This window comes from Mytilus trossulus, chromosome 9 (assembly GCF_036588685.1).
Source record: "Mytilus trossulus isolate FHL-02 chromosome 9, PNRI_Mtr1.1.1.hap1, whole genome shotgun sequence".
Classification (NCBI taxonomy): domain Eukaryota; kingdom Metazoa; phylum Mollusca; class Bivalvia; order Mytilida; family Mytilidae; genus Mytilus; species Mytilus trossulus.
Window position 1 is genome coordinate 9487466 of NC_086381.1, and position 72089 is coordinate 9559554.

The 72089-nt window shown below is 32.8% G+C and overlaps 1 protein-coding gene across 1 annotated transcript; it reads right to left on the minus strand.

Moving 5' to 3' along the window:
• Positions 1–5781: 5781 nt before the first annotated feature.
• LOC134684294 (transient receptor potential cation channel subfamily M member 8-like) lies at positions 5782–40992 on the minus strand. The gene is made up of 26 exons (XM_063543581.1): positions 40957–40992; positions 40012–40074; positions 38722–38763; positions 35809–35829; positions 34261–34299; positions 32780–32974; positions 31709–31892; positions 29731–29852; positions 28478–28616; positions 25959–26103; positions 25184–25295; positions 24651–24741; positions 23536–23687; positions 22823–22936; positions 21130–21189; positions 20699–20813; positions 18847–19026; positions 18027–18126; positions 17476–17764; positions 15941–16009; positions 14240–14374; positions 12918–13172; positions 12434–12629; positions 9958–10126; positions 8857–9038; positions 5782–5887 (listed from the first exon to the last, which is right to left on the minus strand). Exons 1-26 carry the CDS (start codon positions 40990–40992, stop codon positions 5811–5813), a joined length of 3282 nt encoding a protein of 1093 aa, XP_063399651.1. The 3' UTR covers positions 5782–5810.
• Between the last annotated feature and the right edge of the window lie 31097 nt (positions 40993–72089).

Sequence of the window (72089 nt, forward strand, 5' to 3'; positions counted from 1 at the left end):
GATGAAACATGTATAGTATGACCGGTTTATGGTAAAAATGTCGCTTTAAGTCACATCATCTTGTTAGTTGTAATGTGTGCTTGGGTCCTTTTTATATCATTTTATGGCGTTGAAAATTTATAATACATTTTGCAATTGTCTTGTTTTGGGTCAGCATTGCCTGCCAAAACGTTTTATGATTTTATTTCATATAATTACAACTCTCTTGTTTTGGGTCAGCATTACCTGCCAAAACATTTTAGGTTTTTATTTCATATAATTACAACTGTCTTGTTTTGGGTCAACATTGGCTGCCAAAATGTTTTTATCTTTATTTCACATAATTTCAACTGTATCTTGTTTTTGGTCAGTAAAGCCTGCTTAAACGTTTGTGATCTTTATTTCATACGATGTGTGTCTTTATTGCCGCCCTCCTGTCGATTCTGTCTTCACGCCATTGTTCGAATGTCAATGGGATCATTCGATATGCTCGGTTTAACTTCCTGTATGTATACATGAAAAGTTCGTAAATCATGTTATGGTTTTAAATGTTGCCTATCTAATTCATATTAATTATTCAAATTATATATATAAACACACTGAATGGTTTATTCCAATGTTGTCTAAATTTCTATGGTCTTTATAGATTAATCCATCACAAACCAAAGTTTTTATATTTAACTTAACTGGTTAATAACTAAATTGGTTTTTTTGTTGTTGATTAAAAACTGTTATCCTATGGAATTCACCCGCCATATTATGTATGTATGTGCCTTTTCCAAGTTAGGAGCCTGGTTCAGTGGTTGTCGTTTGTTTACGTGTTACATTTATGTTTTTTGTCCATTTATTTTTTCATTTTTTTTATATTAATAAGGCCGTTAATTTTATCGTTTGAATTGTTTTACATGTTCATTTTGGGGCCTTTTATACTGACTATGCAATATAGACTTTGCTCATTGTTAAAGGCCGTCGACCTATAGTCGTTAATTTCCGTGTCATGTTGGTCTCTTGTGGTGAACTGTCTCATTGGCAATTATACCATCTTCTTTTTTTATATTTATACATTTTCGATTGAAAAATGTCAAGTGTAGTTTGGAAATCCTTTACTCATGATCCCTTACAGAAATAGTCAGATATAAAACTTCGTATTTAGGTAGGATACAGGGCTTTGCAAAAATATACTTTAGTTTTGTTTAAATTTTTAGAATTAAAGATACAGTTTCGGTTAATTAATGTACTTATTGTCTGTACGACAATATATATAGGATTATATTCTTTAATGTTTGGATGAAAGAAGAAATATAAATTCTGAAACATACTTAACTACGATTCTATTGTAATTTAATTGCTGTGATCCTGGCCGGAATAAAATTTACACCTTTAATAATTTTTACCAGTCAGAGATAATTTTAAAGTAATATCTTGGTATATGAAAATAGGAACTTTTAATATTTCTGCTAAATGTAGAAACGTTTTACATAATAAAGTGATATATGTTTGGTGTACATGTATGTGAATTTTTTTTTCAAGTCATATATAATTGTATTCACGTCGCCAGAGTCCTCGGGTTGGGGATCCACTCTTTAAGCCTTAGAGTGGATTTCAGATCCACTCTTACAGTCAAAGAGTGGAATTGTGGCAGGTTTTTCTCCCAACCTTTGCTATTCTTTGTCATTTATTCAATTGACATGATATTAGTTAATGTAATTTCGTATTAATTATGTATTATTATTTCATATTAATTATGTATATTATTTCATATTAAATATGAACTTTTATGTCAAATGTGTTATTTGCAAAATGTATTTTTTGCATTTTATGATTTTGAATAAATGACCTTTTTTCGTCAGTTTAGTTTTAATATCATACATAGCAAATGAAGCTCAGACTCTGACTTGTGTATACATAGTATGTTTATAGTATCTAACTGTCTGTCTCAAAACCAATTTTGTTTTGCTTATTGAAAATTAAGCCGAATACAATAATGTAAGACAGCAGAGAAGATAATTCTGTTTTAATTGGTTATTACTAACCGACTTGAATAAAAGAGTGAGCTATTAATACTGTAAATGTATGATATCGCTAGTCTGGCCAAAGGGTCAGAGTGTACTACTTAATTAAACGATAAATTGTTTAAATTAGATAACTTGTTTTCACGTGCAGAGAAATTTCATTCATGACCAATGCATGATTGGATATCATCATTCTTATTGGTCAATGACCTTGCGGATCAGCACGAGTTCACGTGTAAGTGCATTGTGGTCACTTCCTTTTATCATCAGTATTTGATGTGTTAACTTGTGATTCTTATCAAACAATGTGTTCAAAATTCTCACCCACATACCTCCCTTTATGTTATTTTTTTAAGTAGATATGTATATATGTTTATTTGGAATAAAGTTAAACATAAAAACAATTGTAATATCACCACTGAGTCATTGTTTACTTTTTTTTAAAGATATAAACAAAAAGTATGAAGGAGATACTTATGATATTAACAATGATGTTAGTCAAGAATGTTCAAATTCTATGTTAAATGATAGTATTACAGGTGAAGAAATATTAAAAGCTATAAAACATATAAAAAATAACAAATCGTCGGGTGACGATATAATTGTAAATGAATACATTTCCTCGTCTATTGATTGTATGATTGATATTTATGTGTATATATTAAATATTATTTTTGATTCGGGTATTTTACCCGAGGCATGGATTATTGGTAATGTCATACCAGTCTTTAAGAACAAAGTTAGCTCTGCCGAACCACAGAATTACCGTCCTATCACTCTTTTGTCATGTTTTGGTAAGATTTTTACTTCTATTTTAAACACTAGATTGTGTGATTATCTTGATGAGTACTCTATTTTACTAGACAATCAAGCAGGTTTCAGACATGGATACTCAACTACTGTTCATTTATTTTCAGTATATGCACTATTCGAGTTACTTAGATTAAGAAGAAGAAACTTTACTGTGTCTTTGTCGATTTTGAAAAGGCCTTTGATTTTCTACAAAGAATTTTTTTATTATTTAAACTTTTAGAGAATAATATAAATGGCAAATTTTTCCGTATTATACAAAATATGTACAAAAATGTAAAATCACGCATTATATTTAATGGTAAGAAATCAAAGTTATTTACTTGTGAAATGGGTGTAAGACAGGGAGAAAATCTTTCCCCCTGCTCTGTTTGCAATATTTTTAAATGATTTACAACATTTTTTTGAAGGCAAAGATGTACTTGGTGTAAATTCTATTTGTGATGACCTCGAACACGAGTAAACGGTATTTTTAAAAATATTTATGTTATTATATGCGGATGACACTGTGATGTTTTCCGAGAGTAGTGAAGATTTACAAAACATGTTAAACGAATTTGATGATTATTGTGAAAAATGGCAACTCAAAATAAATGTTAACAAGACAAAAGTTCTTATATTCTCCAAAGGGAGACAACCCAAAAATATTAGATTTGTTATACAGAATAGAGAATTAGAAATTGTAACTGAGTATAACTACCTCGGTATATTTTTTGCTAGAAGTGGTTCTTTTTTAAAGGCCCGAAAATATATTTGTGAACAAGCTACAAAAACAATGTATGGTATTTTAAAAAAGTGTAGACAAAACAGTTTGACTATAGAATGTCAGTTAGACGTGTTTGATAAGAAAGTTTTACCTATTCTTCTTTATGTTTCGGAAATTTGGGGATTTGAAAATTTTGATTTGATAGAACGTGTACATTTAAAATTTTGTAAGCTTGTTCTACATTTAAAACAGAGTACACCTAGCTGTATTGTCTATGCGCAATTGGGTAGATATCCTGTAATTGTTAATGCCAAAGTTCGTATGGCTAGTTTCTTATGTAGATTACTATGTGGTAAAGAAAGTAAAATTTCATGTCTTTTATATAAACTATTGTATATTAATTTTCATAACTATGGTCTTAACTGTAAATGGATATCATTTGTATAAACTGTTTTTGATACCTGTGGAATGTCAAATATCTGGTTGAATCAAATGTTAGATAAATGGGTAATCAAAAGTATTGAGTTGAAACTTAAAGACCAGTTTTTGCAGAATTGCCTAAGCGAAATTCACACTACTCCTAAATGATTATGTTATAGAATTTTTAAAACTGATATTATATTAGAAAGTTATTTTTCCAAATTGTCAATATATAATCAGTTTTATTGTGCGAATTTAGATGTGGAAGTCACCGATTACCTATCGAAACGGGAAGGTGGAATAACATATCAAGAAATTATAGGTTGTGCCATCTTTGCGAATCAAGTGACGTAGGTGATGAATATCATTATTTTATGTCATGTAATGCTCTTACTCAAGAAAGAAAGAGGTTGTTACCATACTATTGTACTCTTCGTCCAAATATTTATAAATATCAACAATTCATGAGCTCTTATAATCATATTGTTCTTGAAAAACTTTGTAGATTTATAAAATTTATAAATGTGAGGGTCACTCCTCCTGGTTAGTTTGTAATTTAATGTTTATGTTTGTATTGTTAACATGTGCTTTAATATTTTATGTAATTGTCTATATATTCTCTGTAACTATGTAACTTGTAGTTTATGAGAAATAAAATTCATTCATTCATTCATTATTTATGGGGCAGGTTGTTCTCCCCACCTTTGCTATTCTTTGTCATTTATTCAATTGACATGATATTAGTTGATGTATTTCATATTAAATATGAATTTTTATGTCAAATGTTTTATTTGCAAAATGTATTTTTTGCATTTTATGATTTTGAATAAATGACCTTTTTTCGTCATGTTTATGGTATCTAGCTGTCTGTCTACGATTCTTACACGCTTAAAATAGAAAAGATAAGTTTTAGTTTTTTTATAACTTTTTGATACGATATTGCAGGGCCTTCATTTCCTCATGGTTTCATTGATAGGATGTTGCAGCTCACTTGTAAGATTTTAAAGCCAAGAGTTGCGAGAAGTGAAGTTGAGGATATCATGATAATATCATCCTAAATTTTATGAACGCCATTACGATTTGGTTGACCGTGATGAAATATTTGTTTTCACAGGTCACGACGGATATTTTCCAATACTCCCTTATACCATTTCCCAAAAGTAGCCTACCGAATTAGACCTATCAATAAGCATGTATTTTGATGAGCATAACGAATCGTGTCACAGATTGAGCAGGGTCTTCATATTCATGAGGGGAACCTCCGATTACCCATAGTTTGGATTAATAGTGGTTTATTTTGCTCTTGTTTTAGTTTTAAGTTGGTAATACTCTCGTCTATCTTTTGTCGTGCAAATCTTGTTTCCATTTCAAAATTTCACTTTCAGTCTAGTTTAAAAAAAACATGGGAGAAAATTTTACATAATTTTGCATGGCATAGATTATCTTAGCCGTATTTGGCACAACATTTTGGAATTTTGGACCCTCAATGCTCTTCAACTTTGTACTTATTTTGCTTTATGAATATTGTGATATGAGCGTCACTGATGAGTCTTGTGTAGACGAAACGCGCGTCTGGCGTTCTAAATTATAATCCTGGTACCTTTGATAACTGTTATGATCTAGAATTCGGTGGTGTATTAGTGCGAGATAAAAAGTCTATTAGCAATCCTTTTTGTGTGGTATCCTAACGTCAGTTATGAAGCGTAAAACTTATTTCCCAGAAAGTAAACATGTGGGACAATATCTCATAAGTGGTGCACAAAGTAAACATAAATATAAGCACATTAATAAAGAATTAAGGATAAGTCAATATATGTAAATATTTAGGAATAAATAGCTTTAAGTGTCTATACATAGACCAAACTTTGATATAACAATGAATCCTAGTTTTCGCCATTTTCACTTCTGATTATTTCCTCTGCAAGCTCTCTCTGTTTTTTCAACATTTTTTCCGCATAGCCTGAAACAAAGTTGTTCATTATCATAAGAAAATATATTTGATGATTACTAGAGTAGCATGAAATTATTTCGATACGACAAAAACCGAATAGATAAATATTCATTTGAAATTTGATTGTAAATAAAATAAGATGATTAATAACATGAACTAATAATACATGTACTTTAATTTGAATTCTCTAGTAAAATTGAGGGGCCATAATATATTCAATAACTAATTGTTAGTAACGTTTTGCTTTTTCAAATATAATTCTACTTTTGAAGTTTAATATTATAGTTGGCAATACAGCATATAGAAAGACGAGGCTTTGAAACTGTACATACCAATGTGATATCCTAAAGTTTACTTTTGAAGATTTTTTTCTTCTAAAATTGAGTTTCATATTCAGAAATAAAAAATCGGAAGGTGAAAAATTTCCAATAATCAAATACAACGAATTGTAAAAAAATAATATGTGTGCCATAGTTTGTGAGAGTTTTTAACTAGAGGCTCTAAAGAGCCTGTGTCGCTCACCTTGGTCTATGTGAATATTAAACAAAGAACGCAGATGGATTCATGACAACTTTCTGTTTTGGTGATGGTAATGTGTTTGTACATCTTACTTTACTTAACATTCTTGCTGCTAACAATTATCTCTATCTATAATGAACTTGGCCCAGTAGTTTTAGTGGAAAATGTTATTACAAATTTTCAAAGGAGTAGGTCCGGTTAGACCCCTGTTTGGCCCCAAAATATAGCAGTTTTAAAAAATTGTTAAAATAAATTTGAGAATGGAAATGGGGAATGTGTCAAAGAGACAACAACCCGACCAAATAAAAATCAACAGCAGAAGGTCACAAACAGGTCTTCAATGTACCGAGAAATGCATACTTTTAGATATTTATTGGATAGTAGAATGCTTCTGCTACATACATATGGGCTGTTTTTGACAATACGATGTACAGATATCGAGTACTAGCACCCTTAAGTCATGCTTAATTACTGAAATCTTCACAATTCTAGCATTTTTGGTTAAATGTTAGACGGTTTCCGTGTAAAACGAAAGTGGCCGCATTCGTGTTCTTCCAAAATATTTAAATGTAAACTGTATTTGATGATACTACATAACTGTTGAGGGATGAACACGGATGCGGCCACTTTCATTTTTGACAAAAACTATCTTAAAAGTGAATTTTTTTAGCATATTTGGTAGATTTTTCATACTTGAGCTTGAATCGGAGCGTTTTTAATAACTTAATTAGTTAAAATCTTCACATAAATTAATTGAATCCAATAAAATATACACTTATTTAAGTGTTTAAAAAGTGGTCAACATCATTTGTCAGATGAACCTGAAATTTGAGGCCAAATTGGTCCTTCCCGGACCTTCTCCTTTTATGAAAATTTTTAAATAAAAGTTGACTATAAAGGACAATAACTCATTAGGGGGTCAATTGACTATTTTGGTCATGTTAACTTATTTTAAGGTATCACTTTGCTGTACATTATTGCTGTTAACAGTTTATCTCTATCTATAATAGTATTCAAAATAATAATCAAAAACGGCAAAATTTCCTTAAAATTACCAATTCAGGGGCAGCAACCTAGCAACAGATTGTCCGATCCATCTGAAAATTCCACGGCAGAGAGATCTTCACATGATAAACAATTTTCCTAAGCCAGATTTGCTCTAAATGCTTTGGTTTTTGAGTTATAAGCCAAAAACTGCATTCTACACCTATGTTCTATTTTGAGCCGTGGCGACCATCTTGGTTAGATTGCCGAGTCATCGGACACATTTTTCAATTTAGATACCCCAAAGATGATTGTGGCCAAGTTTGGATTTATTTGGCCTAGTAGTTTCAGAGGAGAAGATTTTTGCAAAAGATAACTAAGATTTACGAAAAATGGTTAAAAATTGACTATAAAGGGCAATAACTCCTAAAGGGTTCACTTGACCATTTTGGTTAGTTTGACTTATTTGTAAATCTTATTTTGCTGAACATAATTGCTGTTTACAGTTTATCTCTCTCTATTATTATATTCAAGATAATAACCAAAAACAGCAAACTTGCATTAAAATTACCGAATCAGGGGCAGCAACCCTACAATAGGTTGTCCGATTCATCTGAAAATTTGAGGGCAGATAGATCTTCACCTGATAAACAATTTTACCCCCTGTCAGATTTGCTCTAAATGCTTTGGTTTTTTAGTTATAAGCCAAAAATTGCATTTAACCCCTATGTTCTATTTTTAGCCATGGTGGCCATCTTGGTTTGTTGACCGGGTCATCGGACACATTTTTTTAAACTAGATGCCCCAATAATTATTGTGGCCAAGTTTGGTTTAATTTGGTCCATTAGTTTTAGAGGAGAAGATTTTTGTAAAAGCTAACGACGGACTACGGACGCCAAGTGATGAGAAAAACTCACTTGGCCCTTTGGGCCAGGTGAGCCTAAAATATGATTGGAAAATAAAAATGTAATTCTAGCATATTGTGTTAAGGTCTACTTTTAGAAAATAGTAATTATTGTCGCTTTGACACATTCCCTATTTCCATTCTCAATTTTATTGACAACTTTTCCATTCACAACTCAACTGTTTTGCACAAGTAAAAAGACTATCTACAGCCAGAAAAATACGACTATCATTATTTGGATGACACAAGAAAAACAAAAAACATTTTCTTATTCTTATAATGAATAATTAAAAATACTTTATGATATATCAAGCATGACTAAAAAGAATAATCGACAAAATGAGATATGTCATAATATTTTTTTTACTTTCAAAGACTAATTACCTGAACAACCCGACTGTTCCGAAAAAAAAACCCTGGTCTCGATGTACATAATATACACGCATGTACAGTGCACATATACTATTGTGTAATTATATTTTTTGTAAAACAAATCTTAACACTTAAGTTCCCCAAAACACTCCAAGTTTAATTTTTTGTATTAAACAGTTATATCAGAACAAACACTTACCTTCTGTTCGATGTTTGAAACAAGTACAACACGGATACTTTTTTACATAACAGAAAAAGCCTAATGACCTCACGACAAGATTTATTGGGGACGGAATTCTATTTTCATAACTAATAACCACTGCATGTCTATGGTACCTCCATTTCTGTTTTGATTTTTCTGTTATTGAGTTGAATCGTGCACTACAAATTAACCAAATATTTAGGTTACATTGAATATTCACCTGTATATGGAATTCTCAGAAACATTTTAGTCATACAGTAATACACCGTAAGTTTGGTTTTAAAGATCAACAACACGTCTTTTTGAATAAGAAGTGCAACTGTTTCATATATAATCTGTCGTATGAACTTGTAGAAGACGTATGCTGGTTATTTTCCCTCATATTTTGATCGGGCAATCTTTATGCAATGATTTGAATAAAATTAAGAAACAGATTTTAGTTACAAGAAACAACGTGTTTTACTGTCGTTTAATTTGTTTTCAAAGTGTTGTCTCCCAAAATATTCGACTATGGCAACTATTTGAGCACTGTTGAAAGAACGGAAATGTATGTCGTACACAATATGGTACATGTTGCATGTTATAACTTTGGTACATTCATTTTGTACAATTCAACTGCCACAGATGATAGTATATTGGATGTTTACCGAAGATAACATGTTATAATATTGAGACGAAAAATGTTATCCTGAAAATAGATTCGAAGGAAACTCATAGTTTTGGTCCATTGTAATCATTATATGATCGCTAGAACGAAGATAGTTTGCATACGTGACTTTTGCATTTTGTAATTGATTGGTTTATTCAAAACCTATATTTTCTTCGACAATCAAGTATCTGGTCAAACTGACAATGCACATATTGTTTTATAAAGTCATACTCAACATATTTATATATAAACACAGCGGTCATTTCTTTAGTAGCTATTGTAAATATGTTACTTTAGAAACTTTGGTTGCGGAGATCCTTCAGAACAGTTGCCAAAGCAAAACATGTCCGGCACATTTGTGAACATAATTTTCTTGCAATTTACACGAAACAATTACTTTTCAAAGTGTTTACAGATGTAAAACATATGATAAAAATATTCATACAAACCTGAACATAGCTATTACTATGTTTAATAACAACCAATTCGACAGCATCATGTAAAATGCTGCGAATACAGGAGTTATCCAGTCCTTGGTAGGACACCTTTCAGCCGTTGGATCATTTCTCCAAACTGTTGTATCATCGGTACAATTACTGTTGTCCGACGTGTCAAATGCTTTCAAATAAAAAAATAAACATACACAAAATTACATTTTTTTCTTCTACAGTTTGTTTACAAACAACACTGAACACTGCACACTCTTTAGACTACAATGCTAGTCCCTCAAATATCTTATGTAAACACGACCTACAAAAGAACCTATTAAAGACTGCCTATCATTTATTTTTTCGCCTAAGCTAATGCATCTGGATTGACACTTAATCGCTCTATGACGTGGTCTTCTGTTCGGTTCGTTAATTCAGTAGCAAGGACGTAAACGATAATTGTTTGGAAAGCGGAAACTTGGAAAGTGGTGAACAATTACAAAATCTATAGTTTGTCAGTCTAGATATCAAAGGAAAGTTTAAAATCAGAAGTCAAAATCAAAAGTCCAAACACATAAAACGCATGGATAACAACTATCATATTCCTGACTTGGTACAGTCATTTTCTAATGTAGAAAATGGTGGATTGAATCTGGTTTTATAGCTAGCTAAACCTCTCACTTGTATGACAGTCGCATCAAATTCCATTACATTGTCAACGATGCGTGAACAAAACAAACATACTCAAACAGTAAACATGTCAAAAATAGGGGTACAGCAGTCAACATTGTGTTATCATCTAAATCACTATAAAAACAACAAATGTAACGAAGGAGCACAGATAGGCATACATCGAATTTAACATCCTCCTTTTGCTTATCTCATACGGTTTTATTTATTTATGTTAAGTCTACCCGTAGAGGATGGAAGGTTTTCAGTACTGGTGTAAAATTGCGCGTTTGAAATTCGCACAAGTAAACATAAAATAATTTTGTCGTTCAAAGTATGACGGCATACATAAATGCAGAGTCACGTTAAGTAGATATAACAAAAAACAGACTTAACAGTAAAAGTAATAATAATAAATCAAATAATTGTGTGGTTCAAAGTATGACAGGATACATATATAAGTACAGAGTTACGTCAAATGTATATAATAATAAACAGACTTAACAGAAAAAGTAGTATTAATGAATAAAATAGTTTTGTCATTCAAAGTATGAAAAGATTCTTAAGTAAAAGTAATATTAATAAATGAAATAATTTTGTCGTTCAAAGTATGATGTTTTACATAAGTACACAGTCACGTCAAATTAATATCTAAAAAAAACTGACTTAACAGTAAAAGTAATTTTAATAAAGACAAATAAAAGAATTATATAACACGTTATTAAGATGATAACCAACGTCAATACGCAAAATCTATACTAGACCATCTTGTATTATTTGTGAAGTTGATACGGACTAGTTCTTGGTACCTTCCGATGAACTTTTTTAGAAAAAGGACGAGACGTTCTTTAACATACCCCTGGTTCATCAACTTTCTGCTCAGACACTGGTGACGTTTCATGAAGTCTGAATAGGAGCTGCAAGCACTTGAATACCGAATAAGTTGGGAAATGTATATTCCATATGCAGGTGAAGTTGGTATATTTCTACTAAGGTGGGGGAAATTGATAATTTCAAAATTAAAATCGTCTCGTTTGTCAACGATTCTGGTACTGAGATGACTGTGTATGTCAAATGCGAGGTATAAGTATAAAAATGAGGCAGAGGAAGCCGTGTCTGTTGTCTCTTAAAATTCTAGTTCTGGTGGGTATATTAATGGAACTCAATCAGAAAAGTTTTGATTGTTAATGGAAAGAACATCATCAATATATCTGACTGTGAAATTAAAGAACCTGGCTTCTTTGATCTTCTTGTTTATGACAAGTGTCTGAAGGAACTCCTGTTCCAAAATGACGACTTATTAGTGCAACTATGTATATAATTCTTACCATGGTTCATGTTGTTGAAAAGCAACATAAAACATTGTGACGTGAAGATATTTGCATTGTAAAGTCAAATATTTTCCAGGTTTAAGTACAAGTCCGATATTCATGCACTTAGCGTGCTTAATCAACGTTTCAAAGGTTAATTTATGATTTCTTGGATCTAAGACCCTACTGAACCAAACAAGTTAGGGAACAAACAATCGTTGTCAACAGCAAAAGAAATCCCCGAGAAACATGTTACGTTTAAATTATAACATTCGTTTTTGATTTGTAAACAAAGCTATGTGCTTATTCCTATACGAAATAAAGTGTACCAGATTTATTTTATTACTATAATTAAAACGTCACATGTATTTCAGATAACATTATATATTACAAATAGAGATATTATGTTGGTGTGTTACTTAAAGAATCAACCTAAAGTATTCTTTGATTAAACATGACTATTCTCGACGTCATAATAGTACATGTTTGTTTGATATTCTACCCTATCTATTTCGTACCTTCCAGTATGTCTAAGAACGGCTCACCGTAAACCTGCCAATACGGTATTTTGAGTATTGTCCAAATTCGCCAGTTCTGAATTCCACTTGGAAATGGTTTGACATCATGATTTGGATAAATATTTGCTTGATAAACTGTACCAGCAGCGAAAATCAAAATCACCAGAATGAGCAAGTAATACAATAAATCCATCAGCTGAAACATAATTATGTACATATTAATCAGAGCAAAACAGACAGTTTGTTTATGGGCAAGTAGTTAACCGTAAGACACGACAATTAAAGAAATGAAAATGGTAGGGTAACAAGAACTCCTCTTTCAATAAATAAAAGATAAGATGACAAAAAATGATTCTATAAACAATCCAGAAATCGTAGGAGAAAATATGCACACTTACAACATAAAATATGAAACACAGATTCAAAAAACAACTTCAGATTAGATATATACAACGTATAGTATAGTATATTAAATTATACTTGCCATTTCTTTTACCATAATAATGATGATGCCAATATTTTGAAACATTAGAAGAATATTGAATAAGCGAAGGAACATCAGAAACAATGCCAAACTATATATTCTTCTAGTATGAACTAGTATTTCCATTGGACCAACTGCATGCATTATGAAAGCAACGATGCACATAACATCACATAAGATGTCCATAAAATTCCATATGTCAAACATATGCAAAAATATACGCTGTGGCGAACATACTCCATCTTCCGGCCTTATCTATAATATAGAATGAAAAGTAATAAAAAGCAACAGACTAAGCTATCAATTTAAGTTTAACCTTATACTGTTTTTTTGTTTTGTTCTTGGAACATATTCCGTATGTAAACCGATTACAAGTATAAATAAAAAAGTTTCTTTTTCTTTCTTGCTTTTAAATTGAAAAAAGGATTTTATTAGGTACATTTTGTTTAATAGAGTCTGCTTATTTAATTAACATCATTAACGGTACCAATATATTTTATCATATGCGCATTCGGACATTTTTGTCTTTTTGTGACTTTTGCAGTAATCATAATTGAACTTGTAAACAGATTTCAAACGTTGAAATCTTATTGAAACAAAAGTGAATAACAGAGCAAAACTAAACCAATCCTCGACAAGGAATCAAAGGGATGCGTTTACTTCTTATGTTCGGGGTAATGATAATTGGATTTTAAATGTAGAACAAAACTCAAGTAGCATTTACTTTGCTTTGAATGTCACGAAAGCGTCAGTCAGATAACATTACAAATCCTGTAAAATGAAACTGATCTGCAAAAATGAAAACAACACTTACTACCCGTCATGCAACCGATGCATTTTCTTAATTTGCCAGGACTGCTCAATGCTAAATATTTGAAAGCCAAGATTATATAAGAAGTGAAACGTTTGATCAGCTTAAACATTGATTGACCCTGTTTTCTTGAAAATGTTAAATGTTGCAACAAAAATAAACGCGACGTCATTACTATCTACAAATTAATCCAGGTGAATCATTTGTTTAATGCAATGATGCTTCTATAGATACCAATTGGTAACTACTTATTGATTTTGGTAATTGCACTTTATACATTCATTGTGAAAATGCAGTTTTGCCGGATTTGAGATTATACTTATATCTTGAAATGAATATTAAGTGATACACATTTAGTTAATACAATGTTTACTTTACCTAGTAGTCAAATTCCACAGTCACGTATTGAATTCTCGAAAAGATAACTACAGTGTGTACTAGACAACCCACATGTTATTTGTTCTCAACAGAAACCATTTTAAATAAATTCAACATAAAAAAGCAAACTTACTAAATTGAATATTTCTTCTATGAAGTCACCGACTATCCAGACGAAAACTATCAATTCTAATACAGATATGGAATTGTAGCTCATGTCAGTCATGAGGAAAATCGAGAACATAATGAGAACTACAATAAAGAAGGCCTACAAAAGAGAACAAATAATAAAATATCAAGCAGCAGATGATTATGCATATACGCCGTCGCACGCTGTTATATAATAAAACAAGAGGCAAACAGATAAATGTAATTACCCTACAGATCTATTTAAAGTCTTAATCAAAATGATAATCAAAGTTTTTAAGAGTACATGTAGTTTTTTATTTCAACTTTCTAATTGTGAACTTTCTACTTTTCTTAGGCAACATTACAGCAGCGCCTGCGTACGAATATAACCCAGTTGATACACTATTCTAGGACTTGGATTGCCTAACATTATTTTCTTGATAAAGGGTTGAGGCTACATGTATTAAAACCAAAAGTTACAAGTGTTGAAGTTGTAATAAAAGTTCATTCGTAAATTTTTCCGACGCCATCACGAGTTGATTGACCGTTATAGAGGATCCGTTTAACAGATGAAAGTGAATATGGTCCATATGACGAAAATCGCGTCCTGTTTATCCCGGAATAAGACATACCGGCATTTACTACCGGCTATGTACTAACACGAGCAACACAACAGGTGCCACATTAAGAGTATGATTTGCTTACTCTTCGAGAGCACCTGCGGTCACCCCGTTTATGGTGGGGTTCTTGTTGCTCAGACATGTTTTTGTTGTGGTGTTTTTTTAAATTATTTATGGTTGTCTTTTTGTTTTAGTATCCCTTAAGTATCTTCTACTTTTCTTTTTGAATACATCGACCTACGTCAACATCAATAGTTGGTAGTTTGGAATTGCAGAATAATCTAAATTGAAGTATTTATGTCGATCTTTTAATTTTTTACAAAGTTTTCAAGTGAGATTCCGTTTCTTATTGGTGCAAATACAAAATTTCAGTCCTGATATCTATGATGAGTTAATTATGAAAATGCAATTATCATTGCAACGTTGATTATGAGAAATTTTCTTTTTCACAAACCAAAGTGATAAATTAAGTTGATTTTGCTGATGAATATCATATATCTAGAAATAAACTGATAAACCTGACAACATTTTTTTTGGTGTACTTGTAGATTATATAATTCTTTGTCATGTTTTATGAATATTTGAAGCCCGATGGGAGGTAGACTTAGTATGTGCAGTTTTTAAGAGTTCACTTTCAATATTTATCAACAGTGAAAAGTCATTAATGAATAGCAGTGTATAGTGTATGGAAAGCCATGTACTATGAAAATAGAAGGGAAATAATTGAAACTCTAGCATTTGAGTATGTTTGAAGGGAAACTAAAACTTAATGTTTTAAGGTCAAAATTGATTTGTTTATTTAAGGAAAAGTGAGTTTCTGGGAAATAGAAACAACGAAAACAATTTCAAAACATAAAGTCCATTATAATGGATAAAGCTAAAATGAATCAAATGAATGGAAAACAACTGTCTGCAAGATTACTGACTTGGTCTTGTTGATACAGACGCGCGACATTGTCTGATATTGAAGTGAATGATTAAACCTTCGTTTATAGCAGATAAACCTCTCACTTGTATGACAGTCGCATATAATTAAACTATATAAGCAACAATGTGTGAGGGAAACTAATTACTATTGAACTTACCACATCCATAATCATTCTACTCACTGGTGCTGTTACACATTTATACCATTGTTTTTCTCGGTGATGGTGCTTGAAAAAAAAGCAAATAATGAGCTAAATCAATGTTTTCAGTGACATTTATGATGTTTGATCCTCTTGTTTTTTTGTTTTTTTTTCGACAGCTTCGAAATCATCTGGTTTTAACAATGAAGTGTCATTAAGTGCCATTAAAATGTCTCTTACGCTAACCCCTACTTTTCTCTTTCATAAATTTTATAACATATAGTTTAAAAGCCATATTTGAAAATCCTATACAAACTTTGTTATTTTTTCATTATGTTTTTGAAAGACAAAGGATGCAAATGTTAAACATGGTAAATGCATTACTTACATCTCTTACAATATTAGTGGAAGCAAGGTTTATTTCATAATCATTTTATCATTTTTACAGTTAGCCATGTATGTTTCCTCATATAAACAATAACATGTAAAGACAGATTGACGTGAGTTACTATTGTGAAGTAAAGCTACATTTGATTTTCCGCCAATCCATACTTTCGATTGGCAGAAGGCAAATCCGCAAATTATCGCCAATAAATGTTACTAGTACAAAAATAAATGACTCACAATGACTTAAGGTGGTATGGGTGTCTTTCGCCATCTTGGATTGTAAAAAACAGAGAATCTAAGGTCCATAGTTTCTATCAAGTTAGCAAAATCTGATGCAGGAATGCGGATATTTAATGTGAGTTTTCATTTAAAAGAACCAATTTATAAGAATATAACTTAGAAATATTAAATTTTTACAAGTGTAGATTATTTTTGGTTGTTTTTTGAATATTTTCAAATTGGCATTTTAAGGGGAGGTAACTCTAAAACAGTGCAAGGACTCTTCATGAAATTTTCCTATTTTGTCTATTAGCCGGAAAAAATGTACGGTGACCCTACCTTTTCTTTTGATATTCTCAAAGTATTGTCTGAAAGCTATCTTTTCCTAATTTATTATACAATTCTATCATTTTGTTTAGTTTCTATTCACAAAATGGTGTTTTTTCCTGTATAATCCATACAAAATTTGTCATTTTGTCACAACTTGTAGCTTCAGAAAATGCGCGGTGACCTATCATTTTTATAATATTTTTGAACATGTATCAATAGATACTACATTTTGACAATGAATGAACACATTCTATCATTTTTATTTTAGACTCCCAAATAATTTAGACCTTAAATAATCTGAAAGCGCAATTTTAGTGACATTCAAATTAAAGAATAGTTATCAAAGGAACCAGGATTATAATTTAGTACGCCAGACGACCGTTTCGTCTATATAAGACTCAGTGACGCTCATATCAAAATAGTTATAAATATTAAGTACAAATTTCAAGAGCATTGATGATCCAAAATTCAAAAAAGAACTTTGGCATCAATTGACAACACGTTAATGCCAAACGAATATTTCATAAACTAAGATTATACAAAGAAATAATCAATGATCTAATATTTATGAAAGAGAAACTGACTAAAATCATCCCATTTTGTTTTGAAAGTTTTACCTTGATAAAGGCGGTAAACTCCGGATGTTGGGCATTGTTTTCATTGTCATTTGTGGTATCATCATTATTATCTGTTCTGTCATTTCTATAGGAATACAGTCGCTTGTTTGCGTCTTTCTGAGTAGATGTATGGGAAATAAATTCTTCCATGCCAAACTGATGTCCAAAATGAAGAGGACTCTCAACGTATTCCCAAACTTCAGAAACATGATCTAGTGCTTGAGTTGCCATCGCTTCGTTATGTTTAAAAAGTTTGTCTAGAAGAATTTCAGCTCTCTTTGAGAAAAGGCTGAAATTAGGATTCATCAACAGAAAATATGTATAGAAAACGTTTAATCAAATATTGAGTAGAGACTAAACATCTATAAAATTTGTACACAAGAAATGAAAGCTCTAAAATTAATTAAAATCTACTGCATATCGACAGGCTTACATTAGATGATCTATCAAATTATTAGGAATACCGAACTGAAACTGATGAAGCAAATAAACTGGATATTTGAAAAAAAACATTATAATATACTTGAGATATACATTTTAAATACTCTTACTTTGAATGATCCTCTAAATTGTGTTGAAGTGAATCCTCAAACCAATTTTCTGCAATCTTAGCCATAGCCTTTAGGTAGCAACTGGCTATCAAAGCTGTTACTGAAAATTTCAAATGAAAGACAATGATACATATATGCATTATGTTTTGATATTTTTCAAAGTCTTATGACCTATATTGAAAAATACACTCCGAAACACTAATAGATAGATGTGAGCGATTGCCGTTTTTTCTATTTGACACACATAGAACACAGGATGTGGCTAATATGTTTCTAAGAATATGATTTCAGTAATTTGGCAGACAACTTTATAGGAGCTCGTTATACTTCAGTCTACAGAGGATCGTAACTTATCAAGACACATCTGCTTCCTACAGTTATATATTAGCTAGAGTATCAGGTAATATAGCAGCCACTACAAAGCACAAAAGTTATATGCTAAAAAACAATATCACTTTATTGATTGCTGAAATGCAGAAAAATAGACGGTGTGTTTCTAAGCTCTTATTATTTTATAGTAACGTGTTTCCCACCATGAATTTCTTCTGAAGAAAAATAAAATGATAGCTTACTGCTTACTAAACGCGATTGAACAAAGATTTTCAAATTATAACGTTGATGTTTTTTCCAAAGTTAAAAAGTTTAAGGATCTGCATGAATGTTGTAAAATCAAGAATGATCACGGGTGTCCAAAAATACAATCAAATTCGTTCGAGTAGAGACTAAACACACTTTAATCTAATGTGTAAGAACGTGATTACCCAAGCCAAGTGAGTGAATACTAAATGAATAGTGTTGTCCTAATATAAATAATACCTACACATTGGATTGTTACATGTTGTCCATAATTCACTAGCAACTATTCTGTTATTCGACAAGACACAAAATCTAAATCCACTGTCACCTTGTCCATGTACAGATTTCTTTATGCTTTCTTTTGACTCAGGTTTTCTTGTTTTTTGACAACAAGTTACCATTCCAACTCTTGAAAAGCAAAGCCCTAGTGATAGTAACGCAATCATCTTAATTAAAGTTTTTTTTAGTGTCTGACATATTATTAGGAAGACTACACATTTATCAGTGTTACGATTTTTCAGTTAGTTCGATAACCACTATAAACATTTTCACACTTAAATGGACTGTATATGTAAACGATGTCGATCCTTTTTTTCAGTGCTGATTTGGCGTAAATGTTTGTAGCATAAATTACAGCTGGCCATGGAAATTGTGATGTACCATGCTACTACAGATTGGTATTTGATATCTTTCGTCTCAATAAACCAAACCAAAAGTACGTATTGGCCGACAATTCAAATCCAAGTATGTGAAATTACTTTTGATTTTTAATGTTATATGTAATTTTTTATGCCGTCAAAGCGTATCTTGCTGTGAAATTTGAAATATCATGTGTTATTTATTCATTTCACGTTAGGTATATATATATATATATATATTTCATTCATACTTTGAATATTTAGTACAATAATTTCCTTGACATAAATGATAACTCTACCCCTACAGTGGTGAAACAGTACAACATAAGAACAGAAAATGCGGAGTCCATGTTACATTCAAAACTCAAGTTGAGACAAAATAACAACGCAATGGCTAAAATATAAAAGACGAAGAGCAACGAGGAGGCATATACAAAACACTTCACAACAATTAACAACTAAGCAACACCAACCACTCCCTCCTCTCACTTTTTTTTTTAAATCTTAGCCTAGGTAAAAGATGAATGGTCACTTATCTTGTGTCCCTATGAAATCTGTCATAGTAAGTACACATTTTGTGATGAGATTCATTCAAGTATGGAAATTGATTCGATATTACGTTATTGTTTTCGTCAATTGAATGGCATCCATAAAACAGTTAAAGGGATAGTTTCAACTTTAAGACTTGGGTTTACAGTCTATTGTTAAACGTTATTATTGTAATTCAGAAGAGTAAAGCACGCCATGGAATATGGTTTCAACTGGATGATGTATACTTCATGAGCATATGCAGTCACTGCGGTTTCCCTTATTCCGAATTAGCTGGGATAACTGTATAGTCATCAAACACTGAAAAGGTAAGTCAAATTACATGACCTTTAAAGCGAAATGTGAAGTTAAAAGAAAAATATTTTAATTTATCTGGGGAGGTTTATTTAGAAAGTGCGTCGTGTTCTATGATTAATCAAGATATTGAATTCTACGTTGAAGAATATTTTTTATGAATCAAAGTAGGTCTAGTTATTTCAATTACAATTTACGTATAAATGTATCATGATATGATCGGACAAACGACAAAAATATCATCAGTATAATGAATTTCGAACGTTCAAACAAGTCGTAATATTTTGTATGTTTAGAATTCTCAGACGAAAACCCACACACTTCAAATCTTTTATTATAGACCCTATTATTTGAAAGTAGTAAAACAATACCAAATTTGAAAGTAAGCCAAAAATAACAACAACCGACCACTTTGGGGAAAAAATATATAAATCAAAGACAAATTATGAACAACCAATATTTAATACATATGTGTGGTACACGAATAACAGTATTTTTCTGTGTTTATTATAGGAATATTTGTTGTAGCAGCTATTTACCCTTCAAAAAATATATATCATCAAGAAAAAAATATGTGTAGCTATCATCACTACTTTAATGCTCAATGTATCTTACATTTTAACAAGCGATTTCCTATTTGGAATTCAGCATCGTTTGCCGATTTCGTTTGCCCCAAATGGTCTTTCAAAGTGTCCTGTTCCAAGTAGTCATATGCCTCTTGACTTGCATTCTAATAATTAGATGAATACAATAAACGTTAACAGAATAATTAAATCTCAATTCAATATTTTCATTGTATATTTGACTGAAACTGACACAGGTAAGGACTTTTCTGTTCATAAATAGATTAAAAAATAAACAATAAAACAATGAAGATTTATGATGTATTTGTTTTTACTGCAAATGGTTATATATATATATGTGACTTAATGTGAACTTCTAAAATTTAATTCATACAATGCTTGTTAAAGCAATGTCCAATAAAGAGCACACATAGCCGATTTACTCGACCATTGGTAAAAAAATTGTAAATTGGGACAGCTTACCTTCCATATATCAACTACAGTATGACCCTCATTCTCCTTTTTCTTGTTCATTTGAATAGTCTGAAAAAGAGACGTATTGGCCATGATACCTTTCTTATAAGTTTGGATACTATTTGATTTTAACCTCGGAGTGAACTGTTAATCTATTTAGTACCAGTCACCTAAGACATATGCAAAGGGTGATATACTGAGGTTTTCAGAATCTATTGAAAACTTACTTGGTGAAAGGTTTTAATGATATAAGTCATTCAGGAAAAAAAATTGGGACATAGATAAATGGTTGCTATGGAAACTGAAATCTAACATTTCCTACAAAATGAGTCTGAAAATCAACAATCCAAGGCTAAAACTGACATATTTTATTCATCAATTTAGTATATATGTAATTATTAGAACTCAGATGGTATTTATATACTAAAACAATAATACAAACTGAATTAAAAAACCCGTTTACATCAATTTTATTTTTTTTCATCACCAAGCTATAACAGGTCTAAAATAAGCCATTTTTCATATTTAGCTATTTTCCATTTTTTCAAGTTTTGACAAATTTTTAAATCTTCATAGCAACAATTACCAGCAAGTTATTCACTATTGACCATATTTTTAAGAAAATATAAGGTTGATATATAACTAAACTTATCTTAAAACACTCGGACTCCAATTTATTTCTGGTTGCTAAGCAACCAAAATTTCATATTTTTTTAGGTAGAAAAGGTGCACTTTATTACATGTATTGTTAAAAATATATATATATTTTGCAGGTATATTCATCAAATTTGAAGCAATCCTTTTGTTAATACATTTTATTGTTAAAAAATATACATAAACTAATTTAAATGGATATCAAATGAAAAAATAAGATGAGTTCACCTATGAATTTCCTTGAATTCGCATCTTTTCCAATTTTGTTTAATCATAGAGTTTCAAAAATGCTTGAAAAAACATACACTTATACACAAAATGTACCATTTATGAATAAAGTTTAAAACAAAAATTTATAACAAAAACAATATGATGCTGAAATTAATCAAAGTTTTACAATTAAAACACGTCTGAAATGGATGAATAAATACACAGGAATGATTGTTCCTTTTAAAGTTGTTACACGTTGGTGACTGTTGTACCCATTTTTGACTATTTTATGTATTCTGTCTGTATAGTTAACGCATCATTGTAAATATAACGGAACTTGATGAGACTGTCATCAAAAATATAGAGGGTAAGCGCTTTAAAACCAGATTTAATCCACCATGTTCTACATTTGAAATTGCCTGTGCAAAGTCAGGAATATGACAGTTCTTGTCCATTCGTATTTGATGCGTTTTAATATTTGATTTTGCCTTGTGATTATGAACTTTCCGAATTGGCTTTCCTCTAAGTTCACTATTTTTGTGATTGTACTTTTTATATGTACAACGTTATTTGAAACTGAAAAAAACATTTTGATTTTTGGTTTGTTAGATTCGTGGTATATGTTGACTCGAAAGTGTTTTATTATTTATAAGTTATAGGTGTTTATATATGTTATGCAATTTTTGATTTGCCATGTTGAACGTTTAATATATCTTTTTAATATGTATACATTGCATTTCATTTCTTTATGTTATATAGGTTTCTCCTTACCTTACATGTTTCTAAAAATGTAGTTAATACTTGTTAGACAACTTTTTTGTATGAATACAAGGTCTACCTTTTTATATAAATCTTTCACAAAACGGTCATCAAAATTGATATTTCTATTCTTCAAATGTCGTATAACATCGGTTGTCTGGTCAAGGATTGCGGAAGACACAATCTCATTCAACTGAAAAATAAAAATGTATACACCTGTGGTTACTAGGTTTAATAAAATAGTAGTGATTATTGTGTATTGCATGTAGTATAAAACAAGAATGTGTCCATAGTACACCAATGCCCCACTCGCACTATCATTTTCTATGTTTAGTGGATCGTGAAGTTTGAATAAATTCTCTAATTTGGCATTAAAATTAGAAAGATCATATCATAGGGCACATGTATACTAAGTTTCAAATTGATTCTACTTCAACTTCATCAAAAACTACCTTGACCAAAAACTTTAACCTGAAGCGGGACAGACGGACGGACGAACGGAGGCACAGACCAGAAAACATAATGCCCCTCTACTATAGTAGGTAGGGCATAAAAACAAATCTAACATAACTGCTCACGTCTGGGAGAAAGAAAAGACTGAGGCAACTTTGAGCTTGCAAAATTTTTCATTATGATAAAGGATAACACTTTTAAATCTAATTTAACTTTAGCATTTATTATTATTAGTTATTGAATGTTTTATTCAAAATGACATTCTGAAATTTAAATTGAAATTATTGTTTATCAGCACAAACCACACTGTTTTAATTGTATTTAATCTTGTAAAATTACCCGTTCATTGCTATGTTCAGATGACGTCAAACAGTATCCACCAAACAGTTCTTTTTTAGACAGCCAATCAATATCAGCAGCAAATTTTGAAATTGAGATGACACCTGTGTCAATTGTTTTAAAAGATGGCACATACAAACTGTAGTTTGCCTCTGAAACATTAAGAAGTTGATATTGTTTCGCTGAAGCAATTGGTTCCGGATATACGAATGTAAACGAACAGTTCTTTTTCCAATGGACTAAAACGTTTTGATATAGACTTGCTCAGTATGATCAATAGTGTCGATATTGTTTCGTTGTAAAATCAAACAAAAAGTGTTTATTGTGAACATTGACAGTTAAAATTTATGTACATCAGTTTGATATATGTTCTTCGTGCAATTTTTGAAGATTCTGCATAACAAAATAGTTTAATCAAGTACGTAAAGCATTTGATTTGTTTTATAACTTTTTTTGTTGGGTCCTCGTGTAGGCTGATTTTTCAACGTTTGTACTAGGTTTAAAATGTTCAAGAAGGTTGATCGCAAGCATCACTTAAGAATGCTTGGTTATATAAATGCGCATGTATGCTAACATTGCATATGTAAATTTTAAAATTGTTTGTATGCACTTTGAACGACAAATTTATGTCCGACACTCAAATCAATGAGTGTGTTCGTAGATAGTAGATGTTTTTGTGTTCTGTTGAATTGTCCCTTTTACAATTGTTATACGATGATGACTGATGTACCCATATTTAGACTATTTTATTTATTGTGTCTATTTATTTAACGCATCAATGTAAATATAACGGAATTTGATAAGACTGTCATTAAAGTGAGAGGGATAGCGCTATAGAACCAGTTTTAATCCACCCTTTTCTATATTTGAAAATGTCTGTACCAAGTCAGGAATATGACAGTTCTTGTTCATTCGTTTTTGATGCGTTTTGTTATTTGATTTTGCCATGTGATTATGGACTTTCCGATTTTTGTGATTTGACTTTTTGGTACCATGAATTTTATTTTCGCAGGTTGCAGATGTTAATGTATGATGATATAATCGTAAGGCTACCACAGAAAGACACATTTTAGTCGAAAACAATTAGGTGATGGCTTAATAGTTAATAAATATACCTTGGTCAAATGACCAAGCTCTGATTATCCCGTCTGTTAGCCTTTCCCATAAGCTTTCTGGTGTGTCACATATCAATTCAAATATTGTGATCTAAAACAAATGATGACATTTCTGCTCACGAAAACAGTAAATTCATTTAAATAAAAAAAAACATACACGCATATAAAAGTAAGTTAAACATGCATGATTATCATCAACTATTTCAAATTAAAGACAACAACTACTTATATAAATGATGATCATGATAATATGATCTGTAACAATATGCAAATCACTTAATTGTAAGACCTCCAGTACCTAGCCCTTATAACTATTCACCCTTGATTTTAATTCAAAGAAAATTTGATACGAAAAAAACAAAACAATATAAATTTAATAAACAAACGAATCTTTTAAACGAAAAAACTTTTTCAAAAATATCAATTCCATTTGCACCAGAAATTTAAGATTTAAATATATCACCGAGGCAAATACTCTATATAGGTGGCAAATATAAACACATATGCGAATCAATTTAAGTAAAATAGATTACCAGCCAATAACGTTTAGCAATGATATGTACAGCTGTTTCCATTTTTGTATATACTTCCTCTGTTATTTTTCTATTTAGTACTACCGGCGAAACTTTTCGGAGGTTTCGTATGCTTAAAGAAAATAAACATATGATTATGTAATACCAAAAATAACCACAATCTGTAAATAAAATTTGTTCAAATAAAAAATAAAAAAATAATCAGAAGTATAAGAACGAGAAAAGCATGCAAGGTTTGAACTAACTATCATCATAGATCTAGAAATTTTTTAAAATCCGACAAAAGTCGAAGAAACAGTATAGATAGAAAATAATTGTTGTTCAGGTATACACAAAAGAGCTTAAGGGTGTTGTTTTATCAGATGGTACAGTTGAGTGACATACATTCCTATATGCTAGAATGTTTTACAAAACTAACATGTTATTCTGTTTACGTATATTAACACAGGTGCACAATTTTTACAAAGCGATACTAATTATGAGTAACAATGATAGTAGGCCTTTCGATATATGCTCATTCGACCTTCCGTTTGTGTGGTAAGGTTTGCTTCTCAGTATAAGTTTTCTATGCTGAGTCGTTAACACTAAAACCTGTCTTTTGTGTTGCTTTTCGTCTTTTTGTTATGTCGTTGTCAGTTTTGTTTTCGACTTATGATTTCAAATTTTCCTTTGGTATCTTCCGTATTGCTTTTATATTTATTGTAGGTTCTTGCAAAACTTTACATTTTAGTACTGAGTTAAGGTTACTTTAAGATTCATATAATTTCATCCTTACTCTTCAATACACATTGCAAGTAAGTCAGCTACTCCTCCGGATCCTTTTGTAACCACTACTGACATACCACACTGCACCGCCTTCGCAACATGTGACAGTGTGTCTAAATCCCCGTTTACAACTACCAAAACAACTGGTACTCTAACTATAATAGGACAAATGTTATTACTATGTGCGACTGTACCCAAATTTTTCAAAGTATAATCAATTAAAAGTTAACTGATCCTTTAAAATATTCGACAAATATTTGATATGCAAATTTGTTAAATTTACTTTTTTCCTACCCCATCCATCATGGGGTTATAAGTTTTTTTTTGTAGATGGAATTTTATTTTTCACATGTTCTTAAACCATTTTCCAACTGATTTGTATAGTGAGTTCTTATGTGGTCCTGTTTTACCACTGTCCCAAGTTAGGAAGAGATTTGGCATCTCGCTAACATGTTTAACCCCACCGAATTATGTACGTATGTGGCTGTCCCAAGTAAGGATCCAGTAATTGAGTTGTTGTCGTTAGTTCATGTGTGACATATTTGTTTTTCGCTCATTCTTCGTGCATAAATTTTGACGTTATGTTTCGCGCTTGAATTGTTTTACATTCGTTATTTCTGGGATTTTATAGCTGATTATGCGGAATGGGCAATATTCCTTGTCGAAGACCATACGGTGACATATAGTTGTTAATTTCTATGATTTGGTTCCTTGTTGAGAGTTGTCTTATTAGCAATCATACAACATTTCCCTATATTATTCATCTTCAATTTTGTACAAAATGACTTCTTTCAAAGCAGAAATTTAGCATATTAATTCACTTGCCCAATTTTCTAATCCTGCCCCACTAAAAGGTCAATGTCTAACGTTCAATTTGATATTGAAGTTTCTAATTGATGAAGCATTGTTTGATAAGTTGATTCACATTATAGTTCCGAGAAACATTTAAATGGCGACCGATGCTTTATTTTGTACATCAAGGTTGATATCCCGGTGGCAACCTGTGTTTTGTGTTGTTATTCAATTATGACGGAGTTGATATGCATGGTAAAACATTGAATTGTAGAATGAAATGGTAGTCCTTTTAGTTTCAGATAGTGATATACAACAAAACACCAAAAAGTATGTTATGGTACATATATATATATATGTCGTGTACAAGTTGCGATTTTGTACAGGTTATAACATGTACAAAAATATTGTACATGTTATAACTTGTATAATGCAAAAATACAAGTTATAACATGTACAAAAGTACCTCATACATGTTATAACCTGTACAAAATATTGCTTAAAAATGATTTTAACTTGTACAAAATCGAAAAATAAGGATACGTTTCTATTATCGCAACAGATGATACTGACCTCAACAGTATTTTCATAACTTTTTGCATTATTTCTTCATGTTAGTGTGTTTTGTTCATTTTTGATACAGTTAATTTCCAGGAACTGTATTTTGAAGCATTGCTAAGACCTGTCATAAGGTATATCTTAGGACATGTCTTATGATCCTCTTATGACTATCTTTGGACATATCTTTATTTGATGAATTATAATTGTGAGTGTCCTTTGAAGGCAATAGTAAAATACTTTCATTCTAGTTGACACTAAAAGACATAAGAGGTTAGCCAGGATGTGTCTATAAATAAAATTGGGAATTGAAATTGGGAATGTGTCTAAAAGACCACAACCCGCCCATGGAACAGACAACATCTAAAGGACACATAAATATATGCTTTCAAAGTAGAGGATATATATCTAAAACATCAAAAAGACATTCGCCTAATTCAACAATCTTATAGTTTATAAAAAAAATTGAGTTAAAAATTTACATGAGTAATATTGAAGGCCAAACATGTTGAAGAGTAGATCCAAAGGTATTTATGATAAAACGTGGTCCAATGAAAACTATTTCAGCTCTCTCTTGCGTTTACAGAGTAAGCATATAAGACATTGTTTTAGTCTTTGCATGCTATAAAACGAGAGGGAGGAGTATTACCTAAAATTATTGGGAATCGTTCTTAAAATTTTCGGAAGAATTTAGTTACTAGTTTCTAATGTAATTGTCATTCAGGCAATGCAAGCTTTTAGTAAATAGTGTCACACTTATTAAAGCCATGATGGACTTCATAAACATTACATGAAAACACAGTTTGCCAACATAAGTCATGCAACATGTATAACTGCAACTTTGTGACCATTGTCCTCTACAGAAAAAGACACGTTCTGGTCTATTTATTGTTGGTCTTTATGCATTGGTGAGTTTAAACGTTTATTTTACTTCATTAAGGTTTATCTTAAATTTTGTATAAGTTAGAACCATTTTTAAGCAATATTTTGTACAGGTTATAACATGTATGAGGTACTTTTGTACATGTTATAACTTGTATTTTTACATTATACAAGTTATAACATGTACAATATTTTTGTACATGTTATAACCTGTACAAAAACGCAACTTGTACACGACATATATATATATATATAAACAAATAACAGTAGAATGTTAAGAAGAAAAAGAATGTTTACCTCTTTTGCCTGACTCATCTCCAAATTTTACGTGAAGAGATGTATTAATATGACTTTCTATTTCTAAAAGTTTTATATTATAATCACGAGAATTGGTTTCCAGGAACTGTTCTTCTTTATGTTCTTTAAGTGGTAAACTCTGCATAATGAAAAATGAAAAGATGATACCAATCTACTGTTAATTCATTTTTGCGTGATTTTTTTCCATGTTATTGAGGAATAGTAAGATTCGAAGATATGAAACATTTTAAATCAATTTTGAGAACATCATTCCATGAAACATGTCAACATTGATGGAGAATGCCATAACTAAAAAAAAGATTGAAAAACAAACAAATAATAGTTCACAAGACCCAACATAGAAAACTTATGACAAACAACACGAACCCCACCGGGGATGATCTCGGGTTCTTATAAGTAAGCAGATCATACTACACAGGTGACACCCGTCGTGTTACTTCTGTTATTACGAATCTGGTAAATGTTTACATTTTTTTCTTGTCTTTAAAGTGATAAAAATTATAACACAATATTGGCTTGTGTGTCCCTTATACCTGTTATCTATGTTTCTTGTGTTCACACACCTTTGGCAAAATAAAGAAATTTTACCAAGCTACATTGTATAAAACCAGGTCCATTACGCTATTTTCTACATATACCAAGTCAAGAATACGATACGGCCTTTGATTTTGCCAATTGATTATAAACTTTCGGTTGAAAACTTTTCTCGCAGTTCGGTTAATTTTGTTATTTCGTAATTTTTGTTTTAGGCAAACTGCAGTCAGAAAACGCAAACAATAAATTTCTTTATTTTTATATGCATGATGGGGTATAACTGAGGAACGATAAAAGTCACGCCAGTCAATTTCTTAATTGATCTGAGTTAAGTAGAAGAAGGCATTTAGTATAAATTGTATAACTGTAGGTAAAGTCAAGCTAAAGAAAAGAAAAAAAATCCAATGCTTTAGACGTACAGACGAACATGACAAAATGGGACAAACAGAAGTTACACGATAATTAACATGACATTATTGTCTATTTTAAAGAAACTAGTAATAGCAAATACACAGAATTATATTTGAATATACAATTTGTTGTTTTCATATCAATCGTCAAACATGTCATTCGATCTCCGAGATATTTCTGAAGTAAAATCAAACAGAATAAAAATTAAGGTTTTGTCGGGAAAAAATGTACAGGACTGAATTAATTCTATCATTTTTGTTAAAGTGATCCTTTTAACTAAGTTTTACCTCTACGTCATTTTCAAAATACCGATATACTAATGGAGGAACATCCTTCACTACAATTTCTTCGGTATTCTCAATTTTCCGCATCCATTTCATTTTTCTTTGATGGTAGAGAAACCCACATCCTGTAATAATCAAATCAACCAGTAATGAATCGTATTAGAGTAATTGTGGAACTATCCAATCCTGGAACGGAAAGAATTAGATATAATATGAATACAATGGAAACACCCGTAAGAGTATATAACATCTGCGCCAAGTTCCACTTGCAGTAGAATAAACATTTAACAAATCGAAAGAAGTAATTCAATTATATTAAATGGAGAGAAGTAGTCAACGTCTTATTAGATATTTACGGAAAGTCTCGGTATCGACTGTTGACACCGACTCTGACAGGTAAAATGAAGGGGGTCGTCTCAAAATAATAAAAGGTACTAATTACTAAGCATTTCGATGTACAATTTAGTTAAACAAGATTTTACAATACGATTTTATTTTGTCTTCTGTTTACAAATCCTGGAACAGCTTCAACAATTTGTCTGAATTTTTCTCTTGGGTGCCTCCACAAAGAGTTACGGAATATTCGACAAGAATTGTATACTCGGCAATGATTCTATTTAATTCTGACCCTTGCATTTCTGTTTGTCACGTTTTCTGTTGATTTGTTGTCGCGTAACTGGCGTTTTTACACGTCAGGATAAAATTGAAAATGGATGACGATTTGGATAAATGTTATCCATTACAGAATGATCTGAATCATTTTTTTGGGGGGAAACTCCGTTTAATCAGCAGGGTGAAGATTTAAAACAGAAAAAATCTGAAGAAACTTTTGTTTTCTAACAGGGTACATTAATTGTTATCTTCAACTTTATTATAGAAATTAACTTTCAAATAGCTAAGTGAGCATGTACATGTACATGCCGTTTGAAGCGAATTTCTAAAAATATTGAAATTCAATATGCGAGATGATTTTTTTTTTGGAGAGAGGGACGACAATCGAGTGCACCTCTTTCCGTTAATTTAATTCCACGTGTTATCGGCATACAAATTGTCAACTTGGAAGACTGATAAAAAGTTGTGTTTTTGGCAAATTAAACTAAGCAATTTACAAACATTTTAAAATGTCTTTACCACAACTATTTTATCTCGGCATTTAAAAAACAAAAAAGATTGAAGATTTGTTTTTTGAATATCAAAGATAAGTTTAAATACATTTATCTACATGTATACCTATGGCATAAATGAAGGATAAATCAATCAAAATATTGTGTCAAGCTTAATGTATATGTGTATGAGCTAGCAGACTTTTCTGAGTGAAATGTGCTGTTATGAAACTCTTGATTCAAATTTTTATTCTGATTTTCGGTGGAGCAATAGTATGCTCCGCTTATGGACAACGTATGAATCAAGTGTACCTCTAATCTATTTTTTTGAGACGACCCCTTTATTTTTTCCAGTCAGAGTCGGAGTCAACAGTCGGAACCGAAACTTTCCGTAAATCTCTTATATGAAGAGACCTTATCATCTTTAAAAAAAAACTTGACATTTCTTAGGGGACTAGAAATGCGAACGTTAATTCTACTACTATGCTCCGCTATATACATGCGACGAACTAAACAAATCTTGTGAATTTAGAAAAAGCGCAAAAATTTGATGTTTTCTAAAATAAAACTCTAGACGGATTTGGCTACAATAAAAGATTGGAAGAAAAGTTCAGTAATGCAAAAAACTGGATCTGAATGATAAAATGTAAAAAAAAAATTGAAACTTAAAAGTATTCCGCATACTAGTACATGTATCTGTAATGTACAAAGTTGTCACAATGAACAAATATGCAGTTCCATACTGAGAAATAGTGATAAAGGTATGAAGTATGCAGGTTTGCCAAAAAACTTATAATACGAAATATTGACTTTAATTTACATTTTAGTTGAAATTTATTGTATACAATTATAGATATTTTAAACATTTAAATACATACTTCCTGCTCGTATACTGATATTCTTAAATGATTTCATCAGAGTTTCTTTGTCCTTTTTAGTATAACCGTGAACCAGTTTGCTGTATTCACCAATAACAGACAATACCATTCGAGGGTTGCCTTTTATAACATCTAACGATATTGGTGATGCTACTGATGTATCCACTATTGGTGTTTCTCTGGTCTTGTTGAGGAAAGAAAATAAAGTAATTGAGATCTGAATACATATACTTGAGCTGCGTCATGCTGGTGCACGTTGAAACATTGTATGCATGTACATATTTAAGACTTTGATTGATTTTGGAATATTTACATACACAGCTACTTTTGCATAGGTACTATTTCTGTACTTAAAATTTGTAGTACTGGAAATTTACTTCTAATATTTAGTACTATTTCTTTACTTTAAAATTATTGTAATATTTAGGTATTTGTATGTTCCAGTACTTGATTTGTACTTAAAATATTGGTACACCAATAATACCAAGAATTATCACAGTATAATTCCAGGTTTGAACATCATAACTTCATGAGATTTGAAAAAGACAAACGTTCAAAATGCTGAAAATGTAACCGTGCAACCAAAAATCTGTAGTACTTAAATTTTAAGTACAAATCAAGTACTGTCAAATATAGGTACTTACATATTACAATAATTCGTAAGTTACACAATAGTACTGAATATTAAAAGTAGATTTCCAGTACAACAGATTTGTGGTATATAAATAATACCTATGCAAAAGTAGTTGTGTACGATACATGAGATAAATGTTGGTCTGTTTTGTAGATGTCTTGAAACAACAGTAACACAATTTCGTAGTATTTTTCAAACACGAAATAGCGAAATAAATGCAATGATACGTATTCACATGAGGTAGATGATTTGTATCCGATGCAATTCAGTCAAATGATAGATAAACATTGATTTTTGGTTGTGTACATTAAAAAAAAACTTTGATTAATTTACAATGATTTCCTTTCATTGTTCATAATAATTATTTCTTTAAATAAAAAAAAACTATTTTTACATGCCACTGTAGCGGTTCCTGTACAGAGTAATTATATAAATACCGGCTCTTCGTTCTCTTTTTGCTGAACATCTGCAACATCCTTCACTAATTCAGCAACTGGGTCTTCATCCGTCTTTCTGTATAAAGGATTGATCTCTAGAGACCGAAAATCTGATTTGACAGAGGTCTTTGAAGCAGTATCACCTCTCTTCGATAATTCATTACTTCCACTACTTTCTGTGTCGGAGAGCAGAGTCTAAAATAAAATAAGCCAGATACACAATCCGCAATGACTAACTATTTTTTTTATATATTTTTATTTAATCGAATGCTTATTTTGGAATACGACAGTTGTTATCCATTTGATTGGTGTGTTTGAGTTTTTGATTTTGCCATTTGATTAGAGACTTTCCGTTTTAAATTTTCTTCGGAGTTCAGTTTTTTTTTGGGATTTTATTTTTCATATATTGCACTGCGATAAATAAAGGGGGACACTAGAATCGTACGTCGTATATGGTCAGATAGCGCTACAAAATAGACAGGCAAATGTGTCCATCTATAATGATGTGATTATGTGAACCATTACTTTCAACAAGCCTTCTACAGTGAACCCTTAACTATTATTTGATACTAAAAACTATCAACATAAACATTTTTGTACTACACCTTTTGACAAAGATACAGCTATGCGTAGTAATTAAGTTCAAGTATGCTATCAATGACCGTGCCAAATAAGTGGATTTATACTTTTAGGAAAATGAATTATGGATGTAAAGGGGGGGGGGGGGCTACACAAGCATACACCTCCGTCACTTGTTTACTGGTAATAATTTTACGGGATCATTATCTATCAGACCATCCGTCTGTATGTATTTATTCTTCGTTAAAAGATACTATTGCAGGAAAAGTATCAAATCGTCTTTATTTATTTTTAAAATAAAATTAGGACTGTACTTATTTATGGACAACAAATCAAAGTGTGATATTTTACAAAAAGGGATATTCGCAGTAATTGATACATGCATGAACCAAGACCAAAAGTGTAATGAAAAACAAAAGTGTCATACTTCTTATTTACGTAACTTGGACATGTTATTCTATTTCTTTGTCTGTGTCTAAATCTCTTATTTACTTCGGAGTTTGCGGTTGTTGACATGGTCTATTGTACTGATACTGTTTTGTATTTTTTTTTCTTTGGGGGGGGGGGGGGGTCGGATTATCCAAATACCAGAGGTAGAGTTGAATGAAATATGTTAACTATATTAACTTATTTCTATTTGTTTTTGAACCAAATTTGCAAAAAGCAGGTTGCAATTTTAGGTTTAACTAGTGGTTTTGGCATTAATTCCCTTTGTTGTATTTTTATTATCATTATATGGTTCAAATGAATCAAAATGAAAATGCATTAATAAATTTTTAATAACCATTTCTGATACATTTTTAAAAACCATTTCTAACTTTGAATACTTAATATAACTGATATTTTTTCCCAATAGATATAAGTACTACAATGTAACATTGTTTCATCAAATGTATACTTACCGTTGACTCTGGAGGCACATAGGATGTTGATTCATTTATCTAATAGGAAAAGTAAAAAAGATATCAGAAAAAATAATATTTTCCATTTACCTTTTTGTAACACCAAGGAAGATGTTTTTGAAATAAGAAATAATCTCTATGATTAAAAAAAAATATCAAATTTTCATACGAGCCCTATACAATGTTTAGTTGCATAGTATCATACCACACATAGTTATTGTGGAAGCCAAATGAATGTTTGTTCACTTTCCATAACGCCTAAAAATTAGAAATAACTTAAAATTTACTTCAGACTTAATTATAGAATACATCAGTGTAATTTGTTTTTTGATTAGCAGTAGGGTTTCGACCAACCTTCACTGTCTAATATTTGAAGATCTAGATTTAGTTTTGAGAAAAAAGGTTGAAAATATAGATTTAAGGGCATACGATACAGTTACAGGGGAGGTAATGACGTTGCTAACGTGAAATCTTATTTTCGCGACGTCAACTGTGACATATCGTGAATAGATGCATTTTCGACTGTTTCTATCATTCAAACTGATTTCATTTGAAAACGAATGCATGGACCCCCATTTTTTACAACGGTATTTCGTTTCATTTTGCAGGGAGATTATATGGACCAAATTTTATAAAACTGTAAATAGTGCATTTTTTTGATAAATATACAGCAATTGCATGACCATTTGATAAATATGAGTTATTTCTGTTAAAAAACGCATAAATTGTTAGAAAACTTATTTAATACAGAAATCACATAACATAAAACAATTTGTGTTTATCTTTTAAAACAAAAAAGTAATGTCTTTCTTTCGAAAGAGAAAATACGGCCACAAATCCGAATTTTGAGCAGATAATTAAAATATCGACCTCATTGAACTCAAAAGTAGCACATCAAGGTTGATTTTTTTATTTGAAATTTGTTTTAATCAGGAAACAAAGCCTATATGGAAATTGTCATCAAACTACTTACGAAATTATGCATTCTTAGCTGGTCTTTGATAAGTTGAGTTCATTGTATTCAGATTCGAGATAGCGTAGCGCATGAAAAACTGTACAATGGCCTTTCTATTTTTGAAGACCAAGTGTTGACTACAAATGTGTGAAACATTGAGCTGCTGTCTCGGTAACATATCTTCCACAACTCTGACCATTCATCTTTTTTATATTTTATCTTTTGGAAAATTTAATTAACTTTTTTTAATGCAGAAAATCATTTGATTTTATCAGCATATAAATGATTTATATATATATCAACAACAACAAAAAGTATCTCGGATATTGAACTGTATGTATTATATTTAGTGTCATATTTGTGTTTATACTCTAAAATCTGTATCGGAAATATCAGTTCCTAAAAAACATATTTAAATGGGACTGTACTTGAATCAACAACAACCGCAAAAATATATTAATTTACGATAAGTCTTTACTTTCGATATTGTCAGGAAATATTAAGTTAATTCAATTGTTGCGAGTGCATATTTTCGTAATGTTATATAAATTTCATATCCCGAAACTAATATTTGTGACACTTAGATAACTTACCTTGACTGAAAGCTTTACACTCTAAAAAAAATAGTATAAAATTATAATATATGAAAAGCTCAAACCAGAGAACACTCAAATATATCGCAATATTAAACAACTTTCAGAATAAACATTAAATTCTCAAACATGTTTAAAGAAACCTTGGGAACGTTAACGACTCTGAGAAGTTTAAAAGTTATTAAGAAGGGATATAGTTACGATACTGTAAGGTCATTTAAGATTGCATATTTTGGCGTTAATATTGATTCACTTGTAGGGTCTTTGCATCGGAACTAAACACATTTATTTAAAAACCAGTTGTTTGCATGACACGGGTTATGTTTTTCTCATATATGTTATGATGGTATGCTTCTAAAATCCTCACGGGAAAGATTGTGCCTGGTATTCATATGATGAAGACATTATCTTTCAATCAGTTTAATTGAAGTCTGGAGCTTGTATGTCAGTTAACTGCTAGTAGTCTGATGTTGTTTATGTATTATTGTCATTTTGTTAATTTTTCTTTGGTTACATCTTCTTACATCAGACTCGGACTATTCTTGAACTGAATTCTAATATGCATATTGTTATGCGTTTTACTTTCTGCATTAGCTAAAGATATAGGGGAGGGTTGAGATATCATAAACATGTTTAACCCCGCCGCATTGTTGCGCCTGTCCAAAGTCAGGAGCCTCTGGCCTTTGTTAGTCTTGTATTATTTTTAATTTTAGGTTTTTGTGTACAATTTGGAGTTTAGTATGGCGTTCATTATGACTGACCTAGTATATATACATATTTGTCTACGGGCTAGCTGAAGGACGTCTCCGGGTGCGGGAATTTCTCGCTATATGGATGACTTGTTGGTGACCTTCTACTATTGTCGGGTTGTTGTCTCTTTGACACATTCCCCATTTCCATTCTTTTTTAAGTGTAAGTTTTCACCGTCAGAAAAAGGCTTGACCAATAATTCAGAAGTGTTTGTTTGCCTCTTTTTAAGATGTAGTGGCCGCTTTGTGTACAAAATGTCTTGCAAGGGCGTTTGCTATAAAAATAACACATTCTTTTTAAAAAAAGCTTATTTGGATAAAATTGAGTTGAAAGAAAATAATAGTTTATAAAACCTTTCAAAATTGGCTTAAATCAGTTCGCATCTCACAATCGTATTTTAAAGGCTTTTTTTATAATCAAACAGGAACATTATATTCAATTCTATGATATTGAAAAGAAAAAAAACATCAATTTTCATCTTTCAAATACGATTGTGAGATGAGAACCCATAAAGACATTTTTTGTTCGTTGATGCTCGATCATTTCTTTCTGTTTTGAAAGAAAATAGCGACCTAATAGACTTATCAAATGATTGATGGTAACAAACTAACTACGGTGTTCGAGTTCCAGAAAATAGTCACCGAGAAACCGAACAACACGTTAGCTCGTGTGCGTACCTCGCCCTTGACATAAAAACTGATGATGGATGCTTCAGAGGCGATAACGTTCTATATTCGAATTACAATAATAATTTATTACAATTATTTCATAATTCTACTGATTGTATTAAGAATCAAATTAAAGTCTTTCGTAAGTTTACTCATCTTTAATATTTTCTAGGACAATGTCGTGGAAAATAGTGTACTGATCATACACTGCGTTTAAAAACTGACAAGAATTAAGTTATGGTTGAACTCACCTTTTTCCTTTTTTTTGTATAGCCCTACAACATATTTGCTTTTTTGACAAGCAGTTCTAACATGATAATATAAACAAAGATTGAATGCCGTTATAAAAAGATAAATTGCAAGTATTTGTTATTGGCGTAGGAGAATGCATTTAAACCATATGGAGGGCCGTTCGGGTTATAATATTCATTGTGTAACACGTAGCCTAGATGTACGCGTATCAAACCGTTTACGTACCCTAGAGGTACACATTGTTCATGTAAGTCTAGAGGTACACGTAACACTATATTCTCGTATCCTAGAGAAGCGAGTAGCTATTTTTTCACGTACCTTAGAGGTACACGCAACTTTTTTTATCACCTACCTTAGAGGTACACGCAACTTTTTTTTATCCCGTTTGCTGAATAACCTTTATACCCAATGCACAAAGAACTCGTCTGCTGAATAATACTAATTGACCAATTAACTGCTTACAATATTTTAAATAGAGGATACACATACATGTTTTTATTAATGTTAAACTAAATCTTAATGCCTACGTTATAGAGGTATATTGGAAATTCAGTTAGTGACAATATACCATCATTCATTTCAATGTTAATTGTGTACTCAATTTTTATAATATAGATCCTATATTATACTGTGAATGATGCAGTTAAATGCACTTGCTACCTTATACGTTCCGCATCTGACAGGCACACCACCAAACGGTGTATTTAGGATTTCGCTATATATCGATTATTCGGCCACAATCACAGGGTTGACACTACTCAATTCAATCATTGACAAATTGTTCCGTATTGTTGTATTTTAATCAGTAAGACTTTCTAAGATAACAATATACGATTACTAAAAATCTTGACTTGATTCAAAAATACTCCATTCCAGAACCTTTTGTTTTCGAAATAATTAATATTACTAATAATTGATCAGTTCTAGGTCGAAGGCTTCAAACGAGAGATTTGAAAGCAGATAGAAAACAGTGTATCCTATAATCGGCAGATGACAATACCAATACTAAAATAAGGCTTACGCATAGTTATATACTTTAATTCAGTCACGGACCGCGATATCAGGGGTGTGTTCTAGTCTTAGAAATAAATACATCATAACTGTAAAAGTATAATGGCATGGAACTCAATGCGAGCACGGGGAATTGCCATTTTTTTTTAGGAGCATTTGAAATATACAGATCTAGTCTACAGATATCAAAAGTTGTTCTCCAAACGAATTTCAAGTATTCTTTTGAACTTACCGGATCGGAGAATTTTCTAACAAACCAGATTTTTGCAGCATTCTGAAAAGAGAATCGAACTATCTTATATATACAGTGATATTTTATGAAGTTTGAATCATCTTCATTATATTTCTAGTCGTTGCTCGTCGTCATTTTTTTAAGAATAGTTCATAACTGATGAAAGTTTTGACATCTCAACTCTCATCCACCTGCAAAAGCTGTCGAATAGCATTTTAAAATATTTAGTATGCTCCATCTTCGTTTTTGCAGGTGGATGAAAGTTGCGATGCCAAATTTGTCATTAGTCATAAACTATTCTTAAGAAAATATTATTGATATGCACATTAAACCGGGTTTTATCAGTTTGAAAACTTTGGATAACAAAAACTCAATTAAATTGTCCTCGTCAGACTTCCGCAATACACGTACCTATTTTGGAAGCATTGCACAATGATTTTTTTTCTTTTTCTGAATTTGAGGAACTAATTTTACCACTTTCTTTCATTTACAAATGTTCAAATCTTCGGTAAAGGCAAAACTTTGGATTTTTTAGCCTGAAAAGACATGTATATAAAAAAAGAAGATGTGGTATGATTGCCAATGAGACAACTATCCACAAAAGACCAACATGACACAAACACTAACAACTATAAGTCACCGTACGGCCTTCAACAATGAGCAAAGCCCATACCGCATAGTCAGCTATAAAGGGCCCCGATAAAACAACGTAAGACATTTCAAACGAGAAAACTAACAGCCTTATTTAAGTAAAACAAATGAACGAAAAACAAATATGTAACACATAAACAAACGACAACCACTGAATTACAGGCTCCTGACTTGGGACAGGCACATACATAAATAATGTGGCAGGGTTAAACATGTTAGCGGGATCCCAACCCTCCCCCTAACCTAGGACAGTGGTATAACAGTACAACATAAGAACGAACGATAAAAAAACAGTTGAACAAGGCTTAACTCATCAGATAGACAAAAAATAAAGTGGACGTGGCCAGGTACTTATACATCCCGACACAAAAAGACACAATGAATAGATCTGAGAGTACTCGCAGTTATCTGACAGCTTGCTCAAATCCACTAACAACTAATAAAAAAATCTTCCCTCTAAGACTAAATAATCGTATAACGATTTCGAATATCTTCGAACATTATCAACGGGAGAATTTGATAACTATTAATATAAAATATTAATTTGCACATCATTATGAAAATAAGACGCCGTTTGGAAATACGAACAATACTTTGCACTTCGGAATACAATTAGATAAATTAGGACAAAATACATACAGGTAACGAGTCATCTTCACCGTTGGAATATCCAAAATACCTTGAAAATGGTAGTACAAATCTCTGAAAAAGAATATTAAGGCTTTTAATTGAAATATGTACTTCAGATAATGAAAATATTTTAAAAGTCATACATCGGAGATGACAGTGAACTTACATGTTCAACCCCGCCACATTCTATATATGTGCTTGTTCAAAGTCAGGAGCCTGTAATTTTGTTTTTGTCGATTGTTGCTTTATATCATATTTGATTTTCGTTCATTATTTTGTACATAAATAATGCTTTTATTTTTCTTGTTTCAATTGTTTATTTTTTTTCCTTTCGGGGCCTTGTATAGCTTACTTTAGTCAGAGGCGGCTTTTACGTGGCTGTCGAATAGATGTTCAAAAAGTAACGGAAAAAGTAACTTTTTAAATTATGTTTGAAACTTTTAAAAAATGCATTTTTTTAAAATGTGTTTGTTTTTATTATTTTTCACAATATACTTTTCAGCATCCAAATAATTGTTCTGTACACTACTTTGTAATTATGTTGACTGCAAAGGTAGCATTTGGGTGTATTTTCAAGAGTATGCGAGTATCACCGGAATGCCATGCGATAACGTTACGGAAAGGCATGTGATAACAATCGAACCATGTGATAAACTTATCTTATGAGCCCGCTAAGCACCAATTCGAAAAATGTGGTATTTACGTAAATTTAATGCTTTTATCATACAGTAAAAATTATATGTTTTTTTTATTTTAAGTGTATGGTAATATCTCATCACACATTGTGGCGTCGTTTATTACTTCCACTCAGACATTGTAACATCGCTGATTACTTCTCCTCAGACGCTGTGACGTCGCTGATAATGCCTGCTATCGTATCATAGCCGTGATATGAGAATTACGGAGCAACTGATCAGGGTGATATAGACGTAGTGAATGACGATCATTACTTACACCCACTCCATATAAACGCTTGTTGATAGTTGACATATTGGCTACAGACCACATTTCCTTATTCATATAACATCAGTACAATCTCGGAACCAGTTGTGTATTGCAAACAAGAGAAATACACATCAATAGCTGGCGGTGAACATATTAAAGACCAACAATAACTCATATATTTTTATATTTACCGAGCTATTTGTCATAACTGGTGATGATTCTAAAAACTTAGATAGACGTAGAAGGTGATATGAATATCTGAAAAAAACTCAAAAAGTGAATAAAGTTTAATATAAATTGAATGTTGATTATCATATTAGCTGGTGACGTAATTATGTTTTGATAACACGTAAAAATAATAAACCCCCAATGAGAAATTATCTTTAAGTTAAGTTATATCTGAAGACCAGTGGTACATGTACTTTAATCAGCACCTCTAAATCAAAAGGAACATTAACGTTCGTTGCTGTGAAAGTTTTTTCTTTTGTCAGAGAAAATACTTCCAAGGCATCTGGAGAAAATAGAAGAGTGCCAAAAGTACTTTATCAACATTTATATAAAAAAAACTTGTGTCATCATGAATAATGAAATCTCCTTTCCGATGATACGGATGTTTCTCTCAAAGAAATGAAAATAACTTATAATAATTTAATTTCTGATGCAATGCGTCGTCTGATTGGCTGACGTTATTTTGTTATCAGCCCATAGACATAATCAAGTCATGTGACCGTGACGTCATCAACGTGTTTTCATGATTTTCTAGTTTAAAATGGAATCTAGAATTAAATTATAAGAAATTACTGTAATATTTCGAACCAAAAATGAATGCACACTCCACTAGAAATTGAATATAAACTATTCATGATGGACAGGCATATCAAATCATGAACCTTTGCAAGATTGTATATGCTTTTTTTGTTACAGTTCGAACCAAATGTGAATGCACACTCCACTAGAAGTTGAATATAAAACTATTCATGATGGAAAGGCATATCAAATCATGAACCTTTGCAAGATTGTATATGCTTTTTTTGTTACAGTTCGAACCAAATGTGAATGCACACTCCACTAGAAGTTGAAAAAAAAACTATTCATGGAAATGGATTTCAAATCATGGACCTTTGCTAGATTATTACTAGATTATAAATGCTTTTTTTCAAATACGCTTGTCAATTTTATAGCTGTTCATATAATAAATAAGTTTTTGTCATGAACTATTAAATATGACCATGTATTTCGATTGCTTTTTATGCCCCACATACGATATCAGAGTGGCATTATGTTTTCTGGTCTGTGCGTCCGTCTACTGGTAGATTTTGATGAAGCTGAAGTCCATTCAACTTCAAACTTAGTAAACGTGTTGCTTATGATATGATCTTTCTAGTTTAAAGCCAAATTAACCTTTTGATCCCAATTGCACAGTCCAATAAACATAAAAAAGGAAAGTAGGAGTTTCAGTTAAATTTTTTGGTCAAGGTAGTTTGTGATGAAGTTGAAGTCCAATCAACTGGAAACTTAGTACACATGTTTCCTATGATATTATCTGTCTTATTTTAATGCCAAATTAGATTTTTTATCCAAATTCACGACTCATTGAACGTGCAAAAGGATAGTGTATGTGGGGCATCCATGTATTTTGGACACATTCTTGTTTGGGGTTGTCATGAATAGTGGGTCAATGATTTGCGGATAAGTATTATGATTACATGACTTGATAAAGATTTGAGCTAGTGCAGTTAAGTGTCTTTGTCTTTTAATGACCTTATGAGAAATATAAATTTTCGACCAGAATACTCATTAAAATTTAAAAAAAAAGTTAATCACAAAATAAATACAAATTATTGATTACGGGTCGTGTATTTGGGGTACACGCGATTACTCGTGTATCAATGCTGTCCAAAATAGAGCCATAATATTTTTTATGGGTGTCGGTAAATATACCCCAAATGATGCCATACATGGAGATATGTGTTGGAAACCGCCATCTGTAAAACAATGGACAAGTGTATTTAGACACTGGAAAAGATTTTCAAATATGACTCATGATAGAATGAATTTTAAGTTTTTCAAATGGTCAATTAAAAAAGCTAGAGGTAGAATTAAGAATTGGAGCCATAGAGTCATAGAAATGTTTAAAAATCATAATTTTGATAATTATTGTAACTATGAAACTAATGTATTGAATAAGAGTCCTATTGTAGAATTAGAAACAATAATGTTTGATACATATAAAATAGAATGGAGTAATAGAGTATCTGTGTATGCTCAAGGTAATAAATTGAGAACTTATAAGTTAGTTAAACATGATTATTGTACTGAACCTTACTTAAAATATAAAATGCCACTTAAATTTAAAAGTTCTTTTGCTAAATTTAGATGTGGAGTTGCTCCCCTTAGAATAGAAACGGGTCGATATGAAAGAAAAGAAATACACGAAAGAACATGTTGTTATTGTAATGATAGTATTGAAGATGAACTACATGTTTTATTAAAATGTCCACTATATGAAGATCTTAGACATATATTGTTTATGAAGTTTCAAATTTTAATGAGGATTTTAACATTTTATCAGATAAGGAAAAGTTTATTTTTGTATTCAATAATGATAAAGTGTTTGAAAGTGTCGCCAGAACCTGCTATAGCATTTTGATCAGAAGGAATGTTTTTTTTTATATAATTGATTATGCTGCATTTTTATGATATTCATAAGCAAATATATATTATATATAATATGTACAATATTTTAATAATATTGAGTATACAGTCTCTCATAAATCTTTTAAGATTGGCACATACAAGTTGAATTTAAAGTTTGTTGTTATACATGTATGTTTTATGTACCTGTATGAATATTTCATTGTGTAAGTATATGTAATTGTATGTGGTGAGACTTTAATAAAATATTGAATCTGAATCCACAACTATTAACTGTTAATTAATATTTGTACTTACCTAATGCTTTAAACTGAGGGTAACATTTCAGGGAATTATTATAATGGTTATATACAATAAATAAGTATACGTTGTGCTCGTTAATTCTCTCTGTAAAATACAATATTTCTACTTTCCTTTTTGTAACGTAGAAGTTATTTAATATATTGTATTGTGTTATAAATATATATGTATAAACAATATTGATAGCATTGTTCTATAACAATGCTATTGTTTTTGTTAGTTCAAATGCATGATATTTAATTTCATGTCTCCATTCAATTGTCAGCTATAACCTTACCTTTCGACCTACTTTATGCTTATGTACATATGTACGTAAATCAATATTAAAGAGTATTGTATCTTACGAACCCAAATTTTTGAAACACTGCAACAATGCATGTTACTTTAATCCCATCCCCGTAGAATGTTATAGAACGAGTAAACTATTTTATGCCCAATCTACGATAGCAGAGGGGCATTATTTCTTCTGTTCTGTGCGTCTATTCGTCTGTCCGTCCGTTTGTCCGTCCGTCCGTCCGTCCGTTCTCCTGTCCAGCTTGAGCCTAACATTTTTGTTCGAGTTAGTTTTTGATAAAGTTGAAGTCCAATCAACCTGAAACTTAGTTTACTTGTTTCTTATGATGTGATCTTTCTAGTTTTAATGCCAAATTAGAGTTATGACCCCAATTTCACGGTCTACTGTACATAGAAAATGATAGTGAGAGTGGGACATCCGTGTACTGGGGACATATTCTTGTTTTTATATTATATTTCAAACAAATGTGTGTCTTTTATAACTTAAAGTACTAGATTTTCCTACTATAGAATTGCATATTTGTAGGACAATATACCACTTATTTTATGTTACAAGTTTATAACTTTAAAGTTACACATTGCACCTAGAAGCTTTTCATTAAAAATATGTTAGTTATTCGGATAAAGTTTTGGTTGAATCAGTTTGATCTAGCAATATAAAGTCGTCTATTTTAAAAGTACCGATAATGACATGGTTTTGTATATGCATTCTAATGAAAATCAAATTATACTGTATTAAAAGAAATGGTTGTTTTTTACAGTCGGAAAATTTGAAGTAAATGTATGAGCTTCTTTGTGAACGTTTGACGATAAAAAAATTTAAAGGAATAGATTTATCATATTTGGACGTAAGATCACACATCTCTTAGTAAAACTAAAATATTATTTTCTGTCTTTGTAGAATAAGTTCCAAATAACCTTTAAATACTATTATAATAACTAGTCGTCTGCAGATGGGTCACTGTAATACCACCCTTGTTTTCAAAAAGACCGCGAAATAACCAATTATCTTGCTTTATTGTCGACTTTATTTGATGAAACAAGTTGTTATTGTAGTATCAATCAGTTAATTGCTCTGAACTTGGCTGGTCTCACTGTCAGTAAAACTATTTTATTTGCGTGTATCATAAACTAGGTAATATCATATTATTACTGAGAACCTTCACATCAACCTCAATAAAATTATATCACATCTCCAAAACAAAAACATCGAAATATTTTAAACATCCTTTTCACAACTAAATGAATTCCGTAAAATTATTCAAATACGTAAACCAAGTTGAACGATCTAGTCTATATAAAAACAAGAATGTGTCCAAAGTACAAGGAAACCCCACTCGCTCTATCATTTTCCAAGATCAATGGACTGTATAATTTGTCTAATTTTGCTTTAAAATTGGAAATTTCTTATCATAAGCAACATGTGCACTAAGTTTCAAGTTGATTGGACTTCAGCTTCATCAAAACCTACCTCGAGCAAAAACTTTAACCTAAAGCGGGATAGACGAACGGACGCACGGACCAAAAAACATATTGCCCCTCTACTATCGTAGGTTGGGCATAAAAAACAAGAAATAAGAACCACTAAACATCAGGTTCCTGACGTATGACAGATGGAAACAACTGCGGTCGGTTTTAACGATATACCTATAAGCTGTATTGCTTTTGGTTTGAAATAAACTATTAAATAGGCGCATATCGTCATTCTAACCTGAAACAATAGTGTTAAAGAGGGGCGAAAGATACTAGACCGACATTCAAACTAATAAATCGAAAATAAACTGACAACGCCATGGTTAAAAATGAAAAAGACAAACAAACAAACAAAGGTACAAAACCTCAGCCTAGAAAAATAAAAACGCACCCGAACAAAACTGGGGGTGATCTCAGATGCACCAGACGGGAAGGCAGATCCTGTTCTACATGTGGCATCCGTCGTGTTGCACATGTTAGTTGTCATGTCAATGTTATATTTAACATTGCCATTAAAGTGCGAGGTTCAACCCACCATTTTTTCCTTTAAACATGTCCTGTACCAAGTAAGGAATATGGCCATTGTTATATTATTGTTCGTTTCTGTGTGTGTTACATTTTGCCGTTCAACGTTTGTTTTCTCTTATTTTTTAGTGTAAATTCACATTGCGATAAGACGTGTCACGGTACTTGTCTATCCCAAATTCATCTCAATTCATGTATTTAGTTTTGATGTTATATTTGTTATTCTCGTTGGATTTTGTCTGATGCTTGGTCCGTTTCTATGTGTAATACATTTTAGTGTTGTGTCGTTGTTCACCTCTTATATTTAATGCGTTTCCCTCGGTTTTAGTTTGTTACCCGGTTTTGTTTTTTGTCCATGTATTAATGAGTTTTGAACAGCGGTAAACTACTGTTGTCTTTATTTAGTACAATTCAGGTAATATCACAATATAGATAAACATACTATTAAACATCAATTGAGATGGTTTTGGTCAATCAAGACATATTAACAAAAACAGATGAATTTACATTTAACGAGAAAAAATTGATCTTTGGCACAGTATTATTATAAAACTTATAAACAAAGAAAAAAGAGGGTTAGCTATAAAACATTAACAAAAAGACAACCATAACCTTCAACAAAATTGTGTTCATAGTACGCGAGAAAATTCATCGTCATGCCAAACACCAATAAAGATGGTATATATTAAAAATACTGCGCCTACTAAATAAGTAACCATTAAACAACAAAACTCAATTACATATTGCATCAACAAGTAAAATTAACACTAAAGTCTAAAGTACGATTCGAGAGTACTCGCAGTTATTGAAATCTAGTTAAAAGCCAAAAGCCATCAATAAGAAAATGATGGATCAAAGAATAATGGCATGTCATGATTAATCAATCATTTCCGTATGCTATTTGTTTTAAACAAATTTAGGACTTGTTTCCTGAAATAGAGTTTTGTTGAAAAAAATATTTTACGTAGCAATTCCCACATTGGTACAACATACATCTACCAGTTATTGGTGTTGATTACTATAAACTTTTGATAATATTGAAAGACACTCAGACACATCGATGTTTTGTATTGCTCAAGAATATCTTCATCGCCGCTGCCTGTAATATGTTTTCTCAATGTTGAAACGTTGTCTACATAGTATGCAAGATTTATTATCGAGTTATGAAGCCACAGGTTTTAAAACTTGAATTTCTCATTGAATATAATAACAAAAACCTATTTTTAAATTCATGTCGTACGACTAAAGTAAAGTTTAAGTTTAGTTCCTTCTTTATTCCATATAGTCGGAACATCACTTACTCGGCTTTATAATATCATTATCTATCATACCCATTCAAAATATCATTGTGTTTTTTTTTATTTTATGTTCTCAATCTGATTTCTGATTTCTGCTCTCAACAATATCATATTTCGTCTAACAAGATGTTGTTGATTAATAATACTTTCCTACTTTTTTTTAATACTTTTTATTCTGACATCGAAAATACACTTGCATCGCTAGCAATAATGATTAAATATAATGCAATGTACGTTTCAATGTTATCAAGAGCATGAAGCACCACCCACAACAATACGCTCGGCACGGTATTCACCAGTAGCTTTACATATACTAGGCTCCCAGGGATTATAAAAATGGTTTCTGTCTCCGTGGGTTGGACCATAGAAACAGTCACCAAGATGATGCATTCCTCGTGGACAAAACATATTGGACATAACATTATAAACTCCTGATCTAGGTGGGACTCGTCCATACGGTAGATATGTTTCAACTCCACCACTGAAAAAAACACATAAAATCAATTGAATGAAAATAAATAATAACAAGAATGTGTCCATAGTACACGGATGCCCCACTCGCACTATCATTTTACATGTTCACTGGACCGTGAAATTGGGATCAATACTTTAATTTGGCATTAAAATTAGAAAGATCATATCATAGTTTACATGTGTACTAAGAGTCTCAAGTTAATTTGACTTCAACTTCATCAAAAACTACCTTGACCAAAAATTTTAACCTGAGATTTACATTATCTTCTTCTGTGCTCAGTGGACCGTGAAATTGGGATCAATACTTTAATTTGGCATTAAAATTAGAAAGATCATATCATAGTTAACATGTGTACTAAGTTTAAAGTTGATTGGACTTCAACTTCATCAAAAACTACCTTGACCAAAAACATTAACCTGAGCTTCACACTTTCTTTTTCTATATGTTCAGTGGACCATGAAATTGGGGTCAATACTTTAATTTGACTTTAAAATTAAAAAGATCATATCATAGGGAACATGTGTACTAAGTTTCAAATTGATTGGACTTCAACTTCATCAAAACTACCTCGACCAAAAACTTTAACCTGAAGCGGGACGAACGGACGAACGAACGGTGGCACAGACCAGAAAACATAATGCCCCTCTTCTATCGTAGGTGGGGCATAAAAATCATCTAAGGAGATCGTAAATATATTTTCAAAGCTTGTTAAACTAACTTACCTGTTCACTAACATCCGACAAAATGCATCTGCTTCTATATCTCCCCATGTGTTAGAGCAAATTTCCCATGAGATCCCTTTCCGATGGATAAGAGCTCTTCCGTCATCTTCAATATACGTTGACATCTGACGACCTGAAAATTGATCAAAACGGCATTCCTGCCTTTATCAACTAAAATTTATGACATTTTTTACAAGAAAACACATTTACATAACAGATAAGGGTCTATACAAGGTGTGCGGCTTAAACCATTCTAGTCATCATATTAAACAACGTTTACTAAATAACTGCAATGCCCGATCCCCAGTTGGACATACACAACAGGATATAACTGAAGACATCTAATTGCGAGGGTCCAGACTAGGAACAGGTATAAAAGGTACCTTAAATTTATGTTGTGTTATTCTTAATCAGCCAATAACAGGTATACAAATTTATTTTTGCTTTATTTGTTACATGCACTATCAAGAATATATATGCGACATTGATCAAATGGGTCATCAAGATAAAACATTCCATAAATCGGAAATTACCCTGTTTGCGCAGCATAACTAGAATAATACATATTTGTTACCAAAAATATACGTTATCTATTGTTTAATAATTTAATTTTGGATGTAACGCGTCTTCTGATTGGCAGACGTTCTTTTATTTTAGCCAATAGACAGAATTTAGTCATGTTACCGTGAAGTCATCAACGTTTTTTCATGGCTTTTGACGGTTTAAAATAGAATTTAGAAATGAATTAAAAAACACGTTTATTATCGCAACTGTCAATGATTAAGTCATCTCTGCATCTGCTAACATGGGAAAAAGTGAAATCACAAAAATACTGAATTCCGAAGAAAATTCAATCGGAAAGTCCCTAATCACATGACAAAACACATCAAACGAATGGACAACAACTTTCTTATTCTTGACCATGTTGACTTGGAACAGGCATTTTCCAATGTAGAAAATGGTGGATTAAACCTAGTTTTACAGCGCCAAACTTCTCACTTTTACGACAGTCGCGTCAAGTTCAATAATATTGATATTTATTAGAGAGCCTGTATTTGACTGAGCTAAGGTATGGAGTACACTAATCATAGTCCATCAAACTGTGTTGGATAAATCGATGCAACACGTCCCTAATAGAAGCATAATGATGAAGATTAAACTGCAGTATTATATCAATATACGCTTAATTTTCTAGATAATTTTTTTTTGTTTGTACTCGCTTAGAAGCGAGAGAAAAAAGCCTCACTTTTTATTTCTTTCTATGGCTCGCATAACTATAAATAATTCATTTACATTCATACGAATTCGTAAATTTTATTGGCAGTATATTAAAACATCGCAAGGCATTTCAAAATTATATCTTATAGCCCCCCAAATGTAACTTTCCTTACTTTACATACCTTTCATGACAATGTCACAAAAATGTATTAGTACACAAAATAAAAGCGTGACATACCGGGTAATTCCTAGTTGCAATGGTTGAAGGATAAAAATTTATTTACAAAAATGTAATAGTTCTTAGTCGAATGAGCTTTTTTTGCTTTGTGTGAATACTTCGATGATAACGCTGCTACCCTTTTTCTCAATGCTAAATCATATAAAATGTGAAATGTCGGAAGCAAGACGTGTATCAAACTGTAACTTGGATTGGGGAGTTGTCTCATTTGCACTCAGACCACATCTTCTTATATCTTTAATGCATTGCTTCAAACTGCCGTAGATTGCCTGCATGCTACCATCTCCAAACTTATATAAACGAAGTTCTATAAAACTCTGTACCTAATGTTATTAAATGGATATTTACATCTGTCGGAGATGTTTTCTATACATCATGGATTAACACTTTAATGTATTACTAACCCGCATCATCCTTCTCGTAACATTTGATATACACAGCATTTGAGTAACCGATTGGACCACAGTAAGTGTGTGTCATGAAGTAATTACATTGTCCAACATTCATTTCTTTTCCATTACAATCAAGACCTATCCACAAGTCTGGTTGATCAATGTTTATAAATCTGTATTCACCACCATTTCTACAGTATCAAAAAATTGCAGTCGTTACAAAGCTTTTCCTTGATTGAATACATGAAATATTCTGATACTTTCGAAAAAGACCTCTTTTGAAACAGTAATGCACTAAACACTATTCTGTGTTAGTCTTAGCATTATGTATTCGGGTTTAGTTTTCTGTAATTTGTTAATACTTCAGTTTCATTATGTATATCTGTTTTATATTCATTTGATTAAATTTACTGTTTGCAATAGCTTTAATTGTTCCAAATAATAAGGATGTTCTTATCCCAAGCATAAAAACATAGCCGTATTTGACACAACCTTTTTCAACTCTTGATCTTCAGTGCTGTACAACTTTGTACTTTTTTTCACTTTCGATCTTTTATATATGGGCGTCTTGTGTCGTCTAATCTTGTGTGAACGAGGCGCGTTTTTTTGGCGTATTGAATTTTAAACCTGATGCTTTTTTGTTATCTATTAATCATGTGTTTCTTTGTCTTATATGTTCTCCTATTTATTTGTATTGTAGTCCTGTTATATTATGTTGTCATTTCAATGTTATATTTAACATTGCCATTAAAGTGCGAGGTTTGGCATGCCACAAAACCAGGTTCAACCCACCATTTTTCCCCATTAAAAATGTCCTGTACCAAGCCAGGAAGATGGTCATTGATATATAATGGTTCATATCTGTGTGTGTTACATTTTAACGTTGCTTCGTTTGTTTTCTCTTATTTTTGGGTGTTAATTCACATTGCGATAAGACGTGTCACGGTACTTGTCTATCCCAAATTCATGTATTTGGTTTTGATGTTATATTTGTTATTCTCGTGGGATTTTGTCTGATGATCGGTTTTAGTTCGTTAACCCGATTTTGTTTTTTGTCCATGGATTTATGAGTTTTGAACAGCGGTATACAACTGTTGCCTTTATTTAAAGATATTAAAACAGTATAGCAAACAATCAATAACTTTTATGCAATCCTTATGATAAATAAATTTAAATTATCATTAATTTACATGGTCTATTATTGGTAAGGGATAAAACATAGATAGAGACAAAAAAATTACAACAAAAATAGTTTTGATACATTCAACAATGTATTAGATAAGTTTAATATATTATGTCTGTTCTAATTTGTTTACGACATATCAATAAATGCATATTATTTTTTTCAAATCTCTTATTCATGATCACTCGAACCGCCCTAAATTATCCAACATTATTTAATAAAATCTCATTCAAAACAATATACTTACGTGTATCCAAGTTGTCTGCATACAACTGCAGCGGTTGTAGCTCTAACATCACGCCAATCGTTCCTAATACTACATACACTGTACCATGAATTGTTATACTCGATACGCAGTTGTCCTTCATTTAAACTCCCACCGATTAATTTGATTTCATATTCTAAAATGTAAAGTTAAAAGTCTTTATAAGATTTCGGATTTTCACGGAATAATATAATAATAATATATTTTTATATTCTTAAAATATGCTTATACTTGAATATGCTAATGTAGTCTAGGATACACCTATACTTATGTTAATTTACATCTACATTAATGTTAACTTGTAAAAGAGGGACGAAAGATATCAGAGGGACAGCCAAACTCATGGCTAAAAAATAAAGAAGACAAACAGACAAACAATAGAAAACATGACACAGCATAGAAAACTAAAGAATAAGCAACATGAACCCCTCCAAAAACTAGGGGTGATCGCAAGTGCTCCAGAAGGGTAAGCAGATCCATCTCTATATGTGTCACACGTCGTGTTGCTTATGTTATAACAAATCCGGTAAACAGTCTATCTCGGTAGGTCACATTCATGAAAGAGAGCTTGTAGTTACGATGTAAGAAACGTATATCCGATATCATTTGTGAAACGGTTATTCCATAACGGTAAGGTATAATCTGGTTAACATAATTGATTGTGACTGGAAGCACCCGTTAAACATAAATGGTTTCTTTATGTTAGGCAAGGGAATTGGAATTTATAAACGATAGGTGGACGGATTATAGACTTGCACAATTTGGTCAACAAACAGACATTACCTCTTCCTTATGAACGGTTCCATGATAGACATGAATATGACATACATTTTCGAGAAACAAAGTAGGGTTTACTTGAAGTAATAAGTTACTGCATAATATAATATAATTTATAATATATAATTACTAGTCGTTGTTAATGTTTTGCCATTCCAGTATTCAAAGGGTCTGTCTTGCTCTTGTGGTTGTTAACCTATGTAATTTAATACCAACATTGTGTCCAGCAATAGTTACATTCAAAGTTAAATGAACTGTTTCTTCATTAATTCATTTGCTATTTATCATTATTAGTTCACAACGTGATAGAATATTTGAATGTCGAAAAGTTATATAGCAATACATTAAATGCATGCACAAGCAAGACGACTTTCTCGGTTTCTTCATTGTCTTTGAAATCATTTAATTTGCTAATGTAAAACTTGTATTATAGTGATAAGAATACAAGCTAATTCTTTTATGTACAGAACAGTAGAAAATGTAAACTGAAGCCAATTATACATCCAAATTTTCAAATAAAATTCAGTTGAAGAGTATCGATATTCTCAACTCGTCAATCAATTTAGAATATTCCAACATAGAGAAACATCAAAATTGAAAATGCATAATTGTAAACCGTAACCGTACCGGGTGTTTGAACACCACAAGTGTGTGCTGCTACTGGTTTGCATGCACAAATAGCGGTTGTGAATTCAGACTCAGATAAAAGTGACTGCTGCTGGCGACTAAGAACTAATCCCCCCAAAAGTGTATCATGTCGGATTTATTGTCGATTTAACAAAACTTGACTGAAAATGCCAATTGCATATGTGAAAAACCTATGATACGATATCCTTTTGCAGAAAGTATTAGATTGGTGCTGCATAAAACATGAATTTCGACCAAAAAAAAAATTCTGGTGGAGTAGTATCAAAATAAACAGTATGAAGACATGTTCATGCTTTAAATGGAACTGCAAAACGAATTATTTTTTATTTGATAAAAAAACTAATAAGATACGCCTTTAATTGTTTTACTATTTCTTTAGAGGCCCGTTATTGCTTGTTGATCGGTGTGACCCAATGCTCTTTGTTAAACTATAATTGTCAACTTATCCGCATTGTGACTTGGAGTTGTCCCATTGGCACTCATACCACATCTTCTGTTTCTACTTTTACAGTCGGACACACTTATTCTTACCTACTTATTTTACTAAAATTTTGTATTTCTGAGAAGAAATTTGAAATTGTTCCTTTTAATTAATTTTATTTTTGCAAATATAACTATTTTCTGTTTCATAATACTTAATTAACCATATTTTTTTTAACCATTTCATAAAATGGTATCATCACAAAATCTAATTCAATGGAAAAAGTAATATGTTTTTTTTAAATAACTACAGGCTCTAAAGAGCCTGTGTCGCTCACCTTGGTTTATGTGAATATTAAACAAAGTAAGCAGATGGATTCATGACAAAATTGTGTTTTGGTGATGGTGATGTGTTTGTACATCTTACTTTACTGAACATTCTTGCTGCTTACAATTATCTCTATCTATAATAAACTTGGCCCAGTAGTTTCAGTGGAAAATGTTAGTAAAAATTTACAAATTTTATTAAAATTGTTAAAAATTGTCTTAAAAGGACAATAACTCCTTAGGTGGTCAATTGACCATTTCAGTCATGTTGACCTATAGCTATTTGTAAATCTTACTTTTCTGAACATTATTGCTGTTTACAGGTTGTCTCTATCTATAATAATATTCAAGATAATAACCAAAAACAGCAAAATTTCCTTAAAATTACCAATTTAGGGGCAGCAACCATTGTTGTTCCATTCATCTGAAAATTTAAGGGGAGCTAGATCTTGACCTGATAAACCATTTAACTCCAGTCAGATTTGCTCTAAATGCTTTGGTTTCTGAGTTATAACCCAAAAACTGCATTATACCCTTTGTTCTATTTTAAGCCGTGGCAACCATCTTGGTTGGATGGCCGGGTCACCGTACACATTTTTAAACTAAATACCCCAAAAATGATTGTGGCCAAGTTTGGATTAATTTGGCCCAGTAGTTTCAGAGGAGAAGATTTTTGGTAAAAGATTACTTGCGAAAAATTGACAATAAAGAGCAATAACTCCTAAAGGGGTCAACTGACCATTTCGGTCATGTTGACTTATTTGTAAATCTTACTTTGCTGAACAATATTGCTGTTTACAGTTTATCTCTATCTATAATAATATTCAAGATAATAAACCAAAACAGTAAAATTTCCATAATATTACCAATTTAGGGGCAGCGACCCAACAACGGATTGTCCGATTCATCTGAAAATTTCAGGGCAGATAGATCTTGACCTGATAAACAATTTTACCCCAGTCAGATTTGCTCTAAATGCTTTGGTTTTTGAGTTATAAGCAAAAAACTGCATTTCACCCCTATGTTCTAATTTTAGCTGTGGCGGCCATTTTGGTTGGTAAACCGGGTCATCGGACACATTTTTATAACTAAATACCCCAATGATGATTGTGGCCAAGTTTGGTTAAATTTGGCCCAGTAGTGTCAGATAAGAAGATTTTTGTAAAAGTTAACGACGATGGACGACGACAGACGCCGGATGCAAAGTGATGGGGAAAAGCTCACTTGGCCCTCTGGGCCAGGTGAGCATAAAAAGAGAGGGTAGATACCAAAAGGAGACAGAACCATTGCCAGAAAATCAAAAAACTACGAAAAGAAAATAAACAGCATACACAACACTATATAAAAAGCAAGACTGAATAACATAAATCCCATCAAAAACCTAGGGTGCTTCCAGGTGCTTAGGACGTGTAAGCGCAGATTCTGCTCAACAAGTTGTATCTGTCATGTTGCCAGCTGTTAAGTATCACAGAGATATCATAATTTAGGAAATGGGAGTGTGCCTACAACATTTAGAACAAATTCCTTCAATTAACAAAAAATAGTTATTGAATTCAACAAGAAAGAATGCGTTGTCGTGGTAAACATACCCACTTTCGTAATTCAAAGTATCGTAAACAGGATGTAGTTATCGAACAGGTACGAAAATAAGCGCCCCTACGTTACAGTTTATCACTTTTGAGCGGCTGACCAAAAAAAAAAACATTCTGTTGAGGCTGAGCAGTTTTTGAGAAAAGTGTGATGAAAAACTTAAGCTTATTCAGTATATTTAAAAGCAAAATATCAGCAACAGGAAGTAGGTAACTGACAGATCCGAAAAGTGCTCAAGCGTTACAACTCATACCTGTTTACCAAATGAGAAATTCTTCCGTTTTACAGTTTCTGAGAAAAAATTGACTGAGCTATTTGTTGACGAACAGAGGGACCGATGGTGATGGCAATGTAATCTCGCGGGATTTAATTTCCTTACCAGGATACTCATCAGTTCTACATTTAAGCTCTGCGTCATTGGTATGCGCATCACACGTCTTTCTGAAATCTTTATATGCCCAGTTCCTTGTCAGGCATGTTTGAATATCAGTTGTGTTCCAAGGACAATCCAAATATTCGATCCCAGGAGGTTCATAAAACCTGTATGCATTCGAACTATCTCGATTTTGTAAGATATAACCACCATTCCTAGAAAAAAAGATAATAATATAATCAAAACATACTAGTATAGATGTAGAAAAGAAGAAAAACTTGTATTTACTCCTTCTTTGTATAAAAATTGCCTAGATGGCAGAGTGGTCTATAGCTAAGTATTGCATCAACACTGATTACTACACTGATCACTACACTGATCACTAGCCTGATCACTACACTGATCACTACACTGATCACTACACTAATCACTACACTGATCACTACACTGATCACTACACTGATCACTACACTGATCACTACACTGATCACTACACTGATCACTACACTACACTGATCACTATACTGATCACTACATACACTTATCACTACACTGATCACTTCACTGATCACTACACTGACCACTACACTGATCACTACACTAATCACTACACTGATCACTACACTGATCACTACACTGATCACTACCACTACACTGACCACTACACTGATCACTACACTGATCACTGCACTGATCACTGCACTGATCACTACACTGATCACTACCACTACACTGATCACTACACTAATCACTACACTGATCACTACCACTACACTGACCACTACACTGATCACTGCACTGATCACTACACTGATCACTACCACTACACTGATCACTACACTGATCACTACCACTACACTGATCACTACACTGATCACTAGCCTGTTGAAATTGGGTTTTAAGTTCAAATCACTCTCTTGGAAAAGTGCATTTGATTCAGATCTTAATTTACTAGGATTGCCAATTTTTCTGTCGAGTTCAGTGTCTCTCTCTGGTTATTCCGGCTTCCTAATTAATAAAAAAAATTGCCTCCATGAAATGGTCAAGTGTGCTGAAGTTGGTGTTAAACACAAACAATTAATCAATATATCTTTGTATTGAATGTATGAGTTAGTTTAGTTAGTTTAAACATATTTTATTTGCTGAATTAAAGCAAAATGGATTAGACATCATACTTATGAAGTCTTCTCCATAATACAATACAAAGTTACAATAATACTATATTATAATGAACATGCATATAAAACAAACAGCTTATACAATATAATACTACTTTTCATAGGTGAACAAAGAGGAGAGAAAGAAAAAGGAGAAAAAGAAAGTTTGAGGAAAGTCGTATACTTCTGTGACGATTACTTGTGGATTGATGACAACGATAACGTCACAGTGTTCAACTATCCACCAAAGTTCAAATTGCTTAAATAACATTGTGATTGAGAATGATAAACTTGTACCAATTACGCCATCTTACTTAAACAAGGTCAGTGATACTGAACCTCTAAGGCATACCTATATCCAAGCTGGAAACAAAATGCCGAAGCTTCTGATGTGCCCATGTAAGCCTTGCATACAGTTCCCCAATGTCCATGTTTAAAGTACTCAAGTCTACCTTCTCCTTTTGTACTCAGTGGTCCTATCAATCGAACTTTTATTTCGGGGTCTAAACAAATCAATACATAAATACTTTATTATAAAATTAGCAGGCGAAAAAAAACAAAAGGTAGAAGATACAAAAGGGAAAATCAAAATTCATCAGATAAAGAGAAACTACAGATGCCGATAAGGGCCATCAGATAAAGAGAAACTACGGGTTCCGATAAGGGCCATCAGATAAAGAGAAACTACGGATGCCGATAAGGGCCATCAAATAAAGAGAAACTACGGATGCCGATAAAGGCCATTCAATTCATCAGATAAAGAGAAACAACGGATACCGATAAGGGCCATTAAAAAAAAATGTCGTTATTTCGACATAACATGTCGTTATAAAGACATCGCTATGTCGTAATTTCGTATAGTCAGCTACATGTATAAAATTGGGACGAAAGATACCAGAGGGAGAGTCCCCGAAATGAAAGTTGTTTCCCTCTCCAATGTTTGAGGGTATTTTATGTCATCAATTAATACTCCGAATCAAATATGTTTTACTATTAAAATACACTGTTTGGATACTGTTTCAATCCGTTTTGATGAGTGAGAGAAAAAAAAAATTTATTGTTCATTGCTTCTAAAGCGTTTTTCTTTATGATTATACGTAATAATTGTGTATATTTTATTTGAGCCGGAAAAAAAACCCGCTACATTAACAATACTCCTCAGTCAACAATAGTCCTCAGACAACTATAGTCCTCAGTTAACAATAGTCGCCAGTTACCAATAGTCCTCAGTCAACAAAAGTCTCAGTTAACAATAGTCCCCAGTTAACAATAGTCTTCAATTAAAAATAGTCCTCAGTTAACAATAGTCCTCAGTCAGCAATAGTCCTCAGTAAACAATAGTCCTCAGTTTACTATAGTCCTCAGTTAACAATAGTCATCAGTTAACAATTACAGTCCGAAGTCAACAATAGTCCTCAGTCAACAACAGTCCTAAGTCAACAAAAGTCCTCAGTTAACAATTATAGTTATCAGTCAAAAATTGTCCCGAGTCAACAGTCTTCAGTCAACAATTAGTCCTCAGTCAACAATAGTCCTCAGTCAACAATAGTTCTCAGTGGATAATTTTACCTGGTTCGGGTTCTGTTCTGCATTTCACACCAACATCATATTTGTGATCAAAACTACTAAAGTAAGGATCCCATCTGAATGTACAGTCGCTCATATCATTTGCCGTAAAAGGACAATGAATCTCATCAATCCAGATTGGACCTTGTCCCGGTGGAAATTTGTCTAACTTTGGAGTTCCACCATATCTTTAGATATAGAAGATTAATATCGTTTAGTTTAGTATGCCAGTCGATGTTATATTCTGTCTTGATAATATTTTATTGCAGGCTCAACATTTTAATGATAAAGTGAGAATCACTAGGAAAATTATGTATTTCACTTCAGATTATCAGTATACATTGTTTTTACTTTTAAATTATCCAACAAACAATCAGATATTACATGTTGTACATTCAAGACCAGGCTGGTTCTAGGTGTCATTTCCTCTTCATAAAATGTTGAAAGTTGACACATTCTCATAAACAAAAAGCAAAAACACAAAAATACTGAACTCTGAGGAAAATTAAAAAAAAAAAAAAAAATAGAAAATTTAAAAAAAAAAAATTATATCTTTCTTACTGATGCTGAATTGGTCATTAGATCAATCTTAATAATACAATTGTTTATAAGGGAATTTGCGCTTACACATATCCCAGCATCCTGCACATCACAGCTGCCTCTTTAGATCCGAAACCTCTAGGTGTCACAGTACCCCATGTGTTGTTATGTTTGACCTCAATCCGTCCTTCATGCTCAACATTAGAAGCTGCAAGTCTTACACTTGCATTTGCGTTCTCTAAAATAATGAGACAAAACGGTATATTTGAAACCTATCTATAAAATATTTCTGAACTGTTCGGATCATTTGTGTTGTAGTTAACGTTTGATTTTGTATTGCTTATCTATTGGATATCGTTAACGTAAGAAAAATCAAATAGCATATAGTTTACATATGACATCGGTAAAATCTCTTTTTTTTCTGTGCTATAATCTGGATAGTGCACAGCAAAGGTGTGCATTAACTACCTCAGTTATACTGCACATCAAAAAATTTCAAAAATACTCTTACCTTTAAGGGCGGACTCTGAATTTGAAAAGTGAAAGGCACTCGAAGGGAATTTTAGTTGAACAAAAAATGAAATTTTGTTTCATCATTTGAGAAACCGATTCTTACACAGTTACTCGTGGATTATCCGATTTATCCAATCTTGATAGTTTAATAATGCATGTACATTAACCCATAAATTTCTCAAACCTATTTCTGCTTTTGTCCAACATCTGACTGCTAACACTGAATGATATCCGTCGCACTGACAGGATGTACATTGCTCTCCCCATGCCTCGTGTGAACACTGGTCCAGATGTGTACCATTCTCAGGACATGTCAGATTTTGTATAAGTTCTCTAAAGAATGTGTGCCTGACTTCCGGATTGAATTTAACGCCACCAAAGCTGAAGAAATTTATAGAAATTAAAACTATATTGTCTTCATTAGATAATTTGAGCAGCGTGTGCAGTGTAAATTGTTATGAATACATTCTGTATGTGCCTTTTCCGAGTCAGGAACCTGGCATTCAGTGCTTGTCATTTTTTGCTGACTTTGTTACATAACAGTTGTTGTTTTTCGTTCATTATCTTGTACATACATTAGACCGTTAGTTTTTTTCGTTTAAATTGTTTTACATTTATCATTACGGGGCCTTTTATAGCTGACAATGTGGTATGGATTTTGCTCATTGTTAAAGGCCGTACGGTGACCTATAGTTGTTCATGTCGGTGTCATTTGGTCTATTGCGAAGAGCTGTCTTATTAAGCGAATAATGAAAGTTTCGATAGAACTATATTTTGATTTATAAGATAAATGATAACAATCGGTGTTTCGATGATAAATCCTCAGTGATAGTTGAAGATAAATGAGTTTGCCAACGAAAGGATGAAAATGAATAATCTTTAACACAAAATGCAGGGATTAATTGTGAACAAAAGTGAAAACAAATTTAAAGCTGAAAAAATAGTCATGCGTAGCAACAGCTGAAAAAAGATAGCCAATCTGGAAAGAAATCCTATAAATATCAAAAATATAAATACGCTGAAGCATGGAAAGTTTTGCCTTTTTCAATCCAATCAGCCATGTATTGTACAAATAACATGTATACAAATACTAATAAAGTCTCCTGTTACCCCGCTTCATGTTGAGCAGTAGGTTTAGTACTGCAACTGACATCGAAAAAGACGCTTAGTTAACGAGTTTAATGGTCCGGAATAACACACGGCTGCAAATTGTTTTAAATGATAGAATAATATCTATATTTTAATTTCCGTCGGGTCGTAAAAAGTTTCTATGGTCACATTTTTTGTATTTTATCCTTTTAATGGGTGTACCTTTCAATTTACGGTTTTGGGTAGTTACCTTAAAATCCCAAAATATAATTTTTGGTTAAATTTCCCGCTATTTTCGTAAATATTTTCTATGCACATATCATTAAGGATCATCGGAATGATGAAGACATAAATATAATACCATCTCCAAGTAAAACTTTCAAACTTAAAGTTGGCTGTTTTTTAGATAGAAATTTAACGCGTTTTTCTTTGAAAACGAGAAAACATAAGATTCAAAAACAGTATTTAACATTTGAAAGGACAAAACATATTATTGCGATACTGCATGCAAATTTTGTTGGGTAAATTCCAAACAATTTTGTCAAAAACTCAAAAATAAAACATCATTTGTACCTTTTTTAATTACGGAAATTTCCTATCCGTCAATCAGCTCTACCATTTACTCTTTCCTTCACAACCAATTTGATAATTTCGATGTGACAATGTAGATTTTGTAGGATAGGTTAATTTAGTTTTGAGTAATTTGTATATGTATAGAAGTTCTTTCGTGTATTTTCTGTAAATAAGTAATATTTTTGTTAATAAAATTTTGACTTTTTATAAAAGTTAACCAAATCCTTCGGATAAGAGGTTTTTCCGGACTATAGTTGATATTGTGTGAAAATACATTGTATTTCCATGTTTAACCTCAGAGCTATTAATATGCATGCAAGTGGTCGGAGTAAAAGTACTTTTGAAGTTTCGCAGAGATTTGGTGTGTGACAAGTTGATGCTAAAACCAACCGCTTTCCTTGGGCGAATCATCAGTGATGTTAGGAGGCTTGTACCAGAAGGCAAAATGTGTGCGTCTTTAAATTAGACTGATTGATTGATTGTTTGTTGCTTAACGTCCAATGGCAAATATTTTTATGCATGTTCAGAACGAGAACAAGTTAACAATAAAAACCATAGGTAGGTTTTGTCATAAAAGAGGTCATTCGGGATGATGGTCGGGAAAATTTAGACTGCCACTGGAAAATGATGGTATATTGGATTGGGACAGAATTTGCCATTGCAACAGGCCACCTACGGACTCCTCAAAGTGTTGTTGCAAGGGTTTTTAAGGTGCAAAGAATGCGGCACTCCCTTTACACGAGGCATCGGATTTAACGTCCCCATTCTGACTGGACCTGACTGCGAACTTGATGATACATCCCGCACAGCTAAACGGACGTCCCACTTCGTTTTACTGCCGGTCGGATGAAGACTAAGTGACCATATTTCGTTTCTCCAGTCACCAAGGGAACTTTACATTAGAAATAACAGAAATCCATACATGTGATCAAACTGATCGACATGTATCCTCACAACCTGACACGTTTATACGATCTCGCGCTCAGTTTCTCACTTGTAGTTTGGCTTAGAAAACAGGGTTTTTGTGTAAAAGAAAAACTTTATAAAAAAAACAACAGAAAACTACACAAAACTGAGTCCTCTAAGCGTGTTTTTAAGTCAGTGTGCTTATTAATGCGAGTAATCATTTATCCATGGATAACAAAGTACTCATTGAAGTCAACACATGTGCAATTAAGTAAAACAGTTACTGAAAAATTAGAATTTGAACTTGCTGTCAGTTCATTAATAACGTTAGTGAATTGATTTGTTCTTCCATAAGAAAAAGCCTTTCTCATGTAGCACGATCCAATTCATATACCGATCACTTTTACCCAATATTGTCTCTAATGCTTACCAAGCTGCCAAACTCCATAACTAACTAGATATTGTGACACCTTAAAATTCAGACACAGTGGGGCCAAGGAAAGTGAAATATAGAGTTTAGCTCTGAACTCAATATAGGGGATGTCATATAGGGGATGCCATATCTGCTGCAGGAAAATCAAATTCTATGTTAAGACTTTCAAAATAACACCCTTTCAGAATAACACCAAGGTGTGTCTGAAAATAGTAAGGATACATTAAATAAAAGAAGAACAACTACTCCACCCTGCCATCAGTGCTCTTTTGAGCTATGTCCTCGTTTAGGTATTTCTATGGAAATGATGCCCGCATAGTTTCTTAATAGAAATAGGAAGATGTGGTATGAGTGCCAATGATACAACACACTATCCAAGTCACAATTTATAAAATTAAACCAAAATAGGTCACGGTCCGGTTTTCAACACGGAGCATATGCTCACAAGTTCATTTGTCAGTAAATTGGTAAAAATGATAACACAAAGGCGCTTCTGAACCGTATATTGTCCCTAAAGATAACAAAAATTCGTAAATGTATGGCTATTACAAAATCAATCGTTTCTGGAGCAACATTCGCCACATTACAATTGGGATTGGCAGTGCAGTTATATCATGCATATGCATATGGGAATATGGGTCACGAGCATTGATCGTAACTTTGTACTCACATTGCTTTTGTGTTTCCTATGCAAAATTAAGACTACATCTGACGAGTCTGACATTATCATGACGGTATTTACGCTCCCAGATAGCATTTGTACTCAAAAACTGTGTTTGCTTTGAACAAACTTTGTCCTGCGCCGAACTTGTTCTTATAAAAAAGGGAAGTGTCTTGTAATGCTTATACACGTACTGAATCCGCATATAATTACTAAGAGATTGATTCATGTCCCTATTTAATGAATACTTGAGCTATTGTATGTCGCTTTTAAAAGTTATATAAGGATCATGACTGATTTTGAATTACAACATTAGAAAATTGGCATTGCATTGTATAATTGTTCATTCTTCCCTTAAAAAAATAATAAGTTTTCTTTTTTACCAGGATTATCTTACTAAAAAATATTCATGCACCTAACTGACTTTGTTTTGCCCTAGATTTTTTGAAACCTCGCATTCGCCTCAGGTGACTTTAGTCTATTTTGTGTTAAATACTGCTCTGTTCAGACTTTGCAATTTATCTATAACTAGGTACTAATTTTTACAAAATACACAACCTTTAAGATGCAAAATTAAAAACACTGTTTCAGCGCTTGAATTTTGTTTTTTTCAAAGATAAACAAATATTGAAATAATTTGAAAAACTGGTGTTTTATAGTTTAGAAAATAATTCTGTAATATACTAACGTGAAACACTATACAAAATATGAAAGTTTATGGATGTGAAAAGGACAAGGCCACTTCTTCTTTTGCTATGTCTTAAATATAAAAAAATCAGAAGGTTCCAAATTAACGCCATTTTGTAATGACAGCTCTTCATATAAGTAGTCAAATTTGTGGTTTTAACATTTTTAATAGCATATGCTTATGATTGAATTGTTTTTGTAGCATTCTATTCAATAAATATCACATTATTTCTCCTTTTTGTCCTTGTGGTTGAAATATTGATATTTTTAGGTCTGACCTTTGACCTCAATTTCACAAAATTGTGACCACTCTGGATTTTTACGACCCAACTTTTCTTATTGTACACGTTTTCCTTTTTCCATCGATATATAATTTAGGAGTGTGTTCTTCCGGACCATAAAAGTTTTAAAAAATGACCTCTGGTTGCAGTACTAGTTATGGGAATTTTTCTTTCGCGAACCAGTTCATTCTGGGTGTCCTTGTCGCGGTCCGCGTTTAAACTGTCGATTTTTTTAAACATTAGGGAAAATGATTTACATCTGGCAACGAAAGTTTCGAGTTTTGGGTGTAAATTTCAGGATGAATACTATCAAATTACCAGGATTATAATTTAGGACGCCAGACGCGTTTCTTCTACATAAGACGGAGCCGAACTTTTCTCCTGTTTCGTAGCGAGTACACATTAATTTTATATTTTCCGACAATGTACATATATTGTATATTGGGGGAAAAAATGTTATTGGTTCTTTCTTCTAAAACATTCTTTAATGTCTTATCCATTTATATGCATATTTGAATGATTGCCATAACTGAATGCCTGAAAATTACGTTTTAATGCACTTTACAAAACTTAAAACAAAATAATTTTTTACTCACTTATGTCCGAGCATTTTACAAAGAACATTGACTTCTCTATGTCCGACCCCGTAATCACAAATTCTGCCTATCTGTCCGTTGTAAAATACTTCGACGGTTCCTTCAGGTAAATTGTGTGGTAATTGAATATGGCTGACAGTAACTGGACAAAATAAACAGAATGTTAACAATTATCAGACGTGTCAAATATATATCAATACAAAATATGACATAATATAAGTTTTGGAGTAGGATCATGGTCTTCAAAAACCGATAGCCTCATTGGACAGAGTCCGATCTGGTTTGTTCACTAGCCTCATTGGACAGAGTCAGATCTGGCAAGTCCACTAGCCTCATTGGCCAGTCAGATCTGGTGTATCCATAAGCCTCATTGGACAGATTCAGATCTGGTTTGTCCACTAGACTCATTGGCCAGAGTCAGATTTGGTTTGTCCACTAGCCTCATTGGACAAAGTCAGATCTGGTGTGTCCATTAGCCTCATTGGACAGGGTCAGATATGGTTTGTCCACTAGACTCATTGGACAGAGTCAGATCTGGATTTTCTAATAGCCTCATTGGACTGCGTGGGATCTGGTTTGTCCACTAGCCTCATTGGACAACTCAGATCTGGTTTGTCCACTAGCCCATTGGCCAGAGTCAGATCTGGTTTGTCCACTAGCCTCATTGGACAGAGTCAGATCTGGCAAGTCCACTAGCCTCATTGGCCAGTCAGATCTGGTGTATCCATAAGCCTCATTGGACAGATTCAGATCTGGCAAGTCCACTAGACTCATTGGCCAGAGTCAGATTTGGTTTGTCCACTAGCCTCATTGGACAAAGTCAGATCTGGTGTGTCCATTAGCCTCATTGGACAGGGTCAGATATGGTTTGTCCACTAGACTCATTGGACAGAGTCAGATCTGGATTTTCTAATAGCCTCATTGGACTGCGTGGGATCTGGTTTGTCCACTAGCCTCATTGGACAACTCAGATCTGGTTTGTCCACTAGCCCATTGGCCAGAGTCAGATCTGGTTTGTCCACTAGCCTCAATGGACAGAGTCAGATCTGGTTTGTCCACTAGCCTCATTGGCCAGAATCAGATCTGGTTTGTCTACTAGCCTCATTGGACAGAATCAGATCTGGTTTGTCTACTAGCCTCATTGGACAGAGTCAGATCTAGTTTGATCACTAGCCTCATTGGACAGAGTCAGATCTGGTTTGTCCACTAGCCTCATTGGCAAGAGTCAGATCTAGTTTGATCACTAGCCTTATTGGACAGAGTCAGATCTGGTTTGTCCACTAGCCTCATTGGCAAGAGTCAGATCTGGTTTGTCCACTAGCCTCATTGGCAAGAGTCAGATCTGGTTTGTCAACTAGCCTCATTGGACAGAGTCGGATCTGGTTTGTCCACTAGCCCCATTGAACAGGGTCAGATCTGGTTTGTCCACTAGCCCCATTGGCCAGAGTCAGATTTGGTTTGTCTACTAGCCTCATTGGACAGAGTCAGATCTGGTTTGTCCACTAGCCCCATTGAACAGGGTCAGATCTGGTTTGCCCACCAACCCCATTGGCCAGAGTCAAATTTGGTTTGTCCACTAGCCTCATTGGCCAGAGTCAGATTTGGTTTGTCTACTAGCCTCATTGGACAGAGTCAGATCTGGTTTGTCCACTAGCCTCATTGGACAGAGTCAGATCTGTTTTGTCCACTAGCCTCATTGGACAGAGTCGGATCTTGTTTGTCCACTAGCCTCATTGGCAAGAGTCAGATCTGGTTTGTCTACTAGCCTCATTTGCAAGAGTCAGATCTGGTTTGTCCACTAGCCAATTTGGCCAGAATCAGATCTCGTTTGCCTACTAGCCTCATTGGACAGAGTCAGATCTTGTTTGTCCACTAGCCTCATTGGCAAGACTCAGATCTGGTTTGTCTACTTGCCTCATTGGACAGAGTCAGATTTGGTTTGTCTACTAGCCTCATTGGACAGAGTCGGACCTGGTTTGTCCATTAGCCTTATTGGTCAGAGTCAGATCTGGTTTGTCCATTAGCCTCATTGGCAAGAGTCAGATCTGTTTTGTCTACTAGCCTCATTGGCAAGAATCAGATCTGGTTTGTCTACTAGCCCCATTGGACAGAGTTAGATCTGGTTTGTTCACTAGCCTCATTGGACAGAGTTAGATCTGGTTTGTTCACTAGCCTCATTGGACAGAGTCAGATCTAGTTTGATCACTAGCCTCATTGGACAGAGTCAGATCTGGTTTGTCCACTAGCCTCATTGGACAGAGTCAGATCTAGTTTGATCACTAGCCTCATTGGACAGAATCAGATCTGGTTTGTCTACTAGCCTCATTGGACAGAATCAGATCTGGTTTGTCTACTAGCCTCATTGGACAGAGTCAGATCTGGTTTGTCCACTAGCCTAATTGGCAAGAGTCAGATCTGGTTTGTCCACTAGCCTCATTGGCAAGAGTCGGATCTGGTTTGTCAACTAGCCTCATTGGACAGAGTCAGATCTAGTTTGATCACTAGCCTCATTGGACAGAATCAGATCTGGTTTGTCTACTAGCCTCATTGGACAGAATCAGATCTGGTTTGTCTACTAGCCTCATTGGACAGAGTCAGATCTAGTTTGATCACTAGCCTCATTGGACAGAGTCAGATCTGGTTTGTCCACTAGCCTCATTGGCAAGAGTCAGATCTAGTTTGATCACTGGCCTTATTGGACAGAGTCAGATCTGGTTTGTCCACTAGCCTCATTGGCAAGAGTCAGATCTGGTTTGTCCACTAGCCTCATTGGCAAGAGTCAGATCTGGTTTGTCAACTAGCCTCATTGGCAAGAGTCAGATCTGGTTTGTCAACTAGCCTCATTGGACAGAGTCAGATCTAGTTTGATCACTAGCCTCATTGACAAGAGTCAGATCTGGTTTGTCAACTAGCCTCATTGGACAGAGTCAGATCTGGTTTGTCAACTAGCCTCATTGGACAGAGTCAGATCTAGTTTGTCCACTAGCCTCATTGGACAGAATCAGATCTGGTTTGTCTACTAGCCTCATTGGACAGAGTCAGATCTGGTTTGTCCACTAGCCTCATTGGACAGAATCAGATCTGGTTTGTCTACTAGCCTCATTGGACAGAGTCAGATCTGGTTTGTCCAATAGCCTCATTGGACAGAACCAGATCTGGTTTGTCCACTAGCCCCATTGAACAGGGTCAGATCTGGTTTGCCCACCAACCCCATTGGCCAGAGTCAAATTTGGTTTGTCCACTAGCCTCATTGGCCAGAGTCAGATCTGGTTTGTCTACTAGCCTCATTGGACAGAGTCAGATCTGGTTTGTCCACTAGCCTCATTGGACAGAGTCAGATCTGTTTTGTCCACTAGCCTCATTGGACAGAGTCGGATCTTGTTTGTCCACTAGCCTCATTGGCAAGAGTCAGATCTGGTTTGTCTACTAGCCTCATTTGCAAGAGTCAGATCTGGTTTGTCCACTAGCCTCATTGGCCAGAGTCAGATCTGGTTTGTCCACTAGTCAATTTTGAGAATTCAGCTATCCAGTTTGATTTATTTTTTAACTTTAAACTTATAATTTTTTCTGAAAAGACTCCATTTTCATTAATGATATCATTAATATGAATGATATTACTGTCTATCCAATTTTGAAAAAGGAGTGTTTTCTTTTGAAATTTAATTAATTGATTTCCCCAAATAATAACTTCTTGACGGATAAGTCTGTAATTATTTGGATTTTTAGTTTTATTATTTTTATTTTTTAACCATACTTTAATCATATCAAGATAAAATTCTGGTAGCTCTTTAGTACCCGGTATAGAATATATACTATTAGTATTCATCCTTAAGATAAGTAGATTGCTACCAAATTTATTAAGATAAAATTTTGGTATAACCATCCAATTAAGAAATTTATCAGCAGTTAATCTTTTTATCCAACCTATCTTTATAGATTCTATATATTTATCTATATTTACCATTTTTAATCCACCAGCTAGTTGGTTATAGCTTAATACGGTGCGTTTAACTTTTTCTGTCTTATTGTTCCATAATAATTCATATATGATTTTTTTAAATTTGTCCAAGTATTCTTTGCTTAAGGTTGACACTGTAGCCAAATAAGTGATTATAGGAATTATTAAAGATTTAATAACTGTTATTCTTCCTATCATGGTTAAGTTCCTTTTTTTCCAGTTTGATATAATTTTTACAGTCTTTTCTAGCTGTTTATCAAAATTTAGTTTTTGACACTCTTTTTTATTATGCCCAAAATATATCCCGAGACTCTTAATTGGTTTTTCTGTAAAGTTAATATTTTCATATTTTTCTTTACAATGTTTTTGCTTCCCTAGCCAAATACCCTCTGTTTTAGATCTGTTAAGTTTTAATCCTGAAAGTGATCCAAATTTTTCAATCATGCTAAGAGCTTTTGAAATATCTTGTTTTGATTTGAGAAAAAGAGTAGTGTCATCTGCTAATTGACTTATTTTTAAAGTGTGGGTTTTTCCATCTATCTTGATTTCAAATCCGTTTAGGTTATGGTCTTGCCTAATTTTACAAGCAAGAATCTCAACAGCAATAACAAAAATTATCGCACTGCAAGGGCAGCCTTGACGTATACCACGATATATACTCATGGGTTTAGAGATCCACCCATTGTTTAAAACTGAACTTTTTATGTCGGTGTATAAAAGTTTTATCCATCTCATCATAGAATTTTTAAATCCAAATTTTTGTAAAGCAAAGAACATAAAGTCCCATTCTAATGAATCAAATGCTTTCGAAAATCTAAAAATAATCAGGCACCCTCTATATTAAATTTGTCTGCATAATCTATGACATCTTGAATTTGTCTAATATTATATCCTATGTATCTATTTTTAACATACCCATTTTGGTCTCCATGAATAATTTGTGGTAATACTTTAATTATCCTTTGAGCAAGTGAATAAGCAACTAATTTTGTGTCAACATTCAATAATGTTATAGGTCTATAATTGTCTAAATTGAGAGGATCATTTTTTTATGTAAAAGGGAAATAACTCCTAATTTTTGTCAATTTGTTAACTCCCCTTTATCAAATGAAAGATTAAAAGTTTTGACTGCAAACTCTTTAAGATGTTCCCAAAAAGTTCTATAAAATTCGACACTTAACCCATCAATTCCAGGGGCTTTATTAAGTTTCATTTTAAATAAAGAATCTGTGCATTCTTGAGTGCTTAATAAACCTTCCATACTATTGCTTTCTTTATCTTTTAGGACATGATCACATTCTGTATTCATAACATAATCTTTAATAGAATTTTTATCGGGATTTGAACTTTTATAGATTTCTTCATAAAACTCTTTTTCAATATTAAGTATTTCTGTAGGATGTGTATGTATTACCCCTTCCTTGTCTCTGAGCGCTGTAATGGTTTTTCTTTGGCAAGAGTCAGATCTGGTTTGTCTACTTGCCTCATTGGACAGAGTCAGATTTGGTTTGTCTACTAGCCTCATTGGACAGAGTCGGACCTGGTTTGTCCACTAGCCTTATTGGTCAGAGTCAGATCTGGTTTGTCCATTAGCCTCATTGGCAAGAGTCAGATCTGTTTTGTCTACTAGCCTCATTGGACAGAGTTAGATCTGGTTTGTTCACTAGCCTCATTGGACAGAGTTAGATCTGGTTTGTTCACTAGCCTCATTGGACAGAGTTAGATCTGGTTTGTTCACTAGCCTCATTGGACAGAGTCAGATCTAGTTTGATCACTAGCCTCATTGGACAGAGTTAGATCTAGTTTGTCCACTAGCCTCATTGGACAGAGTCAGATCTGGTTTGATCACTAGCCTCATTGGACAGAATCAGATCTGGTTTGTCCACTAGCCTCATTGGACAGAGTCAGATCTAGTTTGATCACTAGCCTCATTGGACAGAATCAGATCTGGTTTGTCTACTAGCCTCATTGGACAGAATCAGATCTGGTTTGTCTACTAGCCTCATTGGACAGAGTCAGATCTGGTTTGTCCACTAGCCTAATTGGCAAGAGTCAGATCTGGTTTGTCCACTAGCCTCATTGGCAAGAGTCGGATCTGGTTTGTCAACTAGCCTCATTGGACAGAGTCAGATCTAGTTTGATCACTAGCCTCATTGGACAGAATCAGATCTGGTTTGTCTACTAGCCTCATTGGACAGAATCAGATCTGGTTTGTCCACTAGCCTCATTGGCAAGAGTCAGATCTAGTTTGATCACTAGCCTTATTGGACAGAGTCAGATCTAGTTTGATCACTAGCCTCATTGGACAGAATCAGATCTGGTTTGTCTACTAGCCTCATTGGACAGAATCAGATCTGGTTTGTCTACTAGCCTCATTGGACAGAATCAGATCTGGTTTGTCTACTAGCCTCATTGGACAGAGTCAGATCTAGTTTGATCACTAGCCTCATTGGACAGAGTCAGATCTGGTTTGTCCACTAGCCTCATTGGCAAGAGTCAGATCTAGTTTGATCACTAGCCTTATTGGACAGAGTCAGATCTGGTTTGTCCACTAGCCTCATTGGCAAGAGTCAGATCTGGTTTGTCCACTAGCCTCATTGGCAAGAGTCAGATCTGGTTTGTCAACTAGCCTCATTGGACAGAGTCAGATCTAGTTTGATCACTAGCCTCATTGACAAGAGTCAGATCTGGTTTGTCAACTAGCCTCATTGGACAGAGTTAGATCTGGTTTGTCAACTAGCCTCATTGGACAGAGTCAGATCTGGTTTGTCCACTAGCCTCATTGGACAGAATCAGATCTGGTTTGTCTACTAGCCTCATTGGACAGAATCAGATCTGGTTTGTTCAATAGCCTCATTGGACAGAGTCAGATCTAGTTTGATCACTAGCCTCATTGGACAGAGTTAGATTTGGTTTGTCCACTAGCCTCATTGGACAGAGTCAGATCTGGTTTGATCACTAGCCTCATTGGACAGAATCAGATCTGGTTTGTCTACTAGCCTCTTTGAA

What these genes read in the sequence shown, in the direction of transcription:
- LOC134684294 (XM_063543581.1), bottom strand. Translation starts at nt 40,992, where the DNA reads ATGTCAACTATCAACAAGCGTTTATATGGAGTGGGT. An exon ending in CTTGCAATGTGTATTGAAGA is followed by an intron (nt 25,296 to 25,958) that starts GTAAGGATGAAA and finishes ATTTTCTTTAAG; the next exon opens with CATACGAAACCTCCGAAAAG. An exon ending in AACATGTAACAATCCAATGT is followed by an intron (nt 18,127 to 18,846) that starts GTAGGTATTATT and finishes TGAAATTTTCAG; the next exon opens with TAACAGCTTTGATAGCCAGT.